We start from the raw sequence: 72,089 nt of genomic DNA, 5'->3' as shown, positions 1-72,089 counted from the left end.
GAGACCTCTATCAAAAGTTACAGCGATTTATATGAAGTTGTTAACAAACGCTTTCTTTCGCCAAGACAATGTGTTTCTCACGGTTACATGCATTTGAATGGGAAACTCGCCTGAAACAAAGTATAGGTTTTCATTATGTGAATAATTTTAAAATCTTAGCTCAAACGGCTGCAAAACCTGTTTGCCCAGCACGGGGATATTGAGTTCTATAAGATAAAGCCATAAACATGTTTGTCTGAGACCTCTATCAAAAGTTACAGCGATTTATATGAAGTTGTTCAAAAACGCTTTCTTTCGCCAATACAATGCGTTTCTCACGGTTACATGCATTTGAATGGGAAACTCGCCTGAAACAAAGTATAGGTTTTCATTATGTGAATAATTTTAAAATCTTAGCTCAAACGGCTGCAAAACCTGTTTGCCCAGCACGGAGATATTGAGTTTTATAAGATAAAGCCATAAACATGTTTGTCTGAGTCTTCTATCAAAAGTTACAGCGATTTATATGAAGTTGTTCAAAAACGCTTTCTTTCGCCAAGACAATGCGTTTCTCACGGTTACATGCATTTGAATGGGAAACTCGCCTGAGACAAAGTATAGGTTTTCATTATGTGAATAATTTTAAAATCTTAGCTCAAACGGCTGCAAAACCTGTTTGCCCAGCATGGGGATATTGAGATCTATAAGATAAAGCCATAAACATGTTTGTCTGAGACCTCTATCAAAAGTTACAGCGATTTATATGAAGTTGTTCAAAAACGCTTTCTTTCGCCAATACAATGCGTTTCTCACGGTTACATGCATTTGAATGGGAAACTCGCCTGAAACAAAGTATAGGTTTTCATTATGTGAATAATTTTAAAATCTTAGCTCAAACGGCTGCAAAACCTGTTTGCCCAGCACGGAGATATTGAGTTTTATAAGATAAAGCCATAAACATGTTTGTCTGAGTCTTCTATCAAAAGTTACAGCGATTTATATGAAGTTGTTCAAAAACGCTTTCTTTCGCCAAGACAATGCGTTTCTCACGGTTACATGCATTTGAATGGGAAACTCGCCTGAGACAAAGTATAGGTTTTCATTATGTGAATAATTTTAAAATCTTAGCTCAAACGGCTGCAAAACCTGTTTGCCCAGCACGGAGATATTGAGTTTTATACGAAAAAGCCATAAACATGTTTGTCTGAGACCTCTATCAAAAGTTACAGCGATTTATATGAAGTTGTTCAAAAACGCTTTCTTTCGCCAAGACAATGCGTTTCTCACGGTTACATGCATTTGAATGGGAAACTCGCCCGAGACAAAGTATAGGTTTTCATTATGTGAATAATTTTAAAATCTTAGCTCAAACGGCTGTAAAACCTGTTTACCCAGCACGGAGATATTGAGTTTTATAAGATAAAGCCATAAACATGTTTGTCTGAGTCTTCTATCAAAAGTTACAGCGATTTATATGAAGTTGTTCAAAAACGCTTTCTTTCGCCAAGACAATGCGTTTCTCACGGTTACATGCATTTGAATGGGAAACTCGCCCGAGACAAAGTATAGGTTTTCATTATGTGAATAATTTTAAAATCTTAGCTCAAACGGCTGTAAAACCTGTTTACCCAGCACGGAGATATTGAGTTTTATAAGATAAAGCCATAAACATGTTTGTCTGAGACCTCTATCAAAAGTTACAGCGATTTATATGAAGTTGTTCACAAACGCTTTCTTTCGCCAAGACAATGCGTTTCTCACGGTTACATGCATTTGAATGGGAAACTCGCCTGAAACAAAGTATAGGTTTTCATTATGTGAATAATTTTAAAATCTTAGCTCAAACGGCTGCAAAACCTGTTTGCCCAGCACGGAGATATTGAGTTTTATAAGATAAAGCCATAAACATGTTTGTCTGAGACCTCTATCAAAAGTTACAGCGATTTATATGAAGTTGTTCAAAAACGCTTTCTTTCGCCAATACAATGCGTTTCTCACGGTTACATGCATTTGAATGGGAAACTCGCCTGAAACAAAGTATAGGTTTTCATTATGTGAATAATTTTAAAATCTTAGCTCAAACGGCTGCAAAACCTGTTTGCCCAGCACGGGGATATTGAGTTTTATAAGATAAAGCCATAAACATGTTTGTCTGAGACCTCTATCAAAAGTTACAGCGATTTATATGAAGTTGTTCAAAAACGCTTTCTTTCGCCAATACAATGCGTTTCTCACGGTTACATGCATTTGAATGGGAAACTCGCCTGAAACAAAGTATAGGTTTTCATTATGTGAATAATTTTAAAATCTTAGCTCAAACGGCTGCAAAACCTGTTTGCCCAGCACGGAGATATTGAGTTTTATAAGATAAAGCCATAAACATGTTTGTCTGAGTCTTCTATCAAAAGTTACAGCGATTTATATGAAGTTGTTCAAAAACGCTTTCTTTCGCCAAGACAATGTGTTTCTCACGGTTACATGCATTTGAATGGGAAACTCGCCTGAAACAAAGTATAGGTTTTCATTATGTGAATAATTTTAAAATCTTAGCTCAAACGGCTGCAAAACCTGTTTACCCAGCACGGAGATATTCAGTTTTATAAGATAAAGCCATAAACATGTTTGTCTGAGTCTTCTATCAAAAGTTACAGCGATTTATATGAAGTTGTTCAAAAACGCTTTCTTTCGCCAAGACAATGCGTTTCTCACGGTTACATGCATTTGAATGGGAAACTCGCCTGAAACAAAGTATAGGTTTTCATTATGTGAATAATTTTAAAATCTTAGCTCAAACGGCTGCAAAACCTGTTTGCCCAGCACGGAGATATTGAGTTTTATAAGATAAAGCCATAAACATGTTTGTCTGAGACCTCTATCAAAAGTTACAGCGATTTATATGAAGTTGTTCAAAAACGCTTTCTTTCGCCAATACAATGCGTTTCTCACGGTTACATGCATTTGAATGGGAAACTCGCCTGAAACAAAGTATAGGTTTTCATTATGTGAATAATTTTAAAATCTTAGCTCAAACGGCTGCAAAACCTGTTTGCCCAGCACGGGGATATTGAGTTTTATAAGATAAAGCCATAAACATGTTTGTCTGAGACCTCTATCAAAAGTTACAGCGATTTATATGAAGTTGTTCAAAAACGCTTTCTTTCGCCAATACAATGCGTTTCTCACGGTTACATGCATTTGAATGGGAAACTCGCCTGAAACAAAGTATAGGTTTTCATTATGTGAATAATTTTAAAATCTTAGCTCAAACGGCTGCAAAACCTGTTTGCCCAGCACGGAGATATTGAGTTTTATAAGATAAAGCCATAAACATGTTTGTCTGAGTCTTCTATCAAAAGTTACAGCGATTTATATGAAGTTGTTCAAAAACGCTTTCTTTCGCCAAGACAATGTGTTTCTCACGGTTACATGCATTTGAATGGGAAACTTGCCTGAAACAAAGTATAGGTTTTCATTATGTGAATAATTTTAAAATCTTAGCTCAAACGGCTGCAAAACCTGTTTACCCAGCACGGAGATATTGAGTTTTATAAGATAAAGCCATAAACATGTTTGTCTGAGTCTTCTATCAAAAGTTACAGCGATTTATATGAAGTTGTTCAAAAACGCTTTCTTTCGCCAAGACAATGCGTTTCTCACGGTTACATGCATTTGAATGGGAAACTCGCCCGAGACAAAGTATAGGTTTTCATTATGTGAATAATTTTAAAATCTTAGCTCAAACGGCTGCAAAACCTGTTTGCCCAGCACGGAGATATTGAGTTCTATAAGATAAAGCCATAAACATGTGTATCCGAGTCTTCTAGCAAAAGTTACAGCGATTTATATGAAGTTGTTCAAAAACGCTTTCTTTCGCCAAGACAATGCGTTTCTCACTGTTACATGCATTTGAATGGGAAACTCACCCGAGACAAAGTATAGGTTTTCATTATGTGAATAATTTTAAAATCTTAGCTCAAACGGCTGCAAAACCTCTTTATTTCGCCAAGACAATGCGTTTCTCACTGTTACATGCATTTGAATGGGAAACTCACCCGAGACAAAGTATAGGTTTTCATTATGTGAATAATTTTAAAATCTTAGCTCAAACGGCTGCAAAACCTGTTTGCCCAGCACGGAGATATTTAGTTTTATAAGATAAAGCCATAAACACGTTTGTCTGAGTCTTCTATCAAAAGTTACAGCGATTTATATGAAGAGGTTGAAAAACGCTTTATTTCGCCAAGACAGTGTGTTTCTCACTGTTACATGCATTTGAATGGGAAACTCGACCGAAACAAAGTATAGGTTTTCATTATGTGTATAACTTGAAAATCTTAGCTCAAACAGCTGCAAATCCTGTTTTCCCAGCACGGGGACCTTGAGTTCTATAAGATAAAGCCATAAACATGTGTATACGAGTCTTCTATCAAAAGTTAAAGCGATTTATATGAAGTTGTACAAAAACGCTTTCTTTCGCCAAGACAGTGCGTTTCTCACTGTTACATGCATTTGAATGGGGAACTCGCCCGAAACAAAGTATAGGTTTTCATTATGTGTATAACTTGAAAATCTTAGCTCAAACAGCTGCAAAACCTTTTTGCCCAGCACGGGGACCTTGAGTTCTATAAGAAAAAGCCATAAACATGTGTGTCTGAGTCTTCTAGCAAAAGTTACAGCTATTTATATGAAGTTGTACAAAAACGCTTTATTTCGCCAAGACAATGCGTTTCTCACTGTTACATGCATTTGAATGGGAAACTCGCCCGAGACAAAGTATAGGTTTTCATTATGTGAATAATTTTAAAATCTTAGCTCAAACGGCTGTAAAACCTGTTTGCCCAGCACGGAGATATTGAGTTTTATAAGATAAAGCCATAAACATGTTTGTCTGAGACCTCTATCAAAAGTTACAGCGATTTATATGAAGTTGTTCAAAAACGCTTTATTTCGCCAAGACAATGCGTTTCTCACGGTTACATGCATTTGAATGGGAAACTCACCCGAGACAAAGTATAGGTTTTCATTATGTGAATAATTTTAAAATCTTAGCTCAAACGGCTGCAAAACCTGTTTGCCCAGCACGGAGATATTGAGTTCTATAAGATAAAGCCATAAACATGTGTGTCTGAGTCTTCTATCAAAAGTTACAGCGATTTATATGAAGTTGTTCAAAAACGCTTTCTTTCGCCAAGACAATGCGTTTCTCACTGTTACATGCATTTGAATGGGAAACTCGCCCCAGACAAAGTATAGGTTTTCATTATGTGAATAATTTTAAAATCTTAGCTCAAACGGCTGCAAAACCTGTTTGCCCAGCACAGGAACCTTGAGTTTTATAAGATAAAGCCATGAACATGTTTGTCTGAGTCTTCTATCAAAAGTTACAGCGATTTATATGAAGTTGTTCAAAAACGCTTTATTTCGCCAAGACAATGCGTTTCTCACTGTTACATGCATTTGAATGGGGAACTCGACCGAAACAAACTATAGGTTTTCATTATGTGTATAACTTGAAAATCTTAGCTCAAACAGCTTCAAATCCTGTTTTCCCAGCACAGGAACCTTGAGTTCTATAAGATAAAGCCATAAACATGTGTATCCGAGTCTTCTATCAAAAGTTACAGCTATTTATATGAAGTTGTACAAAAACGCTTTCTTTCGCCAAGACAGTGCGTTTCTCACTGTTACATGCATTTGAATGGGGAACTCGACCGAAACAAAGTATAGGTTTTCATTATGTGTATAACTTGAAAATCTTAGCTCAAACAGCTGCAAATCCTGTTTTCCCAGCACAGGGACCTTGAGTTCTTTAAGATAAAGCCATAAACATGTGTATCCGAGTCTTCTATCAAAGGTTACAGCTATTTATATGAAGTTGTACAAAAACGCTTTCTTTCGCCAAGACAGTGCGTTTCTCACTGTTACATGCATTTGAATGGGGAACTCGCCCGAAACAAAGTATAGGTTTTCATTATGTGTATAACTTGAAAAGCTTAGCTCAAACAGCTGCAAAACCTTTTTGCCCAGCACGGGGACCTTGAGTTCTATAAGATAAAGCCATAAACATGTGTATCCGAGTCTTCTAGCAAAAGTTACAGCGATTTATATGAAGTTGTTCAAAAACGCTTTCTTTCGCCAAGACAATGCGTTTCTCACGGTTACATGCATTTGAATGGGAAACTCGCCCGAGACAAAGTATAGGTTTTCATTATGTGAATAATTTTAAAATCTTAGCTCAAACGGCTGTAAAACCTGTTTGCCCAGCACGGAGATATTGAGTTTTATAAGATAAAGCCATAAACATGTTTGTCTGAGACCTCTATCAAAAGTTACAGCGATTTATATGAAGTTGTTCAAAAACGCTTTCTTTCGCCAAGACAATGCGTTTCTCACGGTTACATGCATTTGAATGGGAAACTCGCCTGAAACAAAGTATAGGTTTTCATTATGTGAATAATTTTAAAATCTTAGCTCAAACGGCTGCAAAACCTGTTTGCCCAGCACGGAGATATTGAGTTTTATAAGATAAAGCCATAAACATGTTTGTCTGAGACCTCTATCAAAAGTTACAGCGATTTATATGAAGTTGTTCAAAAACGCTTTCTTTCGCCAATACAATGCGTTTCTCACGGTTACATGCATTTGAATGGGAAACTCGCCTGAAACAAAGTATAGGTTTTCATTATGTGAATAATTTTAAAATCTTAGCTCAAACGGCTGCAAAACCTGTTTGCCCAGCACGGGGATATTGAGTTTTATAAGATAAAGCCATAAACATGTTTGTCTGAGACCTCTATCAAAAGTTACAGCGATTTATATGAAGTTGTTCAAAAACGCTTTCTTTCGCCAATACAATGCGTTTCTCACGGTTACATGCATTTGAATGGGAAACTCGCCTGAAACAAAGTATAGGTTTTCATTATGTGAATAATTTTAAAATCTTAGCTCAAACGGCTGCAAAACCTGTTTGCCCAGCACGGAGATATTGAGTTTTATAAGATAAAGCCATAAACATGTTTGTCTGAGTCTTCTATCAAAAGTTACAGCGATTTATATGAAGTTGTTCAAAAACGCTTTCTTTCGCCAAGACAATGTGTTTCTCACGGTTACATGCATTTGAATGGGAAACTCGCCTGAAACAAAGTATAGGTTTTCATTATGTGAATAATTTTAAAATCTTAGCTCAAACGGCTGCAAAACCTGTTTACCCAGCACGGAGATATTGAGTTTTATAAGATAAAGCCATAAACATGTTTGTCTGAGTCTTCTATCAAAAGTTACAGCGATTTATATGAAGTTGTTCAAAAACGCTTTCTTTCGCCAAGACAATGCGTTTCTCACGGTTACATGCATTTGAATGGGAAACTCGCCCGAGACAAAGTATAGGTTTTCATTATGTGAATAATTTTAAAATCTTAGCTCAAACGGCTGCAAAACCTGTTTGCCCAGCACGGAGATATTGAGTTCTATAAGATAAAGCCATAAACATGTGTATCCGAGTCTTCTAGCAAAAGTTACAGCGATTTATATGAAGTTGTTCAAAAACGCTTTCTTTCGCCAAGACAATGCGTTTCTCACTGTTACATGCATTTGAATGGGGAACTCGCCCGAAACAAAGTATAGGTTTTCATTATGTGTATAACTTGAAAATCTTAGCTCAAACAGCTGCAAAACCTTTTTGCCCAGCACGGGGACCTTGAGTTCTATAAGAAAAAGCCATAAACATGTGTATCCGAGTCTTCTAGCAAAAGTTACAGCGATTTATATGAAGTTGTTCAAAAACGCTTTCTTTCGCCAAGACATTGCGTTTCTCACTGTTACATGCATTTTGAATGGGAAACTCGCCTGAAAAAAAGTATAGGTTTTCATTATGTGAATAATTTTAAAATCTTAGCTCAAACGGCTGCAAAACCTGTTTGCCCAGCACGGAGATATTGAGTTTTATAAGATAAAGCCATGAACATGTTTGTCTGAGTCTTCTATCAAAAGTTACAGCGATTTATATGAAGTTGTTCAAAAACGCTTTCTTTCGCCAAGACAATGCGTTTCTCACTGTTACATGCATTTGAATGGGAAACTCACCCGAGACAAAGTATAGGTTTTCATTATGTGAATAATTTTAAAATCTTAGCTCAAACGGCTGCAAAACCTCTTTATTTCGCCAAGACAATGCGTTTCTCACTGTTACATGCATTTGAATGGGAAACTCACCCGAGACAAAGTATAGGTTTTCATTATGTGAATAATTTTAAAATCTTAGCTCAAACGGCTGCAAAACCTGTTTGCCCAGCACGGAGATATTTAGTTTTATAAGATAAAGCCATAAACACGTTTGTCTGAGTCTTCTATCAAAAGTTACAGCGATTTATATGAAGAGGTTGAAAAACGCTTTATTTCGCCAAGACAGTGTGTTTCTCACTGTTACATGCATTTGAATGGGAAACTCGACCGAAACAAAGTATAGGTTTTCATTATGTGTATAACTTGAAAATCTTAGCTCAAACAGCTGCAAATCCTGTTTTCCCAGCACGGGGACCTTGAGTTCTATAAGATAAAGCCATAAACATGTGTATACGAGTCTTCTATCAAAAGTTAAAGCGATTTATATGAAGTTGTACAAAAACGCTTTCTTTCGCCAAGACAGTGCGTTTCTCACTGTTACATGCATTTGAATGGGGAACTCGCCCGAAACAAAGTATAGGTTTTCATTATGTGTATAACTTGAAAATCTTAGCTCAAACAGCTGCAAAACCTTTTTGCCCAGCACGGGGACCTTGAGTTCTATAAGAAAAAGCCATAAACATGTGTGTCTGAGTCTTCTAGCAAAAGTTACAGCTATTTATATGAAGTTGTACAAAAACGCTTTATTTCGCCAAGACAATGCGTTTCTCACTGTTACATGCATTTGAATGGGAAACTCGCCCGAGACAAAGTATAGGTTTTCATTATGTGAATAATTTTAAAATCTTAGCTCAAACGGCTGTAAAACCTGTTTGCCCAGCACGGAGATATTGAGTTTTATAAGATAAAGCCATAAACATGTTTGTCTGAGACCTCTATCAAAAGTTACAGCGATTTATATGAAGTTGTTCAAAAACGCTTTCTTTCGCCAAGACAATGCGTTTCTCACTGTTACATGCATTTGAATGGGAAACTCGCCCCAGACAAAGTATAGGTTTTCATTATGTGAATAATTTTAAAATCTTAGCTCAAACGGCTGCAAAACCTGTTTGCCCAGCACAGGAACCTTGAGTTTTATAAGATAAAGCCATGAACATGTTTGTCTGAGTCTTCTATCAAAAGTTACAGCGATTTATATGAAGTTGTTCAAAAACGCTTTATTTCGCCAAGACAATGCGTTTCTCACTGTTACATGCATTTGAATGGGGAACTCGACCGAAACAAAGTATAGGTTTTCATTATGTGTATAACTTGAAAATCTTAGCTCACACAGCTGCAAATCCTGTTTTCCCAGCACAGGAACCTTGAGTTCTATAAGATAAAGCCATAAACATGTGTGTCTGAGTCTTCTATCAAAAGTTACAGCGATTTATATGAAGTTGTTCAAAAACGCTTTCTTTCGCCAAGACAATGCGTTTCTCACGGTTACATGCATTTGAATGGGAAACTCGCCTCAGACAAAGTATAGGTTTTCATTATGTGAATAATTTTAAAATCTTAGCTCAAACGGCTGCAAAACCTGTTTGCCCAGCACGGAGATATTGAGTTTTATAAGATAAAGCCATAAACATGTGTATCCGAGTATTCTATCAAAAGTTACAGCTATTTATATGAAGTTGTACAAAAACGCTTTCTTTCGCCAAGACAGTGCGTTTCTCACTGTTACATGCATTTGAATGGGGAACTCGACCGAAACAAAGTATAGGTTTTCATTATGTGTATAACTTGAAAATCTTAGCTCAAATGGCTGCAAAACCTGTTTGCCCAGCACGGAGATATTGAGTTTTATAAGATAAAGCCATAAACATGTTTGTCTGAGTCTTCTATCAAAAGTTACAGCGATTTATATGAAGTTGTTCAAAAACGCTTTCTTTCGCCAAGACAATGCGTTTCTCACGGTTACATGCATTTGAATGGGAAACTCACCCGAGACAAAGTATAGGTTTTCATTATGTGAATAATTTTAAAATCTTAGCTCAAACGGCTGCAAAACCTGTTTGCCCAGCACAGGAACCTTGAGTTTTATAAGATAAAGCCATGAACATGTTTGTCTGAGTCTTCTATCAAAAGTTACAGCGATTTATATGAAGTTGTTCAAAAACGCTTTATTTCGCCAAGACAATGCGTTTCTCACTGTTACATGCATTTGAATGGGGAACTCGACCGAAACAAAGTATAGGTTTTCATTATGTGTATAACTTGAAAATCTTAGCTCAAACAGCTGCAAATCCTGTTTTCCCAGCACAGGAACCTTGAGTTCTATAAGATAAAGCCATAAACATGTGTATCCGAGTCTTCTATCAAAAGTTACAGCTATTTATATGAAGTTGTACAAAAACGCTTTCTTTCGCCAAGACAGTGCGTTTCTCACTGTTACATGCATTTGAATGGGGAACTCGACCGAAACAAAGTATAGGTTTTCATTATGTGTATAACTTGAAAATCTTAGCTCAAACAGCTGCAAATCCTGTTTTCCCAGCACAGGGACCTTGAGTTCTTTAAGATAAAGCCATAAACATGTGTATCCGAGTCTTCTATCAAAAGTTACAGCTATTTATATGAAGTTGTACAAAAACGCTTTCTTTCGCCAAGACAGTGCGTTTCTCACTGTTACATGCATTTGAATGGGGAACTCGCCCGAAACAAAGTATAGGTTTTCATTATGTGTATAACTTGAAAAGCTTAGCTCAAACAGCTGCAAAACCTTTTTGCCCAGCACGGGGACCTTGAGTTCTATAAGATAAAGCCATAAACATGTGTATCCGAGTCTTCTAGCAAAAGTTACAGCGATTTATATGAAGTTGTTCAAAAACGCTTTCTTTCGCCAAGACAATGCGTTTCTCACTGTTACATGCATTTTGAATGGGAAACTCGCCTGAAAAAAAGTATAGGTTTTCATTATGTGAATAATTTTAAAATCTTAGCTCAAACGGCTGCAAAACCTGTTTGCCCAGCACGGAGATATTGAGTTTTATAAGATAAAGCCATGAACATGTTTGTCTGAGTCTTCTATCAAAAGTTACAGCGATTTATATGAAGTTGTTCAAAAACGCTTTCTTTCGCCAAGACAATGCGTTTCTCAATGTTACATGCATTTGAATGGGAAACTCACCCGAGACAAAGTATAGGTTTTCATTATGTGAATAATTTTAAAATCTTAGCTCAAACGGCTGCAAAACCTCTTTATTTCGCCAAGACAATGCGTTTCTCACTGTTACATGCATTTGAATGGGAAACTCACCCGAGACAAAGTATAGGTTTTCATTATGTGAATAATTTTAAAATCTTAGCTCAAACGGCTGCAAAACCTGTTTGCCCAGCACGGAGATATTGAGTTTTATAAGATAAAGCCATAAACATGTGTGTCTGAGTCTTCTATCAAAAGTTACAGCGATTTATATGAAGTTGTTCAAAAACGCTTTCTTTCGCCAAGACAATGCGTTTCTCACTGTTACATGCATTTGAATGGGGAACTCGACCGAAACAAAGTATAGGTTTTCATTATGTGTATAACTTGAAAATCTTAGCTCAAACAGCTGCAAATCCTGTTTTCCCAGCACAGGAACCTTGAGTTCTATAAGATAAAGCCATAAACATGTGTATCCGAGTCTTCTATCAAAAGTTACAGCTATTTATATGAAGTTGTACAAAAACGCTTTCTTTCGCCAAGACAGTGCGTTTCTCACTGTTACATGCATTTGAATGGGGAACTCGACCGAAACAAAGTATAGGTTTTCATTATGTGTATAACTTGAAAATCTTAGCTCAAACAGCTGCAAATCCTGTTTTCCCAGCACAGGAACCTTGAGTTCTATAAGATAAAGCCATAAACATGTGTATCCGAGTCTTCTATCAAAAGTTACAGCTATTTATATGAAGTTGTACAAAAACGCTTTCTTTCGCCAAGACAGTGCGTTTCTCACTGTTACATGCATTTGAATGGGGAACTCGACCGAAACAAAGTATAGGTTTTCATTATGTGTATAACTTGAAAATCTTAGCTCAAACAGCTGCAAATCCTGTTTTCCCAGCACAGGGACCTTGAGTTCTTTAAGATAAAGCCATAAACATGTGTATCCGAGTCTTCTATCAAAGGTTACAGCTATTTATATGAAGTTGTACAAAAACGCTTTCTTTCGCCAAGACAGTGCGTTTCTCACTGTTACATGCATTTGAATGGGGAACTCGCCCGAAACAAAGTATAGGTTTTCATTATGTGTATAACTTGAAAAGCTTAGCTCAAACAGCTGCAAAACCTTTTTGCCCAGCACGGGGACCTTGAGTTCTATAAGATAAAGCCATAAACATGTGTATCCGAGTCTTCTAGCAAAAGTTACAGCGATTTATATGAAGTTGTTCAAAAACGCTTTCTTTCGCCAAGACAATGCGTTTCTCACTGTTACATGCATTTGAATGGGGAACTCGACCGAAACAAAGTATAGGTTTTCATTATGTGTATAACTTGAAAATCTTAGCTCAAACAGCTGCAAAACCTGTTTTCCCAGCACGGGGACCTTGAGTTCTATAAGAAAAAGCCATAAACATGTGTATCCGAGTCTTCTATCAAAAGTTACAGCTATTTATATGAAGTTGTACAAAAACGCTTTCTTTCGCCAAGACAGTGCGTTTCTCACTGTTACATGCATTTGAATGGGGAACTCGCCCAAAACAAAGTATAGGTTTTCATTATGTGTATAACTTGAAAATCTTAGCTCAAACAGCTGCAAAACCTGTTTGCCCAGCACGGAGATATTGAGTTTTATAAGATAAAGCCATGAACATGTTTGTCTGAGTCTTCTATCAAAAGTTACAGCGATTTATATGAAGTTGTTCAAAAACGCTTTATTTCGCCAAGACAATGCGTTTCTCACTGTTACATGCATTTGAATGGGGAACTCGACCGAAACAAAGTATAGGTTTTCATTATGTGTATAACTTGAAAATCTTAGCTCACACAGCTGCAAATCCTGTTTTCCCAGCACAGGAACCTTGAGTTCTATAAGATAAAGCCATAAACATGTGTGTCTGAGTCTTCTATCAAAAGTTACAGCGATTTATATGAAGTTGTTCAAAAACGCTTTCTTTCGCCAAGACAATGCGTTTCTCAATGTTACATGCATTTGAATGGGAAACTCACCCGAGACAAAGTATAGGTTTTCATTATGTGAATAATTTTAAAATCTTAGCTCAAACGGCTGCAAAACCTCTTTATTTCGCCAAGACAATGCGTTTCTCACTGTTACATGCATTTGAATGGGAAACTCACCCGAGACAAAGTATAGGTTTTCATTATGTGAATAATTTTAAAATCTTAGCTCAAACGGCTGCAAAACCTGTTTGCCCAGCACGGAGATATTTAGTTTTATAAGATAAAGCCATAAACACGTTTGTCTGAGTCTTCTATCAAAAGTTACAGCGATTTATATGAAGAGGTTGAAAAACGCTTTATTTCGCCAAGACAGTGTGTTTCTCACTGTTACATGCATTTGAATGGGAAACTCGACCGAAACAAAGTATAGGTTTTCATTATGTGTATAACTTGAAAATCTTAGCTCAAACAGCTGCAAATCCTGTTTTCCCAGCACGGGGACCTTGAGTTCTATAAGATAAAGCCATAAACATGTGTATCCGAGTCTTCTATCAAAAGTTAAAGCGATTTATATGAAGTTGTACAAAAACGCTTTCTTTCGCCAAGACAGTGCGTTTCTCACTGTTACATGCATTTGAATGGGGAACTCGACCGAAACAAAGTATAGGTTTTCATTATGTGTATAACTTGGAAATCTTAGCTCAAACGGCTGCAAATCCTGTTTTCCCAGCACGGGGACCTTGAGTTCTATAAGAAAAAGCCATAAACATGTGTATCCGAGTCTTCTATCAAAAGTTACAGCTATTTATATGAAGTTGTACAAAAACGCTTTCTTTCGCCAAGACAGTGCGTTTCTCACTGTTACATGCATTTGAATGGGGAACTCGCCCGAAACAAAGTATAGGTTTTCATTATGTGTATAACTTGAAAATCTTAGCTCAAACAGCTGCAAAACCTTTTTGCCCAGCACGGGGACCTTGAGTTCTATAAGAAAAAGCCATAAACATGTGTATCCGAGTCTTCTAGCAAAAGTTACAGCGATTTATATGAAGTTGTTCAAAAACGCTTTCTTTCGCCAAGACAATGCGTTTCTCACTGTTACATGCATTTTGAATGGGAAACTCGCCTGAAAAAAAGTATAGGTTTTCATTATGTGAATAATTTTAAAATCTTAGCTCAAACGGCTGCAAAACCTGTTTGCCCAGCACGGAGATATTGAGTTTTATAAGATAAATCCATGAACATGTTTGTCTGAGTCTTCTATCAAAAGTTACAGCGATTTATATGAAGTTGTTCAAAAACGCTTTCTTTCGCCAAGACAATGCGTTTCTCACTGTTACATGCATTTGAATGGGAAACTCACCCAAGACAAAGTATAGGTTTTCATTATGTGAATAATTTTAAAATCTTAGCTCAAACGGCTGCAAAACCTCTTTATTTCGCCAAGACAGTGTGTTTCTCACTGTTACATGCATTTGAATGGGAAACTCGACCGAAACAAAGTATAGGTTTTCATTATGTGTATAACTTGAAAATCTTAGCTCAAACAGCTGCAAATCCTGTTTTCCCAGCACGGGGACCTTGAGTTCTATAAGATAAAGCCATAAACATGTGTATCCGAGTCTTCTATCAAAAGTTAAAGCGATTTATATGAAGTTGTACAAAAACGCTTTCTTTCGCCAAGACAGTGCGTTTCTCACTGTTACATGCATTTGAATGGGGAACTCGACCGAAACAAAGTATAGGTTTTCATTATGTGTATAACTTGGAAATCTTAGCTCAAACGGCTGCAAATCCTGTTTTCCCAGCACGGGGACCTTGAGTTCTATAAGAAAAAGCCATAAACATGTGTATCCGAGTCTTCTATCAAAAGTTACAGCTATTTATATGAAGTTGTACAAAAACGCTTTCTTTCGCCAAGACAGTGCGTTTCTCACTGTTACATGCATTTGAATGGGGAACTCGCCCGAAACAAAGTATAGGTTTTCATTATGTGTATAACTTGAAAATCTTAGCTCAAACAGCTGCAAAACCTTTTTGCCCAGCACGGGGACCTTGAGTTCTATAAGAAAAAGCCATAAACATGTGTATCCGAGTCTTCTAGCAAAAGTTACAGCGATTTATATGAAGTTGTTCAAAAACGCTTTCTTTCGCCAAGACAATGCGTTTCTCACTGTTACATGCATTTTGAATGGGAAACTCGCCTGAAAAAAAGTATAGGTTTTCATTATGTGAATAATTTTAAAATCTTAGCTCAAACGGCTGCAAAACCTGTTTGCCCAGCACGGAGATATTGAGTTTTATAAGATAAATCCATGAACATGTTTGTCTGAGTCTTCTATCAAAAGTTACAGCGATTTATATGAAGTTGTTCAAAAACGCTTTCTTTCGCCAAGACAATGCGTTTCTCACTGTTACATGCATTTGAATGGGAAACTCACCCAAGACAAAGTATAGGTTTTCATTATGTGAATAATTTTAAAATCTTAGCTCAAACGGCTGCAAAACCTCTTTATTTCGCCAAGACAATGCGTTTCTCACTGTTACATGCATTTGAATGGGAAACTCACCCGAGACAAAGTATAGGTTTTCATTATGTGAATAATTTTAAAATCTTAGCTCAAACGGCTGCAAAACCTGTTTGCCCAGCACGGAGATATTGAGTTCTATAAGATAAAGCCATAAACATGTGTGTCTGAGTCTTCTATCAAAAGTTACAGCGATTTATATGAAGTTGTTCAAAAACGCTTTCTTTCGCCAAGACAATGCGTTTCTCACTGTTACATGCATTTGAATGGGAAACTCGCCCCAGACAAAGTATAGGTTTTCATTATGTGAATAATTTTAAAATCTTAGCTCAAACGGCTGCAAAACCTGTTTGCCCAGCACAGGAACCTTGAGTTTTATAAGATAAAGCCATGAACATGTTTGTCTGAGTCTTCTATCAAAAGTTACAGCGATTTATATGAAGTTGTTCAAAAACGCTTTATTTCGCCAAGACAATGCGTTTCTCACTGTTACATGCATTTGAATGGGGAACTCGACCGAAACAAAGTATAGGTTTTCATTATGTGTATAACTTGAAAATCTTAGCTCAAACAGCTTCAAATCCTGTTTTCCCAGCACAGGAACCTTGAGTTCTATAAGATAAAGCCATAAACATGTGTATCCGAGTCTTCTATCAAAAGTTACAGCTATTTATATGAAGTTGTACAAAAACGCTTTCTTTCGCCAAGACAGTGCGTTTCTCACTGTTACATGCATTTGAATGGGGAACTCGACCGAAACAAAGTATAGGTTTTCATTATGTGTATAACTTGAAAATCTTAGCTCAAACAGCTGCAAATCCTGTTTTCCCAGCACAGGGACCTTGAGTTCTTTAAGATAAAGCCATAAACATGTGTATCCGAGTCTTCTATCAAAAGTTACAGCTATTTATATGAAGTTGTACAAAAACGCTTTCTTTCGCCAAGACAGTGCGTTTCTCACTGTTACATGCATTTGAATGGGGAACTCGCCCGAAACAAAGTATAGGTTTTCATTATGTGTATAACTTGAAAAGCTTAGCTCAAACAGCTGCAAAACCTTTTTGCCCAGCACGGGGACCTTGAGTTCTATAAGATAAAGCCATAAACATGTGTATCCGAGTCTTCTAGCAAAAGTTACAGCGATTTATATGAAGTTGTTCAAAAACGCTTTCTTTCGCCAAGACAATGCGTTTCTCACGGTTACATGCATTTGAATGGGGAACTCGCCCGAAACAAAGTATAGGTTTTCATTATGTGTATAACTTGAAAATCTTAGCTCAAACAGCTGCAAAACCTTTTTGCCCAGCACGGGGACCTTGAGTTCTATAAGAAAAAGCCATAAACATGTGTGTCTGAGTCTTCTAGCAAAAGTTACAGCTATTTATATGAAGTTGTACAAAAACGCTTTATTTCGCCAAGACAATGCGTTTCTCACTGTTACATGCATTTGAATGGGAAACTCGCCCGAGACAAAGTATAGGTTTTCATTATGTGAATAATTTTAAAATCTTAGCTCAAACGGCTGTAAAACCTGTTTGCCCAGCACGGAGATATTGAGTTTTATAAGATAAAGCCATAAACATGTTTGTCTGAGACCTCTATCAAAAGTTACAGCGATTTATATGAAGTTGTTCAAAAACGCTTTCTTTCGCCAAGACAATGCGTTTCTCACTGTTACATGCATTTGAATGGGAAACTCGCCCCAGACAAAGTATAGGTTTTCATTATGTGAATAATTTTAAAATCTTAGCTCAAACGGCTGCAAAACCTGTTTGCCCAGCACAGGAACCTTGAGTTTTATAAGATAAAGCCATGAACATGTTTGTCTGAGTCTTCTATCAAAAGTTACAGCGATTTATATGAAGTTGTTCAAAAACGCTTTATTTCGCCAAGACAATGCGTTTCTCACTGTTACATGCATTTGAATGGGGAACTCGACCGAAACAAAGTATAGGTTTTCATTATGTGTATAACTTGAAAATCTTAGCTCACACAGCTGCAAATCCTGTTTTCCCAGCACAGGAACCTTGAGTTCTATAAGATAAAGCCATAAACATGTGTGTCTGAGTCTTCTATCAAAAGTTACAGCGATTTATATGAAGTTGTTCAAAAACGCTTTCTTTCGCCAAGACAATGCGTTTCTCACGGTTACATGCATTTGAATGGGAAACTCGCCTCAGACAAAGTATAGGTTTTCATTATGTGAATAATTTTAAAATCTTAGCTCAAACGGCTGCAAAACCTGTTTGCCCAGCACGGAGATATTGAGTTTTATAAGATAAAGCCATAAACATGTGTATCCGAGTATTCTATCAAAAGTTACAGCTATTTATATGAAGTTGTACAAAAACGCTTTCTTTCGCCAAGACAGTGCGTTTCTCACTGTTACATGCATTTGAATGGGGAACTCGACCGAAACAAAGTATAGGTTTTCATTATGTGTATAACTTGAAAATCTTAGCTCAAATGGCTGCAAAACCTGTTTTCCCAGCACAGGGACCTTGAGTTCTATAAGATAAAGCCATAAACATGTTTGTCTGAGTCTTCTATCAAAAGTTACAGCGATTTATATGAAGTTGTTCAAAAACGCTTTCTTTCGCCAAGACAATGCGTTTCTCACGGTTACATGCATTTGAATGGGAAACTCACCCGAGACAAAGTATAGGTTTTCATTATGTGAATAATTTTAAAATCTTAGCTCAAACGGCTGCAAAACCTGTTTGCCCAGCACAGGAACCTTGAGTTTTATAAGATAAAGCCATGAACATGTTTGTCTGAGTCTTCTATCAAAAGTTACAGCGATTTATATGAAGTTGTTCAAAAACGCTTTATTTCGCCAAGACAATGCGTTTCTCACTGTTACATGCATTTGAATGGGGAACTCGACCGAAACAAAGTATAGGTTTTCATTATGTGTATAACTTGAAAATCTTAGCTCAAACAGCTGCAAATCCTGTTTTCCCAGCACAGGAACCTTGAGTTCTATAAGATAAAGCCATAAACATGTGTATCCGAGTCTTCTATCAAAAGTTACAGCTATTTATATGAAGTTGTACAAAAACGCTTTCTTTCGCCAAGACAATGCGTTTCTCACTGTTACATGCATTTGAATGGGGAACTCGACCGAAACAAAGTATAGGTTTTCATTATGTGTATAACTTGAAAATCTTAGCTCAAACAGCTGCAAATCCTGTTTTCCCAGCACAGGAACCTTGAGTTCTATAAGATAAAGCCATAAACATGTGTATCCGAGTCTTCTATCAAAAGTTACAGCTATTTATATGAAGTTGTACAAAAACGCTTTCTTTCGCCAAGACAGTGCGTTTCTCACTGTTACATGCATTTGAATGGGGAACTCGACCGAAACAAAGTATAGGTTTTCATTATGTGTATAACTTGAAAATCTTAGCTCAAACAGCTGCAAATCCTGTTTTCCCAGCACAGGAACCTTGAGTTCTATAAGATAAAGCCATAAACATGTGTATCCGAGTCTTCTATCAAAAGTTACAGCTATTTATATGAAGTTGTACAAAAACGCTTTCTTTCGCCAAGACAGTGCGTTTCTCACTGTTACATGCATTTGAATGGGGAACTCGCCCGAAACAAAGTATAGGTTTTCATTATGTGTATAACTTGAAAAGCTTAGCTCAAACAGCTGCAAAACCTTTTTGCCCAGCACGGGGACCTTGAGTTCTATAAGATAAAGCCATAAACATGTGTATCCGAGTCTTCTAGCAAAAGTTACAGCGATTTATATGAAGTTGTTCAAAAACGCTTTCTTTCGCCAAGACAATGCGTTTCTCACTGTTACATGCATTTGAATGGGGAACTCGACCGAAACAAAGTATAGGTTTTCATTATGTGTATAAATTGAAAATCTTAGCTCAAACAGCTGCAAAACCTGTTTTCCCAGCACGGGGACCTTGAGTTCTATAAGAAAAAGCCATAAACATGTGTATCCGAGTCTTCTATCAAAAGTTACAGCTATTTATATGAAGTTGTACAAAAACGCTTTCTTTCGCCAAGACAGTGCGTTTCTCACTGTTACATGCATTTGAATGGGGAACTCGCCCAAAACAAAGTATAGGTTTTCATTATGTGTATAACTTGAAAATCTTAGCTCAAACAGCTGCAAAACCTTTTTGCCCAGCACGGGGACCTTGAGTTCTATAAGAAAAAGCCATAAACATGTGTATCCGAGTCTTCTAGCAAAAGTTACAGCGATTTATATGAAGTTGTTCAAAAACGCTTTCTTTCGCCAAGACAATGCGTTTCTCACTGTTACATGCATTTTGAATGGGAAACTCGCCTGAAAAAAAGTATAGGTTTTCATTATGTGAATAATTTTAAAATCTTAGCTCAAACGGCTGCAAAACCTGTTTGCCCAGCACGGAGATATTGAGTTTTATAAGATAAAGCCATGAACATGTTTGTCTGAGTCTTCTATCAAAAGTTACAGCGATTTATATGAAGTTGTTCAAAAACGCTTTCTTTCGCCAAGACAATGCGTTTCTCAATGTTACATGCATTTGAATGGGAAACTCACCCGAGACAAAGTATAGGTTTTCATTATGTGAATAATTTTAAAATCTTAGCTCAAACGGCTGCAAAACCTCTTTATTTCGCCAAGACAATGCGTTTCTCACTGTTACATGCATTTGAATGGGAAACTCACCCGAGACAAAGTATAGGTTTTCATTATGTGAATAATTTTAAAATCTTAGCTCAAACGGCTGCAAAACCTGTTTGCCCAGCACGGAGATATTTAGTTTTATAAGATAAAGCCATAAACACGTTTGTCTGAGTCTTCTATCAAAAGTTACAGCGATTTATATGAAGAGGTTGAAAAACGCTTTATTTCGCCAAGACAGTGTGTTTCTCACTGTTACATGCATTTGAATGGGAAACTCGACCGAAACAAAGTATAGGTTTTCATTATGTGTATAACTTGAAAATCTTAGCTCAAACAGCTGCAAATCCTGTTTTCCCAGCACGGGGACCTTGAGTTCTATAAGATAAAGCCATAAACATGTGTATCCGAGTCTTCTATCAAAAGTTAAAGCGATTTATATGAAGTTGTACAAAAACGCTTTCTTTCGCCAAGACAGTGCGTTTCTCACTGTTACATGCATTTGAATGGGGAACTCGACCGAAACAAAGTATAGGTTTTCATTATGTGTATAACTTGGAAATCTTAGCTCAAACGGCTGCAAATCCTGTTTTCCCAGCACGGGGACCTTGAGTTCTATAAGAAAAAGCCATAAACATGTGTATCCGAGTCTTCTATCAAAAGTTACAGCTATTTATATGAAGTTGTACAAAAACGCTTTCTTTCGCCAAGACAGTGCGTTTCTCACTGTTACATGCATTTGAATGGGGAACTCGCCCGAAACAAAGTATAGGTTTTCATTATGTGTATAACTTGGAAATCTTAGCTCAAACGGCTGCAAATCCTGTTTTCCCAGCACGGGGACCTTGAGTTCTATAAGAAAAAGCCATAAACATGTGTATACGAGTCTTCTAGCAAAAGTTACAGCGATTTATATGAAGTTGTTCAAAAACGCTTTCTTTCGCCAAGACAATGCGTTTCTCACTGTTACATGCATTTTGAATGGGAAACTCGCCTGAAAAAAAGTATAGGTTTTCATTATGTGAATAATTTTAAAATCTTAGCTCAAACGGCTGCAAAACCTGTTTGCCCAGCACGGAGATATTGAGTTTTATAAGATAAAGCCATGAACATGTTTGTCTGAGTCTTCTAGCAAAAGTTACAGCGATTTATATGAAGTTGTTCAAAAACGCTTTCTTTCGCCAAGACAATGCGTTTCTCACTGTTACATGCATTTGAATGGGAAACTCACCCGAGACAAAGTATAGGTTTTCATTATGTGAATAATTTTAAAATCTTAGCTCAAACGGCTGCAAAACCTGTTTGCCCAGCACGGAGATATTTAGTTTTATAAGATAAAGCCATAAACACGTTTGTCTGAGTCTTCTATCAAAAGTTACAGCGATTTATATGAAGAGGTTGAAAAACGCTTTATTTCGCCAAGACAGTGTGTTTCTCACTGTTACATGCATTTGAATGGGAAACTCGACTGAAACAAAGTATAGGTTTTCATTATGTGTATAACTTGAAAATCTTAGCTCAAACAGCTGCAAATCCTGTTTTCCCAGCACGGGGACCTTGAGTTCTATAAGATAAAGCCATAAACATGTGTATACGAGTCTTCTATCAAAAGTTACAGCGATTTATATGAAGTTGTACAAAAACGCTTTCTTTCGCCAAGACAGTGCGTTTCTCACTGTTACATGCATTTGAATGGGGAACTCGACCGAAACAAAGTATAGGTTTTCATTATGTGTATAACTTGGAAATCTTAGCTCAAACAGCTGCAAATCCTGTTTTCCCAGCACAGGGACCTTGAGTTCTATAAGATAAAGCCATAAACATGTTTGTCTGAGTCTTCTATCAAAAGTTACAGCTATTTATATGAAGTTGTACAAAAACGCTTTCTTTCGCCAAGACAGTGCGTTTCTCACTGTTACATGCATTTGAATGGGGAACTCGACCGAAACTAAGTATAGGTTTTCATTATGTGTATAACTTGAAAATCTTAGCTCAAACAGCTGCAAATCCTATTTTCCCAGCACAGGAACCTTGAGTTCTATAAGATAAAGCCATAAACATGTGTATCCGAGTCTTCTAGCAAAAGTTACAGCTATTTATATGAAGTTGTACAAAAACGCTTTTTTTCGCCAAGACAGTGCGTTTCTCACTGTTACATGCATTTGAATCGGGAACTCGCCCGAAACAAAGTACAGGTTTTCATTATGTGTATAACTTGGAAATCTTAGCTCAAACAGCTGCAAATCCTGTTTTCCCAGCACAGGGACCTTGAGTTCTATAAGATAAAGCCATAAACATGTTTGTCTGAGTCTTCTATCAAAAGTTACAGCTATTTATATGAAGTTGTACAAAAACGCTTTCTTTCGCCAAGACAGTGCGTTTCTCACTGTTACATGCATTTGAATGGGGAACTCGACCGAAACAAAGTATAGGTTTTCATTATGTGTGTAACTTGGAAATCTTAGCTCAAACAGCTGCAAATCCTGTTTTCCCAGCACAGGGACCTTGAGTTCTTTAAGATAAAGCCATAAACATGTTTGTCTGAGTCTTCTATCAAAAGTTACAGCTATTTATATGAAGTTGTACAAAAACGCTTTCTTTCGCCAAGACAGTGCGTTTCTCACTGTTACATGCATTTGAATGGGGAACTCGACCGAAACTAAGTATAGGTTTTCATTATGTGTATAACTTGAAAATCTTAGCTCAAACAGCTGCAAATCCTATTTTCCCAGCACATGGACCTTGAGTTCTATAAGATAAAGCCATAAACATGTGTATCCGAGTCTTCTAGCAAAAGTTACAGCTATTTATATGAAGTTGTACAAAAACGCTTTCTTTCGCCAAGACAGTGCGTTTCTCACTGTTGCATGCATTTGAATCGGGAACTCGCCCGAAACAAAGTACAGGTTTTCATTATGTGTATAACTTGGAAATCTTAGCTCAAACAGCTGCAAATCCTGTTTTCCCAGCACAGAGACCTTGAGTTCTATAAGATAAAGCCATAAACATGTTTGTCTGAGTCTTCTATCAAAAGTTACAGCTATTTATATGAAGTTGTACAAAAACGCTTTATTTCGCCAAGACAATGCGTTTCTCACTGTTACATGCATTTGAATGGGGAACTCGACCGAAACAAAGTATAGGTTTTCATTATGTGTATAACTTGGAAATCTTAGCTCAAACAGCTGCAAATCCTGTTTTCCCAGCACAGGGACCTTGAGTTCTATAAGATAAAGCCATAAACATGTGTATCCGAGTCTTCTAGCAAAAGTTACAGCTATTTATATGAAGTTGTACAAAAACGCTTTCTTTCGCCAAGACAGTGCATTTCTCACTGTTACATGCATTTGAATGGGGAACTCGCCCGAAACAAAGTATAGGTTTTCATTATGTGTATAACTTGGAAATCTTAGCTCAAACAGCTGCAAATCCTGTTTTCCCAGCACAGGGACCTTGAGTTCTATAAGATAAAGCCATAAACATGTGTATCCGAGTCTTCTAGCAAAAGTTACAGCTATTTATATGAAGTTGTACAAAAACGCTTTATTTCGCCAAGACAATGCGTTTCTCACTGTTACATGCATTTGAATGGGGAACTCGACCGAAACAAAGTATAGGTTTTCATTATGTGTATAACTTGAAAATCTTAGCTCAAACAGCTGCAAATCCTGTTTTCCCAGCACGGGGACCTTGAGTTCTATAAGATAAAGCCATAAACATGTGTATCCGAGTCTTCTATCAAAAGTTACAGCTATTTATATGAAGTTGTACAAAAACGCTTTCTTTCGCCAAGACAGTGCGTTTCTCACTGTTACATGCATTTGAATGGGGAACTCGACCGAAACAAAGTATAGGTTTTCATTATGTGTATAACTTGGAAATCTTAGCTCAAACAGCTGCAAAACCTGTTTTCCCAGTGATAGGTTTGTAGCTTGAACCCATCCGCTGGAACGTTGAAGACAATATAATTACACTGCTAAGCAAGACACAAATAGGCAAAGTTCTTCATGTTACTCGTGCGCCGTCCCTTCGCTTGACCCCAGTCGCTCTCGTCCGTCCTCCCGTAACACTGTCCTTTTATTGAGGTTACATGAATATGCATAGGTTCATTAACATACGACGTCTACATACAAACAAAGAGTACCTTGCCTGTGTGTGTGTGTGTGTGTGTGTGTGTTGCTGATCAAAGGGTCAAACATCCTTGGTCAGGAAGAGGGTAGACTAGACCCCCCCCGGTGAGGAAGTCCAGCAGTTCATCTAAACAGAAAAGCACTTAGACTAGAACAGACGTAGCTACGTTAATCCTACCATAAAACAATTAAGACAAGGTACGAACTTTCCCATGCTCCCAGGATATAGGTGTGCATTCTAGTGTGGAATACACACCAAGCCTCTGTAGCCTGTTAAAGATCACACAACTTATCACTACACAATTGATTATACACCTCTATGCATCTATGGTTAAATATTTCTAAGCATAAATAACAATCAACAATACAAACTCTAACATTCCCCCGTTTTTGACCTTTATGCTAGAAAGTTCCCAGTTATGCATACCTCATGTCTGACAGTTTCAATGCAAACATTTTTTTTACTCAGCATATGTCAAATCACCCTAAATTACTGTAAAAGTTACACAGTTTAATAAATGTATTAGCAGTTACCCCATTCATTGAGCTCATCTCATGGCAAACTGCATCTTACGAGCAACCAAAGAAATTGTTAATTTAATAGTGAAACTAAGAAAGTAACATTTTCAAAAACATCTCAGCTTGGTGATGCTTCCTCCGGGTGTGCAAATCACATGTCTCTCTGCAGAGTGGTTTGAGTTCTGCAGGGCGTCATGAATGTCTCTTCTAGTTGTTTCGTTGTCCATAGGACCAGAGTCCAAATGTATGTAGAATAAACATTCAAACATACCAGTTAGTTTTGTTGTTTGTCAACATGGGTCTCAGCTATTTCCAAAGCTGCAGACCTCTCAGCACTCTAGTTTTATGGCCTCCCATCACCTCACTTCAGGCCTTCATCCTGCGAGGGGGATATTTATGACTCCTTCATTGTCCACGCTCTGCAGAGAAACACCTCTGTGGAAAGGGTGCAGGGTTCAGTTGTCTTACAGCAGCCTTCAGAGTGTCATCGTATGCACAGTATAGTGGCACAGCATTAGGTGATGTTCATAGGAAACTGCTGTCATCACCACCATAGCTTCTGGTTCCTGTGCTTTCACAGAATCATGATGTCATCCTCGAACTCCTTCTGCGCTGTCGATGGAGCTTGGCACGCTCCCCTCATCCCACGAGTTTTCATGTTCCAACGCTGCTGAAGGTTTAAGGCAGAGCACGTCGTACACCTTAGTTGTCTTCCTCAGCGTCAATATTGAATCTTTCATTTTATTTAAAATCTCCTGGAAACTCAGTAGCACAGCTCTCTGTGTGATGTCTGCTGTGCTGAAGATGATCTCTGATCCTCCTGAAGCCTCTCTCCTGGCCTCAGCTCCCATCTTGTGGACGATCCTCTCCTCTATTTTGCAGGCAGTTTCATGGTCCTTGCTGTGGCTCCAAGGTCTGATCTCATGATGGGCCCCAACCAGCTTGACCTTTGACCTCAACCACTGCCTGGCTGTCAGCTATGCCTGGAATGGTTCACGCTTCTCACTGGGCCTCTGAAGATTTCTCAGGAGATTACTGCTGCACCTGTATTTCCTTGCTAAGAAGAAAAACTTCTATTTGGAGAGCATGTCAACAATCATCAAACCACATTCTTTAGTTCAGTGAACTTCACTTATAGGCCATCAAAGCCTCATCTGAACATGGGTGCACCACTTGCATAGGTTTAATACTTGTAAATAAACGGCTAATCACACAAATCACTGCAACAATAATAGTAAACATTGTTTAATGTTAGTCCTTGCACTCCACCTCTTGACGCATGGACATTCCCATGCGTCAACTCACCAAACCTGGATCCCTGTCTTAAAGAAAAAGATTAGCTAGATCACGTCCCAGGCAACATCAGGGCATCTCCTCTGGAGTAGCTCCGTAACCCTGCAATAAAAGATGTTAGCGTGTGTTGCATATTAAGTTTGCTTAACACCTGGCTCTCCCAGGAGTTGTACAAAAACGCTTTATTTCGCCAAGACAATGCGTTTCTCACTGTTACATGCATTTGAATGGGGAACTCGACCGAAACAAAGTATAGGTTTTCATTATGTGTATAACTTGAAAATCTTAGCTCAAACAGCTGCAAATCCTGTTTTCCCAGCACGGGGACCTTGAGTTCTATAAGAAAAAGCCATAAACATGTGTATCCGAGTCTTCTATCAAAAGTTACAGCTATTCATATGAAGTTGTACAAAAACGCTTTCTTTCGCCAAGACAGTGCGTTTCTCACTGTTACATGCATTTGAATGGGAAACTCGACCGAGACAAAGTATAGGTTTTCATTATGTGTATAACTTGGAAATCTTAGCTCAAACGGCTGCAAAACCTGTTCTCTTTTCCCAGCACGGGGATATTGAGTTCTATAAGATAAAGCCATAAACATGTGTATCCGAGTCTTCTATCAAAAGTTACAGCGATTTATATGAAGTTGTACAAAAACGCTTTCTTTCGCCAAGACAGTGCGTTTCTCACTGTTACATGCATTTGAATGGGGAACTCGCCTCAGACAAAGTATAGGTTTTCATTATGTGAATAATTTTAAAATCTTAGCTCAAACGGCTGCAAAACCTGTTTTCCCAGCACGGAGATATTGAGTTTTATAAGATAAAGCCATAAACATGTTTGTCTGAGTCTTCTATCAAAAGTTACAGCGATTTATATGAAGTTGTACGAAAATGCTTTCTTTCGCCAAGACAGTGTTTCTCACTGTTACATGCATTTGAATGGGAAACTCACCCGAGACAAAGTATAGGTTTTCATTATGTGAATAATTTTAAAATCTTAGCTCAAACGGCTGCAAAACCTGTTTGCCCAGCACGGAGATATTGAGTTTTATAAGATAAAGCCATGAACATGTTTGTCTGAGTCCTCTATCAAAAGTTACAGCGATTTATATGAAGTTGTTCAAAAACGCTTTCTTTCGCCAAGACAATGCGTTTCTCACTGTTACATGCATTTGAATGGGAAACTCACCCGAGACAAAGTATAGGTTTTCATTATGTGAATAATTTTAAAATCTTAGCTCAAACGGCTGCAAAACCTCTTTCTTTCGCCAAGACAATGCGTTTCTCACTGTTACATGCATTTGAATGGGAAACTCGCCCGAGACAAAGTATAGGTTTTCATTATGTGAATAATTTTAAAATCTTAGCTCAAACGGCTGCAAAACCTGTTTGCCCAGCACGGAGATATTGAGTTTTATAAGATAAAGCCATAAACATGTGTGTCTGAGTCTTCTATCAAAAGTTACAGCGATTTATATGAAGTTGTTCAAAAACGCTTTCTTTAGCCAAGACAATGCGTTTCTCACGGTTACATGCATTTGAATGGGAAACTCGCCTCAGACAAAGTATAGGTTTTCATTATGTGAATAATTTTAAAATCTTAGCTCAAACGGCTGCAAAACCTGTTTGCCCAGCACGGAGATATTGAGTTTTATAAGATAAAGCCATAAACATGTGTGTCTGAGTCTTCTATCAAAAGTTACAGCGATTTATATGAAGTTGTTCAAAAACGCTTTCTTTCGCCAAGACAATGCGTTTCTCACTGTTACATGCATTTGAATGGGAAACTCACCCGAGACAAAGTATAGGTTTTCATTATGTGAATAATTTTAAAATCTTAGCTCAAACTGCTGCAAAACCTGTTTGCCCAGCACGGAGATATTGAGTTTTATAAGATAAAGCCATAAACATGTGTGTCTGAGTCTTCTATCAAAAGTTACAGCGATTTATATGAAGTTGTTCAAAAACGCTTTCTTTCGCCAAGACAATGCGTTTCTCACTGTTACATGCATTTGAATGGGAAACTCGCCCCAGACAAAGTATAGGTTTTCATTATGTGAATAATTTTAAAATCTTAGCTCAAACGGCTGCAAAACCTCTTTCTTTCGCCAAGACAATGCGTTTCTCACTGTTACATGCATTTGAATGGGAAACTCGCCCGAGACAAAGTATAGGTTTTCATTATGTGAATAATTTTAAAATCTTAGCTCAAACGGCTGCAAAACCTGTTTGCCCAGCACGGAGATATTGAGTTTTATAAGATAAAGCCATAAACATGTGTGTTTGAGTCTTCTATCAAAAGTTACAGCGATTTATATGAAGTTGTTCAAAAACGCTTTCTTTCGCCAAGACAATGCGTTTCTCACTGTTACATGCATTTGAATGGGAAACTCACCCGAGACAAAGTATAGGTTTTCATTATGTGAATAATTTTAAAATCTTAGCTCAAACGGCTGCAAAACCTCTTTCTTTCGCCAAGACAATGCGTTTCTCACTGTTACATGCATTTGAATGGGAAACTCGCCCCAGACAAAGTATAGGTTTTCATTATGTGAATAATTTTAAAATCTTAGCTCAAACGGCTGCAAAACCTCTTTCTTTCGCCAAGACAATGCGTTTCTCACTGTTACATGCATTTGAATGGGAAACTCGCCCGAGACAAAGTATAGGTTTTCATTATGTGAATAATTTTAAAATCTTAGCTCAAACGGCTGCAAAACCTGTTTGCCCAGCACGGAGATATTGAGTTTTATAAGATAAAGCCATAAACATGTGTGTCTGAGTCTTCTATCAAAAGTTACAGCGATTTATATGAAGTTGTTCAAAAACGCTTTCTTTAGCCAAGACAATGCGTTTCTCACGGTTACATGCATTTGAATGGGAAACTCGCCTCAGACAAAGTATAGGTTTTCATTATGTGAATAATTTTAAAATCTTAGCTCAAACGGCTGCAAAACCTGTTTGCCCAGCACGGAGATATTGAGTTTTATAAGATAAAGCCATAAACATGTGTGTCTGAGTCTTCTATCAAAAGTTACAGCGATTTATATGAAGTTGTTCAAAAACGCTTTCTTTCGCCAAGACAATGCGTTTCTCACTGTTACATGCATTTGAATGGGAAACTCGCCTGAAAAAAAGTATAAGTTTTCATTATGTGAATAATTTTTAAATCTTAGCTCAAACGGCTGCAAAACCTCTTTCTTTCGCCAAGACAATGCGTTTCTCACTGTTACATGCATTTGAATGGGAAACTCGCCCCAGACAAAGTATAGGTTTTCATTATGTGAATAATTTTAAAATCTTAGCTCAAACGGCTGCAAAACCTCTTTCTTTCGCCAAGACAATGCGTTTCTCACTGTTACATGCATTTGAATGGGAAACTCGCCCGAGACAAAGTATAGGTTTTCATTATGTGAATAATTTTAAAATCTTAGCTCAAACGGCTGCAAAACCTGTTTGCCCAGCACGGAGATATTGAGTTTTATAAGATAAAGCCATAAACATGTGTGTCTGAGTCTTCTATCAAAAGTTACAGCGATTTATATGAAGTTGTTCAAAAACGCTTTCTTTCGCCAAGACAATGCGTTTCTCACTGTTACATGCATTTGAATGGGAAACTCACCCGAGACAAAGTATAGGTTTTCATTATGTGAATAATTTTAAAATCTTAGCTCAAATGGCTTCAAAACCTGTTTGCCCAGCACGGGGATATTGAGTTTTATAAGATAAAGCCATAAACATGTGTTTCTGAGTCCTCTATCAAAAGTTACAGCAATTTATATGAAGTTGTTCAAAAACGCTTTATTTCGCCAAGACAATGCGTTTCTCACTGTTACATGCATTTGAATGGGAAACTCGCCCGAGACAAAGTATAGGTTTTCATTATGTGAATAATTTTAAAATCTTAGCTCAAACGGCTGCAAAACCTGTTTGCCCAGCACGGAGATATTGAGTTTTATAAGATCAAGCCATAAACATGTTTGTCTGAGTCTTCTATCAAAAGTTACAGCGATTTATATGAAGTTGTTCAAAAACGCTTTCTTTCGCCAAGACAATGCGTTTCTCACTGTTACATGCATTTGAATGGGAAACTCGCCCGAGACAAAGTATAGGTTTTCATTATGTGAATAATTTTAAAATCCTAGCTCAATCGGCTGCAAAACCTGTTTGCCCAGCACAGAGATATTGAGTTTTATAAGATAAAGCCATGAACATGTTTGTCTGAGTCTTCTATCAAAAGTTACAGCGATTTATATGAAGTTGTTCAAAAACGCTTTCTTTCGCCAAGACAATGCGTTTCTCACTGTTACATGCATTTGAATGGGAAACTCACCCGAGACAAAGTATAGGTTTTCATTATGTGAATAATTTTAAAATCTTAGCTCAAACGGCTGCAAAACCTCTTTCTTTCGCCAAGACAATGCGTTTCTCACTGTTACATGCATTTGAATGGGAAACTCGCCCCAGACAAAGTATAGGTTTTCATTATGTGAATAATTTTAAAATCTTAGCTCAAACGGCTGCAAAACCTCTTTCTTTCGCCAAGACAATGCGTTTCTCACTGTTACATGCATTTGAATGGGAAACTCGCCCCAGACAAAGTATAGGTTTTCATTATGTGAATAATTTTAAAATCTTAGCTCAAACGGCTGCAAAACCTGTTTGCCCAGCACGGAGATATTGAGTTTTATAAGATAAAGCCATAAACATGTGTGTCTGAGTCTTCTATCAAAAGTTACAGCGATTTATATGAAGTTGTTCAAAAACGCTTTCTTTCGCCAAGACAATGCGTTTCTCACTGTTACATGCATTTGAATGGGAAACTCGCCCGAGACAAAGTATAGGTTTTCATTATGTGAATAATTTTAAAATCCTAGCTCAATCGGCTGCAAAACCTGTTTGCCCAGCACGGAGATATTGAGTTCTATAAGATAAAGCCATAAACATGTTTGTCTGAGTCTTCTATCAAAAGTTACAGCGATTTATATGAAGTTGTTCAAAAACGCTTTCTTTCGCCAAGACAATGCGTTTCTCACTGTTACATGCATTTGAATGGGAAACTCACCCGAGACAAAGTATAGGTTTTCATTATGTGAATAATTTTAAAATCTTAGCTCAAACGGCTGCAAAACCTGTTTGCCCAGCACGGAGATATTGAGTTTTATAAGATAAAGCCATAAACATGTGTGTCTGAGTCTTCTATCAAAAGTTACAGCGATTTATATGAAGTTGTTCAAAAACGCTTTCTTTCGCCAAGACAATGCGTTTCTCACTGTTACATGCATTTGAATGGGAAACTCGCCCGAGACAAAGTATAGGTTTTCATTATGTGAATAATTTTAAAATCTTAGCTCAAACGGCTGCAAAACCTGTTTGCCCAGCACGGAGATATTGAGTTTTATAAGATAAAGCCATAAACATGTGTGTCTGAGTCTTCTATCAAAAGTTACAGCGATTTATATGAAGTTGTTCAAAAACGCTTTCTTTCGCCAAGACAATGCGTTTCTCACTGTTACATGCATTTGAATGGGAAACTCGCCTGAAACAAAGTATAGGTTTTCATTATGTGAATAAATTTAAAATCTTAGCTCAAACGGCTGCAAAACCTGTTTGCCCAGCACGGAGATATTGAGTTTTATAAGATAAAGCCATGAACATGTTTGTCTGAGTCTTCTATCAAAAGTTACAGCGATTTATATGAAGTTGTTCAAAAACGCTTTCTTTCGCCAAGACAATGCGTTTCTCACTGTTACATGCATTTGAATGGGAAACTCACCCGAGACAAAGTATAGGTTTTCATTATGTGAATAATTTTAAAATCTTAGCTCAAAAGGCTGCAAAACCTGTTTGCCCAGCACGGGGATATTGAGTTCTATAAGATAAAGCCATAAACATGTTTGTCTGAGTCTTCTATCAAAAGTTACAGCGATTTATATGAAGTTGTTCAAAAACGCTTTCTTTCGCCAAGACAATGCGTTTCTCACGGTTACATGCATTTGAATGGGAAACTCGCCTCAGACAAAGTATAGGTTTTCATTATGTGAATAATTTTAAAATCTTAGCTCAAACGGCTGCAAAACCTGTTTGCCCAGCACGGAGATATTGAGTTTTATAAGATAAAGCCATAAACATGTTTGTCTGAGTCTTCTATCAAAAGTTACAGCGATTTATATGAAGTTGTTCAAAAACGCTTTCTTTCGCCAAGACAATGCGTTTCTCACTGTTACATGCATTTGAAATGGAAACTCGCCTGAAACAAAGTATAGGTTTTCATTATGTGAATAATTTTTAAATCTTAGCTCAAACGGCTGCAAAACCTGTTTGCCCAGCACGGAGATATTGAGTTTTATAAGATAAAGCCATGAACATGTTTGTCTGAGTCTTCTATCAAAAGTTACAGCGATTTATATGAAGTTGTTCAAAAACGCTTTCTTTCGCCAAGACAATGCGTTTCTCACTGTTACATGCATTTGAATGGGAAACTCACCCGAGACAAAGTATAGGTTTTCATTATGTGAATAATTTTAAAATCTTAGCTCAAACTGCTGCAAAACCTGTTTGCCCAGCACGGAGATATTGAGTTTTATAAGATAAAGCCATAAACATGTGTGTCTGAGTCTTCTATCAAAAGTTACAGCGATTTATATGAAGTTGTTCAAAAACGCTTTCTTTCGCCAAGACAATGCGTTTCTCACTGTTACATGCATTTGAATGGGAAACTCGCCTGAAAAAAAGTATAGGTTTTCATTATGTGAATAATTTTAAAATCTTAGCTCAAACGGCTGCAAAACCTGTTTGCCCAGCACGGAGATATTGAGTTTTATAAGATAAAGCCATGAACATGTTTGTCTGAGTCTTCTATCAAAAGTTACAGCGATTTATATGAAGTTGTTCAAAAACGCTTTCTTTCGCCAAGACAATGCGTTTCTCACTGTTACATGCATTTGAATGGGAAACTCGCCTGAAAAAAAGTATAGGTTTTCATTATGTGAATAATTTTAAAATCTTAGCTCAAACGGCTGCAAAACCTGTTTGCCCAGCACGGAGATATTGAGTTTTATAAGATAAAGCCATAAACATGTGTGTCTGAGTCTTCTATCAAAAGTTACAGCGATTTATATGAAGTTGTTCAAAAACGCTTTCTTTCGCCAAGACAATGCGTTTCTCACTGTTACATGCATTTGAATGGGAAACTCGCCTGAAACAAAGTATAGGTTTTCATTATGTGAATAAATTTAAAATCTTAGCTCAAACGGCTGCAAAACCTGTTTGCCCAGCACGGAGATATTGAGTTTTATAAGATAAAGCCATGAACATGTTTGTCTGAGTCTTCTATCAAAAGTTACAGCGATTTATATGAAGTTGTTCAAAAACGCTTTCTTTCGCCAAGACAATGCGTTTCTCACTGTTACATGCATTTGAATGGGAAACTCGCCTGAAACAAAGTATAGGTTTTCATTATGTGAATAATTTTTAAATCTTAGCTCAAACGGCTGCAAAACCTGTTTGCCCAGCACGGAGATATTGAGTTTTATAAGATAAAGCCATGAACATGTTTGTCTGAGTCTTCTATCAAAAGTTACAGCGATTTATATGAAGTTGTTCAAAAACGCTTTCTTTCGCCAAGACAATGCGTTTCTCACTGTTACATGCATTTGAATGGGAAACTCACCCGAGACAAAGTATAGGTTTTCATTATGTGAATAATTTTAAAATCTTAGCTCAAACTGCTGCAAAACCTGTTTGCCCAGCACGGAGATATTGAGTTTTATAAGATAAAGCCATAAACATGTGTGTCTGAGTCTTCTATCAAAAGTTACAGCGATTTATATGAAGTTGTTCAAAAACGCTTTCTTTCGCCAAGACAATGCGTTTCTCACTGTTACATGCATTTGAATGGGAAACTCGCCTGAAAAAAAGTATAGGTTTTCATTATGTGAATAATTTTAAAATCTTAGCTCAAACGGCTGCAAAACCTGTTTGCCCAGCACGGAGATATTGAGTTTTATAAGATAAAGCCATGAACATGTTTGTCTGAGTCTTCTATCAAAAGTTACAGCGATTTATATGAAGTTGTTCAAAAACGCTTTCTTTCGCCAAGACAATGCGTTTCTCACTGTTACATGCATTTGAATGGGAAACTCGCCTGAAAAAAAGTATAGGTTTTCATTATGTGAATAATTTTAAAATCTTAGCTCAAACGGCTGCAAAACCTGTTTGCCCAGCACGGAGATATTGAGTTTTATAAGATAAAGCCATAAACATGTGTGTCTGAGTCTTCTATCAAAAGTTACAGCGATTTATATGAAGTTGTTCAAAAACGCTTTCTTTCGCCAAGACAATGCGTTTCTCACTGTTACATGCATTTGAATGGGAAACTCGCCTGAAACAAAGTATAGGTTTTCATTATGTGAATAAATTTAAAATCTTAGCTCAAACGGCTGCAAAACCTGTTTGCCCAGCACGGAGATATTGAGTTTTATAAGATAAAGCCATGAACATGTTTGTCTGAGTCTTCTATCAAAAGTTACAGCGATTTATATGAAGTTGTTCAAAAACGCTTTCTTTCGCCAAGACAATGCGTTTCTCACTGTTACATGCATTTGAATGGGAAACTCACCCGAGACAAAGTATAGGTTTTCATTATGTGAATAATTTTAAAATCTTAGCTCAAAAGGCTGCAAAACCTGTTTGCCCAGCACGGGGATATTGAGTTCTATAAGATAAAGCCATAAACATGTTTGTCTGAGTCTTCTATCAAAAGTTACAGCGATTTATATGAAGTTGTTCAAAAACGCTTTCTTTCGCCAAGACAATGCGTTTCTCACGGTTACATGCATTTGAATGGGAAACTCGCCTCAGACAAAGTATAGGTTTTCATTATGTGAATAATTTTAAAATCTTAGCTCAAACGGCTGCAAAACCTGTTTGCCCAGCACGGAGATATTGAGTTTTATAAGATAAAGCCATAAACATGTTTGTCTGAGTCTTCTATCAAAAGTTACAGCGATTTATATGAAGTTGTTCAAAAACGCTTTCTTTCGCCAAGACAATGCGTTTCTCACTGTTACATGCATTTGAATGGGAAACTCGCCTGAAACAAAGTATAGGTTTTCATTATGTGAATAATTTTTAAATCTTAGCTCAAACGGCTGCAAAACCTGTTTGCCCAGCACGGAGATATTGAGTTTTATAAGATAAAGCCATGAACATGTTTGTCTGAGTCTTCTATCAAAAGTTACAGCGATTTATATGAAGTTGTTCAAAAACGCTTTCTTTCGCCAAGACAATGCGTTTCTCACTGTTACATGCATTTGAATGGGAAACTCACCCGAGACAAAGTATAGGTTTTCATTATGTGAATAATTTTAAAATCTTAGCTCAAACTGCTGCAAAACCTGTTTGCCCAGCACGGAGATATTGAGTTTTATAAGATAAAGCCATAAACATGTGTGTCTGAGTCTTCTATCAAAAGTTACAGCGATTTATATGAAGTTGTTCAAAAACGCTTTCTTTCGCCAAGACAATGCGTTTCTCACTGTTACATGCATTTGAATGGGAAACTCGCCTGAAAAAAAGTATAGGTTTTCATTATGTGAATAATTTTAAAATCTTAGCTCAAACGGCTGCAAAACCTGTTTGCCCAGCACGGAGATATTGAGTTTTATAAGATAAAGCCATGAACATGTTTGTCTGAGTCTTCTATCAAAAGTTACAGCGATTTATATGAAGTTGTTCAAAAACGCTTTCTTTCGCCAAGACAATGCGTTTCTCACTGTTACATGCATTTGAATGGGAAACTCGCCTGAAAAAAAGTATAGGTTTTCATTATGTGAATAATTTTAAAATCTTAGCTCAAACGGCTGCAAAACCTGTTTGCCCAGCACGGAGATATTGAGTTTTATAAGATAAAGCCATGAACATGTTTGTCTGAGTCTTCTATCAAAAGTTACAGCGATTTATATGAAGTTGTTCAAAAACGCTTTATTTCGCCAAGACAATGCGTTTCTCACTGTTACATGCATTTGAATTGGAAACTCACCCGAGACAAAGTATAGGTTTTCATTATGTGAATAATTTTAAAATCTTAGCTCAAACGGCTGCAAAACCTCTTTCTTTCGCCAAGACAATGCGTTTCTCACTGTTACATGCATTTGAATGGGAAACTCGCCCCAGACAAAGTATAGGTTTTCATTATGTGAATAATTTTAAAATCTTAGCTCAAACGGCTGCAAAACCTGTTTGCCCAGCACGGAGATATTGAGTTCTATAAGATAAAGCCATAAACATGTTTGTCTGAGTCCTCTATCAAAAGTTACAGCGATTTATATGAAGTTGTTCAAAAACGCTTTCTTTCGCCAAGACAATGCGTTTCTCACGGTTACATGCATTTGAATGGGAAACTCGCCTCAGAAGAAGTATAGGTTTTCATTATGTGAATAATTTTAAAATCTTAGCTCAAACGGCTGCAAAACCTGTTTGCCCAGCACGGAGATATTGAGTTTTATAAGATAAAGCCATGAACATGTTTGTCTGAGTCTTCTATCAAAAGTTACAGCGATTTATATGAAGTTGTTCAAAAACGCTTTCTTTCGCCAAGACAATGCGTTTCTCACTGTTACATGCATTTGAATGGGAAACTCACCCGAGACAAAGTATAGGTTTTCATTATGTGAATAATTTTAAAATCTTAGCTCAAACAGCTGCAAAACCTGTTTGCCCAGCACGGAGATATTGAGTTTTATAAGATAAAGCCATAAACATGTGTGTCTGAGTCTTCTATCAAAAGTTACAGCGATTTATATGAAGTTGTTCAAAAACGCTTTCTTTCGCCAAGACAATGCGTTTCTCACTGTTACATGCATTTGAATGGGAAACTCACCCGAGACAAAGTATAGGTTTTCATTATGTGAATAATTTTAAAATCTTAGCTCAAACGGCTGCAAAACCTCTTTCTTTCGCCAAGACAATGCGTTTCTCACTGTTACATGCATTTGAATGGGAAACTCGCCCCAGACAAAGTATAGGTTTTCATTATGTGAATAATTTTAAAATCTTAGCTCAAACGGCTGCAAAACCTCTTTCTTTCGCCAAGACAATGCGTTTCTCACTGTTACATGCATTTGAATGGGAAACTTGCCCGAGACAAAGTATAGGTTTTCATTATGTGAATAATTTTAAAATCTTAGCTCAAACGGCTGCAAAACCTGTTTGCCCAGCACGGAGATATTGAGTTTTATAAGATAAAGCCATAAACATGTGTGTCTGAGTCTTCTATCAAAAGTTACAGCGATTTATATGAAGTTGTTCAAAAACGCTTTCTTTCGCCAAGACAATGCGTTTCTCACTGTTACATGCATTTGAATGGGAAACTCGCCCGAGACAAAGTATAGGTTTTCATTATGTGAATAATTTTAAAATCCTAGCTCAATCGGCTGCAAAACCTGTTTGCCCAGCACGGAGATATTGAGTTCTATAAGATAAAGCCATAAACATGTTTGTCTGAGTCTTCTATCAAAAGTTACAGCGATTTATATGAAGTTGTTCAAAAACGCTTTCTTTCGCCAAGACAATGCGTTTCTCACTGTTACATGCATTTGAATGGGAAACTCACCCGAGACAAAGTATAGGTTTTCATTATGTGAATAATTTTAAAATCTTAGCTCAAACGGCTGCAAAACCTGTTTGCCCAGCACGGAGATATTGAGTTTTATAAGATAAAGCCATAAACATGTGTGTCTGAGTCTTCTATCAAAAGTTACAGCGATTTATATGAAGTTGTTCAAAAACGCTTTCTTTCGCCAAGACAATGCGTTTCTCACTGTTACATGCATTTGAATGGGAAACTCGCCCGAGACAAAGTATAGGTTTTCATTATGTGAATAATTTTAAAATCTTAGCTCAAACGGCTGCAAAACCTGTTTGCCCAGCACGGAGATATTGAGTTTTATAAGATAAAGCCATAAACATGTGTGTCTGAGTCTTCTATCAAAAGTTACAGCGATTTATATGAAGTTGTTCAAAAACGCTTTCTTTCGCCAAGACAATGCGTTTCTCACTGTTACATGCATTTGAATGGGAAACTCGCCTGAAACAAAGTATAGGTTTTCATTATGTGAATAAATTTAAAATCTTAGCTCAAACGGCTGCAAAACCTGTTTGCCCAGCACGGAGATATTGAGTTTTATAAGATAAAGCCATGAACATGTTTGTCTGAGTCTTCTATCAAAAGTTACAGCGATTTATATGAAGTTGTTCAAAAACGCTTTCTTTCGCCAAGACAATGCGTTTCTCACTGTTACATGCATTTGAATGGGAAACTCACCCGAGACAAAGTATAGGTTTTCATTATGTGAATAATTTTAAAATCTTAGCTCAAAAGGCTGCAAAACCTGTTTGCCCAGCACGGGGATATTGAGTTCTATAAGATAAAGCCATAAACATGTTTGTCTGAGTCTTCTATCAAAAGTTACAGCGATTTATATGAAGTTGTTCAAAAACGCTTTCTTTCGCCAAGACAATGCGTTTCTCACGGTTACATGCATTTGAATGGGAAACTCGCCTCAGACAAAGTATAGGTTTTCATTATGTGAATAATTTTAAAATCTTAGCTCAAACGGCTGCAAAACCTGTTTGCCCAGCACGGAGATATTGAGTTTTATAAGATAAAGCCATAAACATGTTTGTCTGAGTCTTCTATCAAAAGTTACAGCGATTTATATGAAGTTGTTCAAAAACGCTTTCTTTCGCCAAGACAATGCGTTTCTCACTGTTACATGCATTTGAATGGGAAACTCGCCTGAAACAAAGTATAGGTTTTCATTATGTGAATAATTTTTAAATCTTAGCTCAAACGGCTGCAAAACCTGTTTGCCCAGCACGGAGATATTGAGTTTTATAAGATAAAGCCATGAACATGTTTGTCTGAGTCTTCTATCAAAAGTTACAGCGATTTATATGAAGTTGTTCAAAAACGCTTTCTTTCGCCAAGACAATGCGTTTCTCACTGTTACATGCATTTGAATGGGAAACTCACCCGAGACAAAGTATAGGTTTTCATTATGTGAATAATTTTAAAATCTTAGCTCAAACAGCTGCAAAACCTGTTTGCCCAGCACGGAGATATTGAGTTTTATAAGATAAAGCCATAAACATGTGTGTCTGAGTCTTCTATCAAAAGTTACAGCGATTTATATGAAGTTGTTCAAAAACGCTTTCTTTCGCCAAGACAATGCGTTTCTCACTGTTACATGCATTTGAATGGGAAACTCACCCGAGACAAAGTATAGGTTTTCATTATGTGAATAATTTTAAAATCTTAGCTCAAACGGCTGCAAAACCTCTTTCTTTCGCCAAGACAATGCGTTTCTCACTGTTACATGCATTTGAATGGGAAACTCGCCCCAGACAAAGTATAGGTTTTCATTATGTGAATAATTTTAAAATCTTAGCTCAAACGGCTGCAAAACCTCTTTCTTTCGCCAAGACAATGCGTTTCTCACTGTTACATGCATTTGAATGGGAAACTTGCCCGAGACAAAGTATAGGTTTTCATTATGTGAATAATTTTAAAATCTTAGCTCAAACGGCTGCAAAACCTGTTTGCCCAGCACGGAGATATTGAGTTTTATAAGATAAAGCCATAAACATGTGTGTCTGAGTCTTCTATCAAAAGTTACAGCGATTTATATGAAGTTGTTCAAAAACGCTTTCTTTCGCCAAGACAATGCGTTTCTCACTGTTACATGCATTTGAATGGGAAACTCGCCCGAGACAAAGTATAGGTTTTCATTATGTGAATAATTTTAAAATCCTAGCTCAATCGGCTGCAAAACCTGTTTGCCCAGCACGGAGATATTGAGTTCTATAAGATAAAGCCATAAACATGTTTGTCTGAGTCTTCTATCAAAAGTTACAGCGATTTATATGAAGTTGTTCAAAAACGCTTTCTTTCGCCAAGACAATGCGTTTCTCACTGTTACATGCATTTGAATGGGAAACTCACCCGAGACAAAGTATAGGTTTTCATTATGTGAATAATTTTAAAATCTTAGCTCAAACGGCTGCAAAACCTGTTTGCCCAGCACGGAGATATTGAGTTTTATAAGATAAAGCCATAAACATGTGTGTCTGAGTCTTCTATCAAAAGTTACAGCGATTTATATGAAGTTGTTCAAAAACGCTTTCTTTCGCCAAGACAATGCGTTTCTCACTGTTACATGCATTTGAATGGGAAACTCGCCCGAGACAAAGTATAGGTTTTCATTATGTGAATAATTTTAAAATCTTAGCTCAAACGGCTGCAAAACCTGTTTGCCCAGCACGGAGATATTGAGTTTTATAAGATAAAGCCATAAACATGTGTGTCTGAGTCTTCTATCAAAAGTTACAGCGATTTATATGAAGTTGTTCAAAAACGCTTTCTTTCGCCAAGACAATGCGTTTCTCACTGTTACATGCATTTGAATGGGAAACTCGCCTGAAACAAAGTATAGGTTTTCATTATGTGAATAAATTTAAAATCTTAGCTCAAACGGCTGCAAAACCTGTTTGCCCAGCACGGAGATATTGAGTTTTATAAGATAAAGCCATGAACATGTTTGTCTGAGTCTTCTATCAAAAGTTACAGCGATTTATATGAAGTTGTTCAAAAACGCTTTCTTTCGCCAAGACAATGCGTTTCTCACTGTTACATGCATTTGAATGGGAAACTCGCCTGAAACAAAGTATAGGTTTTCATTATGTGAATAATTTTTAAATCTTAGCTCAAACGGCTGCAAAACCTGTTTGCCCAGCACGGAGATATTGAGTTTTATAAGATAAAGCCATGAACATGTTTGTCTGAGTCTTCTATCAAAAGTTACAGCGATTTATATGAAGTTGTTCAAAAACGCTTTCTTTCGCCAAGACAATGCGTTTCTCACTGTTACATGCATTTGAATGGGAAACTCACCCGAGACAAAGTATAGGTTTTCATTATGTGAATAATTTTAAAATCTTAGCTCAAACTGCTGCAAAACCTGTTTGCCCAGCACGGAGATATTGAGTTTTATAAGATAAAGCCATAAACATGTGTGTCTGAGTCTTCTATCAAAAGTTACAGCGATTTATATGAAGTTGTTCAAAAACGCTTTCTTTCGCCAAGACAATGCGTTTCTCACTGTTACATGCATTTGAATGGGAAACTCGCCTGAAAAAAAGTATAGGTTTTCATTATGTGAATAATTTTAAAATCTTAGCTCAAACGGCTGCAAAACCTGTTTGCCCAGCACGGAGATATTGAGTTTTATAAGATAAAGCCATGAACATGTTTGTCTGAGTCTTCTATCAAAAGTTACAGCGATTTATATGAAGTTGTTCAAAAACGCTTTCTTTCGCCAAGACAATGCGTTTCTCACTGTTACATGCATTTGAATGGGAAACTCGCCTGAAAAAAAGTATAGGTTTTCATTATGTGAATAATTTTAAAATCTTAGCTCAAACGGCTGCAAAACCTGTTTGCCCAGCACGGAGATATTGAGTTTTATAAGATAAAGCCATGAACATGTTTGTCTGAGTCTTCTATCAAAAGTTACAGCGATTTATATGAAGTTGTTCAAAAACGCTTTATTTCGCCAAGACAATGTGTTTCTCACTGTTACATGCATTTGAATTGGAAACTCACCCGAGACAAAGTATAGGTTTTCATTATGTGAATAATTTTAAAATCTTAGCTCAAACGGCTGCAAAACCTCTTTCTTTCGCCAAGACAATGCGTTTCTCACTGTTACATGCATTTGAATGGGAAACTCGCCCCAGACAAAGTATAGGTTTTCATTATGTGAATAATTTTAAAATCTTAGCTCAAACGGCTGCAAAACCTCTTTCTTTCGCCAAGACAATGCGTTTCTCACTGTTACATGCATTTGAATGGGAAACTCGCCCCAGACAAAGTATAGGTTTTCATTATGTGAATAATTTTAAAATCTTAGCTCAAACGGCTGCAAAACCTGTTTGCCCAGCACGGAGATATTGAGTTCTATAAGATAAAGCCATAAACATGTTTGTCTGAGTCCTCTATCAAAAGTTACAGCGATTTATATGAAGTTGTTCAAAAACGCTTTCTTTCGCCAAGACAATGCGTTTCTCACGGTTACATGCATTTGAATGGGAAACTCGCCTCAGAAGAAGTATAGGTTTTCATTATGTGAATAATTTTAAAATCTTAGCTCAAACGGCTGCAAAACCTGTTTGCCCAGCACGGAGATATTGAGTTTTATAAGATAAAGCCATGAACATGTTTGTCTGAGTCTTCTATCAAAAGTTACAGCGATTTATATGAAGTTGTTCAAAAACGCTTTCTTTCGCCAAGACAATGCGTTTCTCACTGTTACATGCATTTGAATGGGAAACTCACCCGAGACAAAGTATAGGTTTTCATTATGTGAATAATTTTAAAATCTTAGCTCAAACGGCTGCAAAACCTGTTTGCCCAGCACGGAGATATTGAGTTTTATAAGATAAAGCCATAAACATGTGTGTCTGAGTCTTCTATCAAAAGTTACAGCGATTTATATGAAGTTGTTCAAAAACGCTTTCTTTCGCCAAGACAATGCGTTTCTCACTGTTACATGCATTTGAATGGGAAACTCACCCGAGACAAAGTATAGGTTTTCATTATGTGAATAATTTTAAAATCTTAGCTCAAACGGCTGCAAAACCTCTTTCTTTCGCCAAGACAATGCGTTTCTCACTGTTACATGCATTTGAATGGGAAACTCGCCTGAAACAAAGTATAGGTTTTCATTATGTGAATAATTTTAAAATCTTAGCTCAAACGGCTGCAAAACCTGTTTGCCCAGCACGGAGATATTGAGTTTTATAAGATAAAGCCATAAACATGTTTGTCTGAGTCTTCTATCAAAAGTTACAGCGATTTATATGAAGTTGTTCAAAAACGCTTTCTTTCGCCAAGACAATGCGTTTCTCACTGTTACATGCATTTGAATGGGAAACTCGCCCGAGACAAAGTATAGGTTTTCATTATGTGAATAATTTTAAAATCTTAGCTCAAACGGCTGCAAAACCTGTTTGCCCAGCACGGAGATATTGAGTTTTATAAGATAAAGCCATAAACATGTGTGTCTGAGTCTTCTATCAAAAGTTACAGCGATTTATATGAAGTTGTTCAAAAATGCTTTCTTTCGCCAAGACAATGCGTTTCTCACTGTTACATGCATTTGAATGGGAAACTCGCCCGAGACAAAGTATAGGTTTTCATTATGTGAATAATTTTAAAATCCTAGCTCAATCGGCTGCAAAACCTGTTTGCCCAGCACGGAGATATTGAGTTCTATAAGATAAAGCCATAAACATGTTTGTCTGAGTCTTCTATCAAAAGTTACAGCGATTTATATGAAGTTGTTCAAAAACGCTTTCTTTCGCCAAGACAATGCGTTTCTCACTGTTACATGCATTTGAATGGGAAACTCACCCGAGACAAAGTATAGGTTTTCATTATGTGAATAATTTTAAAATCTTAGCTCAAACGGCTGCAAAACCTGTTTGCCCAGCACGGAGATATTGAGTTTTATAAGATAAAGCCATAAACATGTGTGTCTGAGTCTTCTATATCAAAAGTTACAGCGATTTATATGAAGTTGTTCAAAAACGCTTTCTTTCGCCAAGACAATGCGTTTCTCACTGTTACATGCATTTGAATGGGAAACTCGCCCGAGACAAAGTATAGGTTTTCATTATGTGAATAATTTTAAAATCTTAGCTCAAACGGCTGCAAAACCTGTTTGCCCAGCACGGAGATATTGAGTTTTATAAGATAAAGCCATAAACATGTGTGTCTGAGTCTTCTATCAAAAGTTACAGCGATTTATATGAAGTTGTTCAAAAACGCTTTCTTTCGCCAAGACAATGCGTTTCTCACTGTTACATGCATTTGAATGGGAAACTCGCCTGAAACAAAGTATAGGTTTTCATTATGTGAATAAATTTAAAATCTTAGCTCAAACGGCTGCAAAACCTGTTTGCCCAGCACGGAGATATTGAGTTTTATAAGATAAAGCCATGAACATGTTTGTCTGAGTCTTCTATCAAAAGTTACAGCGATTTATATGAAGTTGTTCAAAAACGCTTTCTTTCGCCAAGACAATGCGTTTCTCACTGTTACATGCATTTGAATGGGAAACTCACCCGAGACAAAGTATAGGTTTTCATTATGTGAATAATTTTAAAATCTTAGCTCAAACGGCTGCAAAACCTGTTTGCCCAGCACGGGGATATTGAGTTCTATAAGATAAAGCCATAAACATGTTTGTCTGAGTCTTCTATCAAAAGTTACAGCGATTTATATGAAGTTGTTCAAAAACGCTTTCTTTCGCCAAGACAATGCGTTTCTCACGGTTACATGCATTTGAATGGGAAACTCGCCTCAGACAAAGTATAGGTTTTCATTATGTGAATAATTTTAAAATCTTAGCTCAAACGGCTGCAAAACCTGTTTGCCCAGCACGGAGATATTGAGTTTTATAAGATAAAGCCATAAACATGTTTGTCTGAGTCTTCTATCAAAAGTTACAGCGATTTATATGAAGTTGTTCAAAAACGCTTTCTTTCGCCAAGACAATGCGTTTCTCACTGTTACATGCATTTGAATGGGAAACTCGCCTGAAACAAAGTATAGGTTTTCATTATGTGAATAATTTTTAAATCTTAGCTCAAACGGCTGCAAAACCTGTTTGCCCAGCACGGAGATATTGAGTTTTATAAGATAAAGCCATAAACATGTGTGTCTGAGTCTTCTATCAAAAGTTACAGCGATTTATATGAAGTTGTTCAAAAACGCTTTCTTTCGCCAAGACAATGCGTTTCTCACTGTTACATGCATTTGAATGGGAAACTCGCCTGAAAAAAAGTATAGGTTTTCATTATGTGAATAATTTTAAAATCTTAGCTCAAACGGCTGCAAAACCTGTTTGCCCAGCACGGAGATATTGAGTTTTATAAGATAAAGCCATGAACATGTGTGTCTGAGTCTTCTATCAAAAGTTACAGCGATTTATATGAAGTTGTTCAAAAACGCTTTCTTTCGCCAAGACAATGCGTTTCTCACTGTTACATGCATTTGAATGGGAAACTCGCCTGAAAAAAAGTATAGGTTTTCATTATGTGAATAATTTTAAAATCTTAGCTCAAACGGCTGCAAAACCTGTTTGCCCAGCACGGAGATATTGAGTTTTATAAGATAAAGCCATGAACATGTTTGTCTGAGTCTTCTATCAAAAGTTACAGCGATTTATATGAAGTTGTTCAAAAACGCTTTCTTTCGCCAAGACAATGCGTTTCTCACTGTTACATGCATTTGAATGGGAAACTCACCCGAGACAAAGTATAGGTTTTCATTATGTGAATAATTTTAAAATCTTAGCTCAAACTGCTGCAAAACCTGTTTGCCCAGCACGGAGATATTGAGTTTTATAAGATAAAGCCATAAACATGTGTGTCTGAGTCTTCTATCAAAAGTTACAGCGATTTATATGAAGTTGTTCAAAAACGCTTTCTTTCGCCAAGACAATGCGTTTCTCACTGTTACATGCATTTGAATGGGAAACTCGCCTGAAAAAAAGTATAGGTTTTCATTATGTGAATAATTTTAAAATCTTAGCTCAAACGGCTGCAAAACCTGTTTGCCCAGCACGGAGATATTGAGTTTTATAAGATAAAGCCATGAACATGTTTGTCTGAGTCTTCTATCAAAAGTTACAGCGATTTATATGAAGTTGTTCAAAAACGCTTTCTTTCGCCAAGACAATGCGTTTCTCACTGTTACATGCATTTGAATGGGAAACTCACCCGAGACAAAGTATAGGTTTTCATTATGTGAATAATTTTAAAATCTTAGCTCAAACGGCTGCAAAACCTGTTTGCCCAGCACGGAGATATTGAGTTTTATAAGATAAAGCCATGAACATGTTTGTCTGAGTCTTCTATCAAAAGTTACAGCGATTTATATGAAGTTGTTCAAAAACGCTTTCTTTCGCCAAGACAATGCGTTTCTCACTGTTACATGCATTTGAATGGGAAACTCACCCGAGACAAAGTATAGGTTTTCATTATGTGAATAATTTTAAAATCTTAGCTCAAACGGCTGCAAAACCTGTTTGCCCAGCACGGAGATATTGAGTTTTATAAGATAAAGCCATGAACATGTTTGTCTGAGTCTTCTATCAAAAGTTACAGCGATTTATATGAAGTTGTTCAAAAACGCTTTCTTTCGCCAAGACAATGCGTTTCTCACTGTTACATGCATTTGAATGGGAAACTCGCCTGAAAAAAAGTATAGGTTTTCATTATGTGAATAATTTTAAAATCTTAGCTCAAACGGCTGCAAAACCTGTTTGCCCAGCACGGAGATATTGAGTTTTATAAGATAAAGCCATGAACATGTTTGTCTGAGTCTTCTATCAAAAGTTACAGCGATTTATATGAAGTTGTTCAAAAACGCTTTCTTTCGCCAAGACAATGCGTTTCTCACTGTTACATGCATTTGAATGGGAAACTCGCCCGAGACAAAGTATAGGTTTTCATTATGTGAATAATTTTAAAATCTTAGCTCAAACGGCTGCAAAACCTGTTTGCCCAGCACGGAGATATTGAGTTCTATAAGATAAAGCCATAAACATGTTTGTCTGAGTCCTCTATCAAAAGTTACAGCGATTTATATGAAGTTGTTCAAAAACGCTTTCTTTCGCCAAGACAATGCGTTTCTCACTGTTACATGCATTTGAATGGGAAACTCGCCCGAGACAAAGTATAGGTTTTCATTATGTGAATAATTTTAAAATCTTAGCTCAAACGGCTGCAAAACCTGTTTGCCCAGCACGGAGATATTGAGTTTTATAAGATAAAGCCATGAACATGTTTGTCTGAGTCTTCTATCAAAAGTTACAGCGATTTATATGAAGTTGTTCAAAAACGCTTTCTTTCGCCAAGACAATGCGTTTCTCACTGTTACATGCATTTGAATGGGAAACTCGCCCGAGACAAAGTATAGGTTTTCATTATGTGAATAATTTTAAAATCTTAGCTCAAACGGCTGCAAAACCTGTTTGCCCAGCACGGAGATATTGAGTTTTATAAGATAAAGCCATGAACATGTTTGTCTGAGTCTTCTATCAAAAGTTACAGCGATTTATATGAAGTTGTTCAAAAACGCTTTCTTTCGCCAAGACAATGCGTTTCTCACTGTTACATGCATTTGAATGGGAAACTCGCCCGAGACAAAGTATAGGTTTTCATTATGTGAATAATTTTAAAATCTTAGCTCAAACGGCTGCAAAACCTGTTTGCCCAGCACGGGGATATTGAGTTCTATAAGATAAAGCCATAAACATGTTTGTCTGAGTCTTCTATCAAAAGTTACAGCGATTTATATGAAGTTGTTCAAAAACGCTTTCTTTCGCCAAGACAATGCGTTTCTCACTGTTACATGCATTTGAATGGGAAACTCGCCTGAAACAAAGTATAGGTTTTCATTATGTGAATAATTTTAAAATCTTAGCTCAAACGGCTGCAAAACCTGTTTGCCCAGCACGGAGATATTGAGTTTTATAAGATAAAGCCATAAACATGTGTGTCTGAGTCTTCTATCAAAAGTTACAGCGATTTATATGAAGTTGTTCAAAAACGCTTTCTTTCGCCAAGACAATGCGTTTCTCACTGTTACATGCATTTGAATGGGAAACTTGCCTGAAAAAAAGTATAGGTTTTCATTATGTGAATAATTTTAAAATCTTAGCTCAAACGGCTGCAAAACCTGTTTGCCCAGCACGGAGATATTGAGTTTTATAAGATAAAGCCATGAACATGTGTGTCTGAGTCTTCTATCAAAAGTTACAGCGATTTATATGAAGTTGTTCAAAAACGCTTTCTTTCGCCAAGACAATGCGTTTCTCACTGTTACATGCATTTGAATGGGAAACTCACCCGAGACAAAGTATAGGTTTTCATTATGTGAATAATTTTAAAATCTTAGCTCAAACGGCTGCAAAACCTGTTTGCCCAGCACGGAGATATTGAGTTTTATAAGATAAAGCCATAAACATGTGTGTCTGAGTCTTCTATCAAAAGTTACAGCGATTTATATGAAGTTGTTCAAAAACGCTTTCTTTCGCCAAGACAATGCGTTTCTCACTGTTACATGCATTTGAATGGGAAACTCGCCTGAAAAAAAGTATAGGTTTTCATTATGTGAATAATTTTAAAATCTTAGCTCAAACGGCTGCAAAACCTGTTTGCCCAGCACGGAGATATTGAGTTTTATAAGATAAAGACATGAACATGTTTGTCTGAGTCTTCTATCAAAAGTTACAGCGATTTATATGAAGTTGTTCAAAAACGCTTTCTTTCGCCAAGACAATGCGTTTCTCACTGTTACATGCATTTGAATGGGAAACTCACCCGAGACAAAGTATAGGTTTTCATTATGTGAATAATTTTAAAATCTTAGCTCAAACGGCTGCAAAACCTGTTTACCCAGCACGGAGATATTGAGTTTTATAAGATAAAGCCATGAACATGTTTGTCTGAGTCTTCTATCAAAAGTTACAGCGATTTATATGAAGTTGTTCAAAAACGCTTTCTTTCGCCAAGACAATGCGTTTCTCACTGTTACATGCATTTGAATGGGAAACTCACCCGAGACAAAGTATAGGTTTTCATTATGTGAATAATTTTAAAATCTTAGCTCAAACGGCTGCAAAACCTGTTTGCCCAGCACGGAGATATTGAGTTTTATAAGATAAAGCCATAAACATGTTTGTCTGAGTCTTCTATCAAAAGTTACAGCGATTTATATGAAGTTGTTCAAAAACGCTTTCTTTCGCCAAGACAATGCGTTTCTCACTGTTACATGCATTTGAATGGGAAACTCACCCGAGACAAAGTATAGGTTTTCATTATGTGAATAATTTTAAAATCTTAGCTCAAACGGCTGCAAAACCTGTTTGCCCAGCACGGAGATATTGAGTTTTATAAGATAAAGCCATAAACATGTGTGTCTGAGTCTTCTATCAAAAGTTACAGCGATTTATATGAAGTTGTTCAAAAACGCTTTCTTTCGCCAAGACAATGCGTTTCTCACTGTTACATGCATTTGAATGGGAAACTCGCCTGAAAAAAAGTATAGGTTTTCATTATGTGAATAATTTTAAAATCTTAACTCAAACGGCTGCAAAACCTGTTTGCCCAGCACGGAGATATTGAGTTTTATAAGATAAAGCCATGAACATGTTTGTCTGAGTCTTCTATCAAAAGTTACAGCGATTTATATGAAGTTGTTCAAAAACGCTTTCTTTCGCCAAGACAATGCGTTTCTCACTGTTACATGCATTTGAATGGGAAACTCACCCGAGACAAAGTATAGGTTTTCATTATGTGAATAATTTTAAAATCTTAGCTCAAACGGCTGCAAAACCTGTTTGCCCAGCACGGAGATATTGAGTTTTATAAGATAAAGCCATATACATGTTTGTCTGAGTCTTCTATCAAAAGTTACAGCGATTTATATGAAGTTGTTCAAAAACGCTTTCTTTCGCCAAGACAATGCGTTTCTCACTGTTACATGCATTTGAATGGGAAACTCGCCCGAGACAAAGTATAGGTTTTCATTATGTGAATAATTTTTAAATCTTAGCTCAATCGGCTGCAAAACCTGTTTGCCCAGCACGGAGATATTGAGTTTTATAAGATAAAGCCATGAACATGTTTGTCTGAGACCTCTATCAAAAGTTACAGCGATTTATATGAAGTTGTTCAAAAACGCTTTCTTTCGCCAAGACAGTGTGTTTCTCACTGTTACATGCATTTGAATGGGAAACTCGCCTGAAACAAAGTATAGGTTTTCATTATGTGAATAATTTTAAAATCTTAGCTCAAACGGCTGCAAAACCTGTTTGCCCAGCATGGAGATATTGAGTTTTATAAGATAAAGCCATGAACATGTTTGTCTGAGTCTTCTATCAAAAGTTACAGCGATTTATATGAAGTTGTTCAAAAACGCTTTCTTTCGCCAAGACAATGCGTTTCTCACTGTTACATGCATTTGAATGGGAAACTCACCCGAGACAAAGTATAGGTTTTCATTATGTGAATAATTTTAAAATCTTAGCTCAAACGGCTGCAAAACCTGTTTGCCCAGCACGGAGATATTGAGTTTTATAAGATAAAGCCATAAACATGTGTGTCTGAGTCTTCTATCAAAAGTTACAGCGATTTATATGAAGTTGTTCAAAAACGCTTTCTTTCGCCAAGACAATGCGTTTCTCACTGTTACATGCATTTGAATGGGAAACTCGCCTGAAAAAAAGTATAGGTTTTCATTATGTGAATAATTTTAAAATCTTAGCTCAAACTGCTGCAAAACGTGTTTGCCCAGCACGGAGATATTGAGTTTTATAAGATAAAGCCATAAACATGTGTGTCTGAGTCTTCTATCAAAAGTTACAGCGATTTATATGAAGTTGTTCAAAAACGCTTTCTTTCGCCAAGACAATGCGTTTCTCACTGTTACATGCATTTGAATGGGAAACTCGCCTGAAAAAAAGTATAGGTTTTCATTATGTGAATAATTTTAAAATCTTAGCTCAAACGGCTGCAAAACCTGTTTGCCCAGCACGGAGATATTGAGTTTTATAAGATAAAGCCATGAACATGTTTGTCTGAGTCTTCTATCAAAAGTTACAGCGATTTATATGAAGTTGTTCAAAAACGCTTTCTTTCGCCAAGACAATGCGTTTCTCACTGTTACATGCATTTGAATGGGAAACTCACCCGAGACAAAGTATAGGTTTTCATTATGTGAATAATTTTAAAATCTTAGCTCAAACGGCTGCAAAACCTCTTTCTTTCGCCAAGACAATGCGTTTCTCACTGTTACATGCATTTGAATGGTAAACTCGCCCGAGACAAAGTATAGGTTTTCATTATGTGAATAATTTTAAAATCTTAGCTCAAACGGCTGCAAAACCTGTTTGCCCAACACGGAGATATTGAGTTTTATAAGATAAAGCCATAAACATGTGTGTCTGAGTCTTCTATCAAAAGTTACAGCGATTTATATGAAGTTGTTCAAAAACGCTTTCTTTCGCCAAGACAATGCGTTTCTCACTGTTACATGCATTTGAATGGGAAACTCGCCTGAAACAAAGTATAGGTTTTCATTATGTGAATAATTTTAAAATCTTAACTCAAACGGCTGCAAAACCTGTTTGCACAGCACGGGGATATTGAGTTCTATAAGATAAAGCCATAAACATGTTTGTCTGAGACCTCTATCAAAAGTTACAGCGATTTATATGAAGTTGTTCAAAAACGCTTTATTTCGCCAAGACAGTGTGTTTCTCACTGTTACATGCATTTGAATGGGAAACTCGCCTGAAACAAAGTATAGGTTTTCATTATGTGAATAATTTTAAAATCTTAGCTCAAACGGCTGCAAAACCTGTTTGCCCAGCACGGAGATATTGAGTTTTATAAGATAAAGCCATAAACATGTGTGTCTGAGACCTCTATCAAAAGTTACAGCGATTTATATGAAGTTGTTCAAAAACGCTTTATTTCGCCAAGACAATGCGTTTCTCACTGTTACATGCATTTGAATGGGAAACTCGCCTGAAAAAAAGTATAGGTTTTCATTATGTGAATAATTTTAAAATCTTAGCTCAAACGGCTGCAAAACCTGTTTGCCCAGCACGGAGATATTGAGTTTTATAAGATAAAGCCATGAACATGTTTGTCTGAGTCTTCTATCAAAAGTTACAGCGATTTATATGAAGTTGTTCAAAAACGCTTTCTTTCGCCAAGACAATGCGTTTCTCACTGTTACATGCATTTGAATGGGAAACTCACCCGAGACAAAGTATAGGTTTTCATTATGTGAATAATTTTAAAATCTTAGCTCAAACGGCTGCAAAACCTCTTTCTTTCGCCAAGACAATGCGTTTCTCACTGTTACATGCATTTGAATGGTAAACTCGCCCGAGACAAAGTATAGGTTTTCATTATGTGAATAATTTTAAAATCTTAGCTCAAACGGCTGCAAAACCTGTTTGCCCAACACGGAGATATTGAGTTTTATAAGATAAAGCCATAAACATGTGTGTCTGAGTCTTCTATCAAAAGTTACAGCGATTTATATGAAGTTGTTCAAAAACGCTTTCTTTCGCCAAGACAATGCGTTTCTCACTGTTACATGCATTTGAATGGGAAACTCGCCTGAAACAAAGTATAGGTTTTCATTATGTGAATAATTTTAAAATCTTAACTCAAACGGCTGCAAAACCTGTTTGCACAGCACGGGGATATTGAGTTCTATAAGATAAAGCCATAAACATGTTTGTCTGAGACCTCTATCAAAAGTTACAGCGATTTATATGAAGTTGTTCAAAAACGCTTTATTTCGCCAAGACAGTGTGTTTCTCACTGTTACATGCATTTGAATGGGAAACTCGCCTGAAACAAAGTATAGGTTTTCATTATGTGAATAATTTTAAAATCTTAGCTCAAACGGCTGCAAAACCTGTTTGCCCAGCACGGAGATATTGAGTTTTATAAGATAAAGCCATAAACATGTGTGTCTGAGACCTCTATCAAAAGTTACAGCGATTTATATGAAGTTGTTCAAAAACGCTTTATTTCGCCAAGACAATGCGTTTCTCACTGTTACATGCATTTGAATGGGAAACTCGCCTGAAAAAAAGTATAGGTTTTCATTATGTGAATAATTTTAAAATCTTAGCTCAAACGGCTGCAAAACCTGTTTGCCCAGCACGGAGATATTGAGTTTTATAAGATAAAGCCATAAACATGTGTGTCTGAGTCTTCTATCAAAAGTTACAGCGATTTATATGAATTTGTTCAAAAACGCTTTCTTTCGCCAAGACAATGCGTTTCTCACTGTTACAAGCACATATTTTCTCTGCTTTGTCTAACCTCTGCAGAGCCTCTGTCAAGAAAAACATATCTGTAAGCATAAAACAAATATACATTTCATAACACGTCACTGGACAAACCTCGGTCAGTTGATTTCCTCTGTGCAGTGCAGACGAACATCAGTCAGCAAGTCAAGGCTGTGAGATGGACTGGTGTCCTTTGTGACTCTGCTGGTTCTTCTGAGGAAACACCACCGTCTCTCCACACCGTCACCATCTGTGAGCACAAACTGCTGCTCTGCCAGCATGTAGGAATCACATATCACACACACAGGGGTGAAGAAACATTAGAGCTCAACTTTGGATACTTTAGATCTAAACAGATCAAACTAGCTCTTAGTTTCAACAATCAGTGAGCAGACAAACAATGATACCATACTGATTCTATATGAATACAATATGGTATTTTCAATACAGGTGTCAAATTAATTTATTAAAACTAATACAGATATATGTATATATATTTTTTTTGATAAATTCGTTTGCTAAATTATAAGAATATATATATATTTTTTTTTCATTTAACTATTGCAACTGAAAGAAATTAAATATTGAACAAAAATATATTGTCACATTCTGAGCATGCTCAGCATGCTGAAAGACTTGAAGTTGCTACAGATTTTAAGAAGTGATAATTATAGGGAAAAAACTTCTCTTTTTCTTCTGTTTAATCAAACATTTGATGCCTTAGATGTCTCAGTCCTATAGCATTCTGCAACTACAACTAAGCTGAAGCTTGGATTTGGCTGCAGGTGCCCCTGTACATCCTTCTCAGCAGCACACATGTGGGTACCATTTAATCACACTTCTTCCTGAGCTTTGCTTCATCACAAGACCAAAGGTGGCATCCCGTGTCACAGTCTTATCATCATCCAGAAGAAACATTTGAAGAAACATCATGGAGAAGAAACATTTACGTGCCTCCTGGTTTTGCTTTCTGATCCTGCAAAAAGACTGAGGACAACAAAGCCCAGAGAACACGAGATACACAACATCCAACATTCAGACTCAACAGCCTCCATAAATGAAGAGCACCAGGTTGGTTCAGTTATAGTAGATATGAGCATACTTCACATTACTGGGTATGAATAATAATCAAGAGACAAACTTTGAAGATGCAGAGCATGATGTCCCATCATCAGACTGTAAACAAACATCCACCAGGCTTCTTTGTTGGATCTCCTATCAGGGATCAGTAGCGTGTATTAACCTGTGGATCAGCAGTCACTGAAATATTACTGTTTCAGATAAGAAATCTAGCACATAAAAGCCAGGGTAGGAGGGATCTCTGCAAACTGACTTACCTCTGCAAGTGTGAAGCTCAACAAAAATCTGACTCTCCAGTCACTGACAAACAAAAACCTCCAGCTGGGAGATAGAAAACGCTGTCTGGGTCTTGCTGGATGTTGCTGGTCAGAGTCCACACATTAGCAGAGTGCTTCTTGGTCCCACTGACCCATGTGGACAGTGACTGTGGAGAACTGTTCTGGAAAACATAAAAGAGAATTAAAATAACAAAAAGCCAAAGAGGATTTCCACAAAGACTATCTTGGAATCAGCAATCAAAAAAAACACTGGTTCATATTTCAATTAAATATGAACAGATTCCTTAAATGTACGCAGTTCAGATCTGATTTAATTTAATTTCCTTCACACAGCACATTCGTCCAGGCTGACAGGTAAACATAGAATTAATCTCAGGTAACATGACTCATAGTAGAGATTCAGTAAGAAAGATTGCAGGCTCTAATATTATTACCACACAATCCAAGGACACACCAACAGCTCAGATTTCTAGAACTATTTAAACAAATGTCTTTTGAATATTCAATTCAGTGGGGTGGGGGGTGTCGTGGAATTTTTTAAATAAAGTCTGCAACACAGAAAGAGCTGTGATCAAGCTATTTATTACTGCGCACAGGAGAGCAAACACACATCAAACATTACAGTTCAGTCATGTCAGCTCTGCCACAGAAGTTGTGCTCCTACTCCTTTATGCATTCCAAGGAAGAGGGAGGAAGTTACAAACTGATCCTACCACACTTCACGTGTCTCGCTATGAAACCTAACGGATTAGTGGTTATGCTGTTTTGTGCCCTTGGCCTTATCAGCACCTGTAAAGGGAGTTGTTTTCTCAAACTGCTGAAGTAAGTTCATCTAGTTTTAGAACCTTTCACTGAACAGTCTATAACAGTGTCATAAGCACTTAAATACTTTAAATGAGAATAACAGAAAATTTCTATTACAGGAGCTAGAGCCTGTCCCAGTAGTCATAGGTAGAGCACACCTGGACAGGTCACCAGTCTGTCAGAGGACTAACACAGATGCAGCCTGACTCAATCCTAAATGTTCAGCACACAGAGACACAGAGGTGCTGTTTAAAGTTTAGTGTTAACTTGAGTCACTGATCATTTGCAGTATTACAGAGTCTGGCAGTCTTTGCATGATGTCCACGTCACTGTACGTTTCTAGCTGACTCTCAGGTGTGACAGGTGTGCCAGCAGGAAAGAGTAATAATAGCCTGCATCCTGAGGTTTTTCATGCAGGATTAAAGGAGCCAGGCTTTGTTCACACAGCTAGGATTGTATTTTACATTGACCCTGGGTCAGTATAAGTATCATACAGTTTAAACGAAGCACTGAAACTTGCACATATTTATTACAGATGCACTGAAGCTAATCGAGATATTTGCTGTCAATCTGTGGCTGCGATTAAACAGTTTACTGGAAACTTTATTAACTAGTAACTTCGTCAGTCATAACAGAATTCTGTGCTAACATCGTTTAAACAGTAACAGCTTTACTCCAATATAAGCTAACGTTTACACCGTAACTTTAAGCTAGCACCATAAAGACGGTAAAACACGTAATAACATCTACAAATGCATCTTAAAGCTGTTATATTAGCACTCGGTGTATTACTAACATAAGCACATTAACATTATTGACACTCGCTGACTTTTAATAGTCGTTCTATAAATGCTGTCCGTTTAAACGGTCTTACCTGTAAACACTGCTGTATCCACCGGATTCCAGCCAGAGTGAATTCTGGAGTCTTCCCACGCTCCTGTTAGTGATCCTCCATCTGGATGGATGATAACAACCTTCTGAACAATCTAGCAGGAGCTGGTCCATATCTATGGGACTGATTTGTGCTAATAACGCCCAATTGTATGGACTGATAACAGCCGAAGCGGGTGAATAAAGTCACCCAGTCGCTAGCTGTGCCATTACCCAACATACACCAGCACAATATTAGGCACAGCACCACGATAGACATTTTCAGTGGTTTTGAATGCAGGACATGGTTATCTTACCTTGTAAAATGCATGACAATAAAACAGCTAACCACCATAAAATGGTATTGTGTGTGTATGTGCATGTGTGTGCGTGTGTGTGTGTGTGAGAGAGAGAGGGGGGGGGGGGGGGAGAGATCAAAGGCGTGCGTTTATGTTTTTTCTTGATCAAGAGTGTGCCTCCTCTCTCTTATTGGATATGGTGTAGCATGTTTATTCAGGTGCACCTTTGAAGTCTATGAGAATACTTTGCAGCCTGGTCTGAGTGGTCATTTCTGCACAGACACAATGAAGCGTGCACTCAGTTTAGAGGAGGCTGTTGCTGCAGTTTTGCACTCTCCACAAGCAGTGGAGATACTTCTGACAGCGAAGAAGAATTTTTGCCAGGCACCGAGGAGCTTTGCAGCTCATGTGCGGAGGAGGAGAAGGAGAAGGAGGAAGAAGAGCAGGAGGAAGAGACAAGACTGGAGGATGGCCAGTGGAGATCTAAAAATGGAGAAATCATGTGGCAACCCACACATGAAGAGGTCCTGCCATTTTTTCCTCCTCCCATTTTAACCCCAGGACCAACCCATTATGCAATTCATAGGATCAGCAGCCCTGTGTGCACTTTCCATCTTTTTTTTGCAGAGGACATTATGCAGCTAATCCTGCATTTCACCAACCTGCAGGGCAACAGGTCAGTAAAAGACTGGAAGGACATAGATGAGGAGGAGTTGCAGGCTTACATGGGGCTTGTGATGCTGGCTGGCCTGTACAGGTCTCACATGAAACGACAACAAGCCTGTGGGATGGGGAGACAGGGCTCTTCTGTTTCCTGCTACCATGTCAAAAAAAAAAGATTTGAGCAAATTAATCGGGCAGTAAGATTCGATAATCGTCTCTCCCGTCCAGGTCGCTACAAGGGGGATATGGCTGTGGTTTCCTACATCCCCAAGCAAAGAAAAAATGTTGTCTTATTGGGCACCAGGCACCGTGAGCTACAAGTCCAGGACTCTGGGAAGAGAAAGCCCCACATCATCCTGGATTATAACAAATCCAAAGGGGCTGTGGATCATCTGGACCAGGTAAGAACAATTATAAGTCATTTATTTGCCAAATTGTTTATCGTTTCTCATTGTCATAACTGATAAAGTCAGATAATGTGATTATGATAGTTTTGATATGAGATGATAGTTTTAGAATATGAGAGTTTTGATAGTTACAGATAGGAGGGGGGCCCACAGGCGGAAGGATCTATGAAGTTAATGAAAAAACTCTTTATTTCACCATGTTAGTGCGTTACTCGCTATTACATGCATTTGAATGGAGTTCTCGCCAGACGCAAAGTATAAGTTTTCATTATGTGAATAACTTGAAAATCTTAGCTCAAACAGCTTTAAAACCTGTTTCCCCGGAACGGGGATATTGAGTTCTATAAGATAAAGCCATAAACATGCGCGAAAGAAAGCGTTTTTCATCAACTTCATAGATCTTGCTGTAACTTTTGATAGAAGACTCACAAACACATATTTATGGCTTTATCTTATACACTTCAATATCCCCATGCTGGGAAAACAGGTTTTGCAGCCGTTTGACCTAAGATTTTCAACTTATTCACATAATGAAAACCTATACTTTGTTTCGGTCGAGTTCCCCATTCAAATGCAAGTAACAGTGAGAAATGCACTGTCTTGGCGAAAGAAAGCGTTTTTGTACAACTTCATATGAATTAGCTGTAACTTTTGATAGAAGACTCGGATACACATGTTTATGGCTTTATCTTATACAACTCAAGGTCCCTGTGCTGGGAAAACAGGTTTTGCAGCTGTTTGAGCTAAGATTTCCAAGTTATTCACATAATGAAAACCTATACTTTGTTTCGGTCGAGTTCACAATTCAAATGCATGTAACAGTGAGAAACGCATTGTCTTGGCAAAAGAAAGCGTTTTGGTACAACTTCATATAAATCAATGTAACTTTTGATCGAAGACTCGGATACACGTGTTTATGGCTTTATCTTATAGAACTCAATGTCCCCGTGCTGTTTGAGCTAAGATTTCCAAGTTATTCACATAATGAAAACCTATACTTTGTTTCAGGCGAGTTTCCCATTCAAATGCATGTAACTGTGAGAAACACACTGTCTTGGCGAAATAAAGCGTTTTCGTACAACTTCATAGATCTTGCTGTAACTTTTGATAGAAGATTCAGAAACACATGTTTATGGCTTTATCTTATAGAACTCAATATCCCCGTGCTGGGCAAACAGGTTTTGCAGCCGTTTGAGCTAAGATTTTAAAATTATTCACATAATGAAAACCTATACTTTGTCTCAGGCGAGTTTCTCATTCAAATGCATGTAACTGTGAGAAACACAGTCTTGGCGAAATAAAGCGTTTTCGTACAACGTCATATAAATTAGCTGTAACTTTTGATAGAAGACTCGGATACTCATGTTTATGGCTTTATCTTATACACTTCAATATCCCCATGCTGGGAAAACAGGTTTTGCAGCCGTTTGACCTAAGATTTTCAACTTATTCACATAATGAAAACCTATACTTTGTTTCGGGCGAGTTCCCCATTCAAATGCATGTAACAGTGAGAAACGCATTGTCTTGGCAAAAGAAAGCGTTTTTGTACAACTTCATATGAATAGCTGTAACTTTTGATAGAAGACTCAGACAAACATGTTTATGGCTTTAACTTATAGAACTCAAGGTCCCCGTGTTGGGAAAACAGGTTTTGCAACTGTTTGAGCTAAGATTTCCAAGTTATTCACATAATGAAAACCTATACTTTGTTTCGGTGGAGTTCCCCATTCAAATGCATGTAACAGTGAGAAACGCACTGTCTTGGCGAAAGAAAGCGTTTTTGTACAACTTCATATGAATAGCTGTAACCTTTGATAGAAGACTCAGACAAACATGTTTATGGCTTTAACTTATAGAACTCAAGGTCCCCGTGCTGGGAAAACAGGTTTTGCAGCTGTTTGAGCTAAGATTTCCAAGTTATTCACATAATGAAAACCTATACTTTGGTTCGGTCGAGTTCCCCATTCAAATGCATGTAACAGTGAGAAACGCACTGTCTTGGCGAAAGAAAGCGTTTTTGTACAACTTCATATAAATCAATGTAACTTTTGATAGGAGACTCGGATACACATGTTTATGGCTTTAACTTATAGAACTCAAGGTCCCCGTGCTGGGCAAACAGGTTTTGCAGCTGTTTGAGCTAAGATTTCCAAGTTATTCACATAATGAAAACCTATACTTTGTTTCGGTCGAGTTCCCCATTCAAATGCATGTAACCGTGAGAAACGCACTGTCTTGGCGAAAGAAAGCGTTTATGTACAACTTCATATAAATCAATGTAACTTTTGATAGGAGACTCGGATACACATGTTTATGGCTTTATCTTATAGAACTCAAGGTCCCCGTGCTGGGAACACAGGTTTTGCAACTGTTTGAGCTAAGATTTCCAAGTTATTCACATAATGAAAACCTATACTTTGTGTCGGTCGAGTTCCCCATTCAAATGCATGTAACAGTGAGAAACGCACTGTCTTGGCGAAAGAAAGCGTTTTTGTACAACTTCATATAAATCAATGTAACTTTTGATAGGAGACTCGGATACACATGTTTGTGGCTTTATCTTATAGAACTCAAGGTCCCCGTGCTGGGAACACAGGTTTTGCAGCTGTTTGAGCTAAGATTTCCAAGTTATTCACATAATGAAAACCTATACTTTGTGTCGGTCGAGTTCCCCATTCAAATGCATGTAACAGTGAGAAACGCACTGTCTTGGCGAAAGAAAGCGTTTTTGTACAACTTCATATGAATAGCTGTAACTTTTGATAGAAGACTCAGACAAACATGTTTATGGCTTTAACTTATAGAACTCAAGGTCCCCGTGCTGGGAAAACAGGTTTTGCAGCTGTTTGAGCTAAGATTTCCAAGTTATTCACATAATGAAAACCTATACTTTGGTTCGGTCGAGTTCCCCATTCAAATGCATGTAACAGTGAGAAACGCACTGTCTTGGCGAAAGAAAGCGTTTTTGTACAACTTCATATAAATCAATGTAACTTTTGATAGGAGACTCGGATACACATGTTTATGGCTTTAACTTATAGAACTCAAGGTCCCCGTGCTGGGCAAACAGGTTTTGCAGCTGTTTGAGCTAAGATTTCCAAGTTATTCACATAATGAAAACCTATACTTTGTTTCGGTCGAGTTCCCCATTCAAATGCATGTAACAGTGAGAAACGCACTGTCTTGGCGAAAGAAAGCGTTTTTGTACAACTTCATATAAATCAATGTAACTTTTGATAGAAGACTCAGACAAACATGTTTATGGCTTTAACTTATAGAACTCAAGGTCCCCGTGTTGGGAAAACAGGTTTTGCAACTGTTTGAGCTAAGATTTCCAAGTTATTCACATAATGAAAACCTATACTTTGTTTCGGTGGAGTTCCCCATTCAAATGCATGTAACAGTGAGAAACGCACTGTCTTGGCGAAAGAAAGCGTTTTTGTACAACTTCATATGAATAGCTGTAACCTTTGATAGAAGACTCAGACAAACATGTTTATGGCTTTAACTTATAGAACTCAAGGTCCCCGTGCTGGGAACACAGGTTTTGCAACTGTTTGAGCTAAGATTTCCAAGTTATTCACATAATGAAAACCTATACTTTGTGTCGGTCGAGTTCCCCATTCAAATGCATGTAACCGTGAGAAACGCACTGTCTTGGCGAAAGAAAGCGTTTTTGTACAACTTCATATAAATCAATGTAACTTTTGATAGGAGACTCGGATACACATGTTTATGGCTTTATCTTATAGAACTCAAGGTCCCCGTGCTGGGAACACAGGTTTTGCAACTGTTTGAGCTAAGATTTCCAAGTTATTCACATAATGAAAACCTATACTTTGTGTCGGTCGAGTTCCCCATTCAAATGCATGTAACAGTGAGAAACGCACTGTCTTGGCGAAAGAAAGCGTTTTTGTACAACTTCATATAAATCAATGTAACTTTTGATAGGAGACTCGGATACACATGTTTGTGGCTTTATCTTATAGAACTCAAGGTCCCCGTGCTGGGAACACAGGTTTTGCAGCTGTTTGAGCTAAGATTTCCAAGTTATTCACATAATGAAAACCTATACTTTGTGTCGGTCGAGTTCCCCATTCAAATGCATGTAACAGTGAGAAACGCACTGTCTTGGCGAAAGAAAGCGTTTTTGTACAACTTCATATAAATCAATGTAACTTTTGATAGGAGACTCGGATACACATGTTTATGGCTTTAACTTATAGAACTCAAGGTCCCCGTGCTGGGCAAACAGGTTTTGCAGCTGTTTGAGCTAAGATTTCCAAGTTATTCACATAATGAAAACCTATACTTTGGTTCAGTCGAGTTCCCCATTCAAATGCATGTAACAGTGAGAAACGCACTGTCTTGGCGAAAGAAAGCGTTTTTGTACAACTTCATATAAATCAATGTAACTTTTGATAGGAGACTCTGATACACATGTTTATGGCTTTATCTTATAGAACTCAAGGTCCCCGTGCTGGGAACACAGGTTTTGAAACTTTTTGAGCTAAGATTTCCAAGTTATTCACATAATGAAAACCTATACTTTGTTTCGGTCGAGTTCCCCATTCAAATGCATGTAACCGTGAGAAACGCACTGTCTTGGCGAAAGAAAGCGTTTTTGTACAACTTCATATAAATCAATGTAACTTTTGATAGGAGACTCGGATACACATGTTTATGGCTTTAACTTATAGAACTCAAGGTCCCCGTGCTGGGCAAACAGGTTTTGCAGCTGTTTGAGCTAAGATTTCCAAGTTATTCACATAATGAAAACCTATACTTTGTTTCGGTCGAGTTCCCCATTCAAATGCATGTAACAGTGAGAAACGCACTGTCTTGGCGAAAGAAAGCGTTTTTGTACAACTTCATATAAATCAATGTAACTTTTGATAGAAGACTCAGACAAACATGTTTATGGCTTTAACTTATAGAACTCAAGGTCCCCGTGTTGGGAAAACAGGTTTTGCAACTGTTTGAGCTAAGATTTCCAAGTTATTCACATAATGAAAACCTATACTTTGTTTCGGTGGAGTTCCCCATTCAAATGCATGTAACAGTGAGAAACGCACTGTCTTGGCGAAAGAAAGCGTTTTTGTACAACTTCATATGAATAGCTATAACCTTTGATAGAAGACTCAGACAAACATGTTTATGGCTTTAACTTATAGAACTCAAGGTCCCCGTGCTGGGAACACAGGTTTTGCAACTGTTTGAGCTAAGATTTCCAAGTTATTCACATAATGAAAACCTATACTTTGTGTCGGTCGAGTTCCCCATTCAAATGCATGTAACCGTGAGAAACGCACTGTCTTGGCGAAAGAAAGCGTTTTTGTACAACTTCATATAAATCAATGTAACTTTTGATAGGAGACTCGGATACACATGTTTATGGCTTTATCTTATAGAACTCAAGGTCCCCGTGCTGGGAACACAGGTTTTGCAACTGTTTGAGCTAAGATTTCCAAGTTATTCACATAATGAAAACCTATACTTTGTGTCGGTCGAGTTCCCCATTCAAATGCATGTAACAGTGAGAAACGCACTGTCTTGGCGAAAGAAAGCGTTTTTGTACAACTTCATATAAATCAATGTAACTTTTGATAGGAGACTCGGATACACATGTTTATGGCTTTATCTTATAGAACTCAAGGTCCCCGTGCTGGGAACACAGGTTTTGCAACTGTTTGAGCTAAGATTTCCAAGTTATTCACATAATGAAAACCTATACTTTGTGTCGGTCGAGTTCCCCATTCAAATGCATGTAACAGTGAGAAACGCACTGTCTTGGCGAAAGAAAGCGTTTTTGTACAACTTCATATAAATCAATGTAACTTTTGATAGGAGACTCGGATACACATGTTTGTGGCTTTATCTTATAGAACTCAAGGTCCCCGTGCTGGGAACACAGGTTTTGCAGCTGTTTGAGCTAAGATTTCCAAGTTATTCACATAATGAAAACCTATACTTTGTTTCGGGCGAGTTCCCCATTCAAATGCATGTAACAGTGAGAAACGCACTGTCTTGGCGAAAGAAAGCGTTTTTGTACAACTTCATATGAATAGCTGTAACTTTGGATAGAAGAGACAGACAAACATGTTTATGGCTTTAACTTATAGAACTCAAGGTCCCCGTGTTGGGAAAACAGGTTTTGCAACTGTTTGAGCTAAGATTTCCAAGTTATTCACATAATGAAAACCTATACTTTGTTTCGGGCGAGTTCCCCATTCAAATGCATGTAACAGTGAGAAACGCACTGTCTTGGCGAAAGAAAGCGTTTTTGTACAACTTCATATGAATAGCTGTAACTTTTGATAGAAGAGACAGACAAACATGTTTATGGCTTTAACTTATAGAACTCAAGGTCCCCGTGTTGGGAAAACAGGTTTTGCAACTGTTTGAGCTAAGATTTCCAAGTTATTCACATAATGAAAACCTATACTTTGTCTGAGGCGAGTTTCCCATTCAAATGCATGTAACAGTGAGAAACGCACTGTCTTGGCGAAAGGAAGCGTTTTTGTACAACTTCATATAAATCAATGTAACTTTTGATAGGAGACTCGGATACACATGTTTATGGCTTTATCTTATAGAACTCAAGGTCGCCGTGCTGGGAACACAGGTTTTGAAACTCTTTGAGCTAAGATTTCCAAGTTATTCACATAATGAAAACCTATACTTTGTTTCGGTCGAGTTCCCCATTCAAATGCATGTAACAGTGAGAAACGCACTGTCTTGGCGAAAGAAAGCGTTTTTGTACAACTTCATATAAATCAATGTAACTTCTGATAGGAGACTCGGATACACATGTTTATGGCTTTAACTTATAGAACTCAAGGTCCCCGTGCTGGGAACACAGGTTTTGAAACTTTTTGAGCTAAGATTTCCAAGTTATTCACATAATGAAAACCTATACTTTGTTTCGGTCGAGTTCCCCATTCAAATGCATGTAACAGTGAGAAACGCACTGTCTTGGCGAAAGAAAGCGTTTTTGTACAACTTCATATAAATCAATGTAACTTTTGATAGAAGACTCAGACAAACATGTTTATGGCTTTAACTTATAGAACTCAAGGTCCCCGTGTTGGGAAAACAGGTTTTGCAACTGTTTGAGCTAAGATTTCCAAGTTATTCACATAATGAAAACCTATACTTTGTTTCGGTGGAGTTCCCCATTCAAATGCATGTAACAGTGAGAAACGCACTGTCTTGGCGAAAGAAAGCGTTTTTGTACAACTTCATATGAATAGCTGTAACCTTTGATAGAAGACTCAGACAAACATGTTTATGGCTTTAACTTATAGAACTCAAGGTCCCCGTGCTGGGAAAACAGGTTTTGCAGCTGTTTGAGCTAAGATTTCCAAGTTATTCACATAATGAAAACCTATACTTTGGTTCGGTCGAGTTCCCCATTCAAATGCATGTAACAGTGAGAAACGCACTGTCTTGGCGAAAGAAAGCGTTTTTGTACAACTTCATATAAATCAATGTAACTTTTGATAGGAGACTCGGATACACATGTTTATGGCTTTAACTTATAGAACTCAAGGTCCCCGTGCTGGGCAAACAGGTTTTGCAGCTGTTTGAGCTAAGATTTCCAAGTTATTCACATAATGAAAACCTATACTTTGTTTCGGTCGAGTTCCCCATTCAAATGCATGTAACAGTGAGAAACGCACTGTCTTGGCGAAAGAAAGCGTTTTTGTACAACTTCATATAAATCAATGTAACTTTTGATAGAAGACTCAGACAAACATGTTTATGGCTTTAACTTATAGAACTCAAGGTCCCCGTGTTGGGAAAACAGGTTTTGCAACTGTTTGAGCTAAGATTTCCAAGTTATTCACATAATGAAAACCTATACTTTGTTTCGGTGGAGTTCCCCATTCAAATGCATGTAACAGTGAGAAACGCACTGTCTTGGCGAAAGAAAGCGTTTTTGTACAACTTCATATGAATAGCTGTAACCTTTGATAGAAGACTCAGACAAACATGTTTATGGCTTTAACTTATAGAACTCAAGGTCCCCGTGCTGGGAAAACAGGTTTTGCAGCTGTTTGAGCTAAGATTTCCAAGTTATTCACATAATGAAAACCTATACTTTGGTTCGGTCGAGTTCCCCATTCAAATGCATGTAACAGTGAGAAACGCACTGTCTTGGCGAAAGAAAGCGTTTTTGTACAACTTCATATAAATCAATGTAACTTTTGATAGGAGACTCGGATACACATGTTTATGGCTTTAACTTATAGAACTCAAGGTCCCCGTGCTGGGCAAACAGGTTTTGCAGCTGTTTGAGCTAAGATTTCCAAGTTATTCACATAATGAAAACCTATACTTTGTTTCGGTCGAGTTCCCCATTCAAATGCATGTAACAGTGAGAAACGCACTGTCTTGGCGAAAGAAAGCGTTTTTGTACAACTTCATATAAATCAATGTATCTTTTGATAGAAGACTCAGACAAACATGTTTATGGCTTTAACTTATAGAACTCAAGGTCCCCGTGTTGGGAAAACAGGTTTTGCAACTGTTTGAGCTAAGATTTCCAAGTTATTCACATAATGAAAACCTATACTTTGTTTCGGTGGAGTTCCCCATTCAAATGCATGTAACAGTGAGAAACGCACTGTCTTGGCGAAAGAAAGCGTTTTTGTACAACTTCATATGAATAGCTGTAACCTTTGATAGAAGACTCAGACAAACATGTTTATGGCTTTAACTTATAGAACTCAAGGTCCCCGTGCTGGGAAAACAGGTTTTGCAGCTGTTTGAGCTAAGATTTCCAAGTTATTCACATAATGAAAACCTATACTTTGGTTCGGTCGAGTTCCCCATTCAAATGCATGTAACAGTGAGAAACGCACTGTCTTGGCGAAAGAAAGCGTTTTTGTACAACTTCATATAAATCAATGTAACTTTTGATAGGAGACTCGGATACACATGTTTATGGCTTTAACTTATAGAACTCAAGGTCCCCGTGCTGGGCAAACAGGTTTTGCAGCTGTTTGAGCTAAGATTTCCAAGTTATTCACATAATGAAAACCTATACTTTGTTTCGGTCGAGTTCCCCATTCAAATGCATGTAACAGTGAGAAACGCACTGTCTTGGCGAAAGAAAGCGTTTTTGTACAACTTCATATAAATCAATGTAACTTTTGATAGAAGACTCAGACAAACATGTTTATGGCTTTAACTTATAGAACTCAAGGTCCCCGTGTTGGGAAAACAGGTTTTGCAACTGTTTGAGCTAAGATTTCCAAGTTATTCACATAATGAAAACCTATACTTTGTTTCGGTGGAGTTCCCCATTCAAATGCATGTAACAGTGAGAAACGCACTGTCTTGGCGAAAGAAAGCGTTTTTGTACAACTTCATATGAATAGCTGTAACCTTTGATAGAAGACTCAGACAAACATGTTTATGGCTTTAACTTATAGAACTCAAGGTCCCCGTGCTGGGAACACAGGTTTTGCAACTGTTTGAGCTAAGATTTCCAAGTTATTCACATAATGAAAACCTATACTTTGTGTCGGTCGAGTTCCCCATTCAAATGCATGTAACCGTGAGAAACGCACTGTCTTGGCGAAAGAAAGCGTTTTTGTACAACTTCATATAAATCAATGTAACTTTTGATAGGAGACTCGGATACACATGTTTATGGCTTTATCTTATAGAACTCAAGGTCCCCGTGCTGGGAACACAGGTTTTGCAACTGTTTGAGCTAAGATTTCCAAGTTATTCACATAATGAAAACCTATACTTTGTGTCGGTCGAGTTCCCCATTCAAATGCATGTAACAGTGAGAAACGCACTGTCTTGGCGAAAGAAAGCGTTTTTGTACAACTTCATATAAATCAATGTAACTTTTGATAGGAGACTCGGATACACATGTTTATGGCTTTATCTTATAGAACTCAAGGTCCCCGTGCTGGGAACACAGGTTTTGCAACTGTTTGAGCTAAGATTTCCAAGTTATTCACATAATGAAAACCTATACTTTGTGTCGGTCGAGTTCCCCATTCAAATGCATGTAACAGTGAGAAACGCACTGTCTTGGCGAAAGAAAGCGTTTTTGTACAACTTCATATAAATCAATGTAACTTTTGATAGGAGACTCGGATACACATGTTTGTGGCTTTATCTTATAGAACTCAAGGTCCCCGTGCTGGGAACACAGGTTTTGCAGCTGTTTGAGCTAAGATTTCCAAGTTATTCACATAATGAAAACCTATACTTTGTTTCGGGCGAGTTCCCCATTCAAATGCATGTAACAGTGAGAAACGCACTGTCTTGGCGAAAGAAAGCGTTTTTGTACAACTTCATATAAATCAATGTATCTTTTGATAGAAGACTCAGACAAACATGTTTATGGCTTTAACTTATAGAACTCAAGGTCCCCGTGTTGGGAAAACAGGTTTTGCAACTGTTTGAGCTAAGATTTCCAAGTTATTCACATAATGAAAACCTATACTTTGTTTCGGTGGAGTTCCCCATTCAAATGCATGTAACAGTGAGAAACGCACTGTCTTGGCGAAAGAAAGCGTTTTTGTACAACTTCATATGAATAGCTGTAACCTTTGATAGAAGACTCAGACAAACATGTTTATGGCTTTAACTTATAGAACTCAAGGTCCCCGTGCTGGGAAAACAGGTTTTGCAGCTGTTTGAGCTAAGATTTCCAAGTTATTCACATAATGAAAACCTATACTTTGGTTCGGTCGAGTTCCCCATTCAAATGCATGTAACAGTGAGAAACGCACTGTCTTGGCGAAAGAAAGCGTTTTTGTACAACTTCATATAAATCAATGTAACTTTTGATAGGAGACTCGGATACACATGTTTATGGCTTTAACTTATAGAACTCAAGGTCCCCGTGCTGGGCAAACAGGTTTTGCAGCTGTTTGAGCTAAGATTTCCAAGTTATTCACATAATGAAAACCTATACTTTGTTTCGGTGGAGTTCCCCATTCAAATGCATGTAACAGTGAGAAACGCACTGTCTTGGCGAAAGAAAGCGTTTTTGTACAACTTCATATGAATAGCTGTAACCTTTGATAGAAGACTCAGACAAACATGTTTATGGCTTTAACTTATAGAACTCAAGGTCCCCGTGCTGGGAACACAGGTTTTGCAACTGTTTGAGCTAAGATTTCCAAGTTATTCACATAATGAAAACCTATACTTTGTGTCGGTCGAGTTCCCCATTCAAATGCATGTAACCGTGAGAAACGCACTGTCTTGGCGAAAGAAAGCGTTTTTGTACAACTTCATATAAATCAATGTAACTTTTGATAGGAGACTCGGATACACATGTTTATGGCTTTATCTTATAGAACTCAAGGTCCCCGTGCTGGGAACACAGGTTTTGCAACTGTTTGAGCTAAGATTTCCAAGTTATTCACATAATGAAAACCTATACTTTGTGTCGGTCGAGTTCCCCATTCAAATGCATGTAACAGTGAGAAACGCACTGTCTTGGCGAAAGAAAGCGTTTTTGTACAACTTCATATAAATCAATGTAACTTTTGATAGGAGACTCGGATACACATGTTTATGGCTTTATCTTATAGAACTCAAGGTCCCCGTGCTGGGAACACAGGTTTTGCAACTGTTTGAGCTAAGATTTCCAAGTTATTCACATAATGAAAACCTATACTTTGTGTCGGTCGAGTTCCCCATTCAAATGCATGTAACAGTGAGAAACGCACTGTCTTGGCGAAAGAAAGCGTTTTTGTACAACTTCATATAAATCAATGTAACTTTTGATAGGAGACTCGGATACACATGTTTGTGGCTTTATCTTATAGAACTCAAGGTCCCCGTGCTGGGAACACAGGTTTTGCAGCTGTTTGAGCTAAGATTTCCAAGTTATTCACATAATGAAAACCTATACTTTGTGTCGGTCAAGTTCCCCATTCAAATGCATGTAACAGTGAGAAACGCACTGTCTTGGCGAAAGAAAGCGTTTTTGTACAACTTCATATAAATCAATGTAACTTTTGATAGGAGACTCGGATACACATGTTTATGGCTTTATCTTATAGAACTCAAGGTTCCCGTGCTGGGAAAAAGGGTTTTGCAACTGTTTGACCTAAGATTTTCAATTTATTCACATAATGAAAACCTATACTTTGTTTCGGGCGAGTTCCCCATTCAAATGCATGTAACAGTGAGAAACGCACTGTCTTGGCGAAAGAAAGCGTTTTTGTACAACTTCATATGAATAGCTGTAACTTTTGATAGAAGAGACAGACAAACATGTTTATGGCTTTAACTTATAGAACTCAAGGTCCCCGTGTTGGGAAAACAGGTTTTGCAACTGTTTGAGCTAAGATTTCCAAGTTATTCACATAATGAAAACCTATACTTTGTCTGAGGCGAGTTTCCCATTCAAATGCATGTAACAGTGAGAAACGCACTGTCTTGGCGAAAGGAAGCGTTTTTGTACAACTTCATATAAATCAATGTAACTTTTGATAGGAGACTCGGATACACATGTTTATGGCTTTATCTTATAGAACTCAAGGTCGCCGTGCTGGGAACACAGGTTTTGAAACTGTTTGAGCTAAGATTTCCAAGTTATTCACATAATGAAAACCTATACTTTGTTTCGGTCGAGTTCCCCATTCAAATGCATGTAACAGTGAGAAACGCACTGTCTTGGCGAAAGAAAGCGTTTTTGTACAACTTCATATAAATCAATGTAACTTTTGATAGAAGACTCAGACAAACATGTTTATGGCTTTAACTTATAGAACTCAAGGTCCCCGTGTTGGGAAAACAGGTTTTGCAACTGTTTGAGCTAAGATTTCCAAGTTATTCACATAATGAAAACCTATACTTTGTTTCGGTCGAGTTCCCCATTCAAATGCATGTAACAGTGAGAAACGCACTGTCTTGGCGAAAGAAAGCGTTTTTGTACAACTTCATATGAATAGCTGTAACCTTTGATAGAAGACTCAGACAAACATGTTTATGGCTTTAACTTATAGAACTCAAGGTCCCCGTGCTGGGCAAACAGGTTTTGCAGCTGTTTGAGCTAAGATTTCCAAGTTATTCACATAATGAAAACCTATACTTTGGTTCGGTCGAGTTCCCCATTCAAATGCATGTAACAGTGAGAAACGCACTGTCTTGGCGAAAGAAAGCGTTTTTGTACAACTTCATATAAATCAATGTAACTTTTGATAGGAGACTCGGATACACATGTTTATGGCTTTAACTTATAGAACTCAAGGTCCCCGTGCTGGGCAAACAGGTTTTGCAGCTGTTTGAGCTAAGATTTCCAAGTTATTCACATAATGAAAACCTATACTTTGGTTCGGTCGAGTTCCCCATTCAAATGCATGTAACAGTGAGAAACGCACTGTCTTGGCGAAAGAAAGCGTTTTTGTACAACTTCATATAAATCAATGTAACTTTTGATAGGAGACTCTGATACACATGTTTATGGCTTTAACTTATAGAACTCAAGGTCCCCGTGCTGGGAACACAGGTTTTGAAACTTTTTGAGCTAAGATTTCCAAGTTATTCACATAATGAAAACCTATACTTTGTTTCGGTCGAGTTCCCCATTCAAATGCATGTAACCGTGAGAAACGCACTGTCTTGGCGAAAGAAAGCGTTTTTGTACAACTTCATATAAATCAATGTAACTTTTGATAGGAGACTCGGATACACATGTTTATGGCTTTATCTTATAGAACTCAAGGTCCCCGTGCTGGGAACACAGGTTTTGCAACTGTTTGAGCTAAGATTTCCAAGTTATTCACATAATGAAAACCTATACTTTGTTTCGGTCGAGTTCCCCATTCAAATGCATGTAACAGTGAGAAACGCACCGTCTTGGCGAAAGAAAGCGTTTTTGTACAACTTCATATAAATCAATGTAACTTTTGATAGGAGACTCGGATACACATGTTTATGGCTTTATCTTATAGAACTCAAGGTTCCCGTGCTGGGAAAAAGGGTTTTGCAACTGTTTGACCTAAGATTTTCAATTTATTCACATAATGAAAACCTATACTTTGTTTCGGGCGAGTTCCCCATTCAAATGCATGTAACAGTGAGAAACGCACTGTCTTGGCGAAAGAAAGCGTTTTTGTACAACTTCATATGAATAGCTGTAACTTTTGATAGAAGAGACAGACAAACATGTTTATGGCTTTAACTTATAGAACTCAAGGTCCCCGTGTTGGGAAAACAGGTTTTGCAACTGTTTGAGCTAAGATTTCCAAGTTATTCACATAATGAAAACCTATACTTTGTCTGAGGCGAGTTTCCCATTCAAATGCATGTAACAGTGAGAAACGCACTGTCTTGGCGAAAGGAAGCGTTTTTGTACAACTTCATATAAATCAATGTAACTTTTGATAGGAGACTC

At 37.4% G+C, this 72,089-nt stretch overlaps 1 long non-coding RNA gene across 5 annotated transcripts; it reads right to left on the bottom strand.

Annotated features, from left to right (window-relative positions):
• Nucleotides 1-24,113: 24,113 nt before the first annotated feature.
• LOC309692649 lies at nt 24,114-56,747 on the bottom strand. Of its 5 annotated transcripts, none has more exons than XR_014272389.1 (7): nt 56,649-56,747; nt 56,336-56,416; nt 54,637-54,818; nt 54,126-54,542; nt 53,414-53,570; nt 26,362-26,451; nt 24,120-26,113 (listed from the first exon to the last, which is right to left on the bottom strand). It is a non-coding gene; the product is annotated as an uncharacterized lncRNA (long non-coding RNA). The 5 variants fall into 5 exon arrangements; XR_014272390.1 differs by having other exon boundaries at nt 53,414-53,565; XR_014272386.1 differs by having other exon boundaries at nt 24,114-26,113; nt 53,414-54,514.
• Between the last annotated feature and the right edge of the window lie 15,342 nt (nt 56,748-72,089).

This window comes from Aulonocara stuartgranti (genome assembly GCF_965226115.1).
Source record: "Aulonocara stuartgranti genome assembly, chromosome: 3".
Taxonomy (NCBI): Eukaryota; Metazoa; Chordata; class Actinopteri; order Cichliformes; family Cichlidae; genus Aulonocara; species Aulonocara stuartgranti.
Note: the sequence above shows the minus strand (reverse complement) of the source record. Positions and strands in the feature narration are given on the sequence as shown.